Genomic DNA, 72,089 nt, shown 5'->3' with positions numbered 1-72,089 from the left:
AATGTTTATTAAATTAAAATAAAATATATAGCCAAGACTTTAAAGTTTTATTTCAGAAAATTTCCTTTAAATCTGAAATCAAATTTGACCCAAAAACATAGAGAAATCTTAGAAAAGATTATATTAATATACATTTTTTTAAATTTAGGAAAAATTTAAAAGTTTTTAAACTTATGACTGAAATTTAAAACAATTTTGTCTCAAATTTTAATTATTAGAGTTCTGGGAACATTGCTCTAAAATTTCTTTGAAATCCTACTAAAATTAGGGCCTAGAGAATAAAAATCTTGGGACCACTGACACAAAATACAAATGTTTCAAACAAAAATCTTAAATAGTGAACAATTTTGCAAGAAATATTTAACAAATACTTCAGTCCATAGGTTACTAACACTCTAGGGCATCGACCTCCAAAATTTGTTTTAAATCGGTTCAAAATTATAACCTACAGGGTAATTAATAATCAAGAGGTCAAGGTTGTTATTAGACACAAGATAAATGTTTCTAACAAAACTCTTAAATAGTGAACAATTTTGCAAGAAGCATTTAACTAAAGTTTAAACTAATAGATTACTAATACTCCAGGGCATCAGTATCCAAAATTTTATACAAATCGGTTCTAAATTATAACCCACAGAGCAAAACAAAAGATTTGTATTCCAAAAATATCTTATTAAAAGAAATTTAGCAAAAAATCGCCTTTAAAAGAAAATTTTATAAGAAACATTTAACTGAAGCCACAACAACACTCAAGTGGTCTAGCCCCTAAAATTTTATTCATATCTGATCAAAATTGTAAGCATGAGAGCAAAATCAAAATAGATAATTTTTTTAAATTTTCTTGCTGAAAACAAATTGTTCTTTGTAAAAACAGCTTTAGTGAAAACTTTTGTGGGAATGATTTAACTAAATTTATAAGCTATAGCTTAACAAGACTCTGGGAAACTTAATCCCAAAATTTTATTCAAATCTGATAAAAATTGTTAACTTGGGACCCAAGCAAAAGTGATTAATTTTGAATAATTTTCATATTAAAGAAAATTTTATTTGCATAAAATCAGCGCTAGTGAAAACTTTTCTGAGAGGCGGTTAACTGAAGTTAAAATCTATGGATTGACAAGACATCAATGAAGTATGAACCGAAATTTTATTAAAATCGGTTCTGAATTATAGCTTGTAGAGCAAAATGAAAACCGATTAATTTAGACAATTTTCTAATTGAAGAAAAAAGTCTCTTCATACAATCGGCTATAGTGAAAACTTTTGTTAGAAGCAATTAACTGAAGTTAAAATCTATGGATTGACAAGACTTCAGTGAACCGTTTCCCAAAGTTTTATTTAAATCGGATCAGAATTATAACCTACAGAACGAAATGAAAAGTGAAGTAGTTATTTAGAAAAATTTCTTATTGAAAAGTAAAGTGCCTTCATACATTCGCCGTTAGTGAAAACGTTTGTTAGAAAAGTTTAACAGAAGTTATACTCAATAAATTAACAAGTCCTAAGTGGACCACTTCCCGAAATTTCATTGAAATCTGAACAAAATTATAACCTTTAGAGCAAAACGAAAATCGAAGAATTTTGAAATTGTTCTTATTAAAGTGAATGGTTTCTCCATACATTCGCCGTTAGTGAAAACTTTTGTGAGAAAAGTTTAACTAAAGTTTTAATCTATGGATTAGAAAAACTTAAGTGAACCACTCCTGAAAATTTTATTGAAATCGGATCAAAACTATAACCTATAGAGCAAAACTAAAAGCGAAGAATTTGGAAATTATTTTTATTAAAGAAAATGGTTTCTCCATACATTCGCCGTTAGTGAAAACTTTTGTGAGAAAAGTTAAACTAAAGTTTTAATCTATGGATTAGAAAAACTTAAGTGAACCACTCCTGAAAATTTTATTGAAATCGGAACAAAACTATAACCTATAGAGCAAAACAAAAAGCTAAGAATTTGGAAATTATTCTTATTAAAGAAAATGGTTTCTCCATACAATCGCCGTTAGTGAAAACTTTTGTGAGATAAGTTTAACTGAAGTTATAATCTATGGATTAGCAAGACTTAAGTGGACCTCTTTCCGAAACTTTGTTGAAATCGGAGCAAAATTATAACCTATAGAGCAAAATCAAAAATGAAGAATTTTGAAATTTTTCTTATTAAAGGAAATGGTTTTTCCTTATATTCGCCTTTAGTGAAAACTTTTGTGAGAAAAGTTTAACTGAAGTTTTAATCTATGGATTATCAAGACTTAAGTGTACCACTCCAAAAAATTTTATAGAAATCTGATGGAAATAATGGCGTGCAGAGTCAAAACTTAAGAAAGAACTTTTTAAAAATCAAACTCTAAGATCTAAATAATGCTCTAAGAAGAAATTTTGTTCTATAATTTTCCAAATTTCTAAAAATGTTTCTTTCAAAACTATTGCAAAATACAAGATCAAGGGACTCAGTTAACTTTGAAGAACATACTCTTACAATTTCGCTTAAATCTAAAACAAATTGCTTTACAGAGTTCACTATCTCTTAAAAGTTCTTTTCATTACTTTACTTTTCATTTTGTACACAAATATTGCCGATGACAATCAATCTTGTCATCTACTATTTATCAAATTAGATAGATCATTATGTAATCATCATGACGTTAACAATTCCTAATTTCTTATCTTTTTTCCCTTAAGTTTCAAATCATACAAACAAAAATATTATAACTGCAATTCAAGTGTTTATCAAGGACTTTCCTTAAGTTCTTTAAAAAATTCTTCTTCTTTAGATTGTTCTTAAAGATTCTTTTAAAAATATAATAATGTTTTTCAAAAAAATACTTTTTCTTTCAAGAGGAAGAATTTTGTTTTTCATTAGAGAACAATATAAATTGGGGATGTTTTAAAATTCGTTATAGATACTGATACATTCACATACACTATCTTAAGTTTCTTTTGAAACACACAGATACAAATTTTGTTTTTTTTTATAATATAACTATCATAACACATTAGTTTGTTGTTGTTTTATTGTTTTGAAGAATACAATCAACAACAAACTACTATTCTTTAGTTTCTTTATAAAAGTAAACGTCGTATACATAATGTATTCAATATTTTGTGTGTTGAAATGAAATGCAAGAGTTTGGCATCGTGAGAGATGCCATTTGAAGGGGAAGAAAAGTTAGCGGAAATTTTTGGGACTAAAAAAATGATAGAGCCTAGTATATAGTCCATATTATAGACTAGTATATAGACCAGATTATAGACTACACTATAGTCCCAACTATAGACTAGTCTTGTCTATAGTCTAGTCGATAGTCTAGTCTATAGCCTAGTCTATAGTCTAGTCTATAGTCCAGTCTATAGTCTAGTCTATAGTCTAGTCTATAGTCTAGTCTATAGTCTAGTCTATAGTCTAGTCTATAGTCTAGTCTATAGTCTAGTCTATAGTCTAGTCTATAGTCTAGTCTATAGTCTAGTCTATAGTCTAGTCTATAGTCTAGTCTTAGTCTAGTCTATAGTCTAGTCTATAGTCTAGTCTATAGTCTAGTCTATAGTCTAGTCTATAGTCTAGTCTATAGTTAGTCTATAGTCTAGTCTATAGTCTAGGTCTATAGTCTGTCTATAGTCTAGTCTATAGTCTAGTCTAGTCTAGTATAGTCTAGTCTATAGTCTAGTCTATAGTCTAGTCTATAGTCTAGTCTATAGTCTAGTCTATAGTCTAGTCTATAGTCTAGTCTATAGTCTAGTCTATAGTCTAGTCTATAGTCTAGTCTATAGTCTAGTCTATAGTCTAGTCTATAGTCTAGTCTATAGTCTAGTCTATAGTCTAGTCTATAGTCTAGTCTATAGTCTAGTCTATAGTCTAGTCTATAGTCTAGTCTATAGTCTAGTCTATAGTCTAGTCTATAGTCTAGTCTATAGTCTAGTCTATAGTCTAGTCTATAGTCTAGTCTATAGTCTAGTCTATAGTCTAGTCTATAGTCTAGTCTATAGTCTAGTCTAGTCTAGTCTAGTCTAGTCTATAGTCTAGTCTATAGTCTAGTCTATAGTCTAGTCTATAGTATAGTCTATAGTCTAGTATAGTCTAGTCTATAGTCTAGTCTATAGTCTAGTCTATAGTCTAGTCTATAGTCTAGTCTATAGTCTAGTCTATCTATAGTCTAGTCTATAGTCTAGTCTATAGTCTAGTCTATAGTCTAGTCTATAGTCTAGTCTATAGTCTAGTCTATAGTCTAGTCTATAGTCTAGTCTATAGTCTAGTCTATAGTCTAGTCTATAGTCTAGTCTATAGTCTAGTCTATAGTCTAGTCTATAGTCTAGTCTATAGTCTAGTCTATAGTCTAGTCTATAGTCTAGTCTATAGTCTAGTCTATAGTCTAGTCTATAGTCTAGTCTATAGTCTAGTCTAGTCTAGTCTATAGTCTAGTCTATAGTCTAGTCTATAGTCTAGTCTATAGTCTAGTCTATAGTCTAGTCTATAGTCTAGTCTATAGTCTAGTCTATAGTCTAGTCTATAGTCTAGTCTATAGTCTAGTCTATAGTCTAGTCTATAGTCTAGTCTATAGTCTAGTCTATAGTCTAGTCTATAGTCTAGTCTATAGTCTAGTCTATAGTCTAGTCTATAGTCTAGTCTATAGTCTAGTCTATGTCTAGTCTATAGTCTAGTCTATAGTCTAGTCTATAGTCTAGTCTATAGTCTAGTCTATAGTCTATTCTATAGTCTAGTCTATATTCTAGTCTCTAGTCTAGTCTATATTCTAGTCTATAGTCTAGTCTCTAGTCTAGTCTATGTTCTAGTCTATAATCTTCTTGTTCTGTTTTTGTAATTTTGTATCTTCAAGGAATTTTTGGCGATTTCCTTTAACAACTTTAGGAATTCCTGATCCGTCTACTCCCTTTTTACATTGCTAAGCCAAATTCATTCCGACAGACAGATACTAACAACAATTAATACCAACAGCAACAACAACAACAATAAAAGACAGTTGTTGCGCACAATCAACAGAATTTCTTTTGTGAGTAAGAGAATGCCAAAGTATGTGTTTAACGCACACACACACATCCCTAACAATTAAATGCCTTGGAAGAAGATCTTCCCAAAAAAAAACAACAACACTGGAACACATCACATACATTCCCATACATATTTAATGCTCTTTTTTCTAAAAGGAATACGAAAGTAAAACCGGTTTTTTTAAACAACAACAACAGCAGCAAACTGTTGGTTGTTATTGCTGCTGTGTGTGTTCGGAAATTTTCGGCAAAAATATGTTTATGTTAAAAAGGAGCCTTGTATTGTTGTTGTTGTTGTTGCTGTGTGTATGAGTGTTTTCTTTAAATGTTGTTATTGCTTTGAGCCAACAAGGAGTGTAATTTTTGTGAGTATTTTAAGGTGGTTGTTTGTTTGTTATTGTATGTATGTGTGTTTGTACATGAGTGTTAAGAATTGTTGTTGTTGTTTGTTAAAGAACAAAATCCAGGTAAAAATTTTATTTAATTTTTTTTCTTATAAATTTTGTTGTTGTTTCATAGTCTTCTTCATTTTCTATTTATTTATTTTGTGTTGTTTGTTGGTTGCTCATGCTGCTGCTGCTGTTGTGTGATCTTAATGTTTCTTCTTTCCACTTTTGGTTTGTATTTTTGTCGAAAAAAATCTTCTTCTTGAAGATAGAATCTTCGTGATCTTTAAAATTTTAAGAAATTTTTGTAAAAATTAAGGTTTTTGGTTAAAAATTGGAGTACTAAAGTGTTTAATACTAAAGTTTTTTTAGTTTTTAAAGGAGTTATTACTAAAGGGCTTAGTGCTAAAGGACACTAATATGTATTTTGTACCAAAGTACTTAGTACAAAAGTATTTAGTACCAATTTAGTATTAAAGTACTTTTCGATAAGTACTAAAGGTTTTAGTACTAAACCATTAAGTACTAAAGTATTTTTGTTAAAAAACACAAAAGTAATGTACATTAGTACTTTTTTAAGACAAAGTACTTTTTCTTTAGTACTTTCTTTAAGAAATAGTACTTTTTTAGTACTTTTCTTTAAAAATTTTTAATTTTTGAAAGTTTCTTCAAACTTTATTAAAATTTTTTAAATCTTTCTTACAAAATGGTACTTTCTCTTCCCCTCCAAATAGTACCAATTTTTCAATAAAACAGTTTTTTATAAAATGTTGTTCTCCTGTTCTCCTTAAGCCTTTTGGCTCTTATGTTCGTTCCCTTTTAAGTTTTGGTATTGTCTTGTCATGATTTCAGTTGCTTTTAGTACTTTTTTATGTTTTCCTTAAACTAACAGTGATTCATAGTTTTGCTAATGTTGTTGTTGTAAGGTTTTGTTGAATTGTTGTTGTCTTCTTGGGAAGAAATTTTGTTTATGAAAAAATAAAGAAAACATAAGTTTCCAAAGCAAATATTAAGCTTTTTTAAAGATATAACAGCACCAACTAAGAAAAGGGGTAAAAATATAGGAAAAGTGCTTTTTGTTAAAAAGTACTTTTTGAACCGTAATCTCTCAAAATTTTACTTAAATGGAATAAAATTTGGTTTCAGGCTACTACTCAAAGAAGTTACTTTTAAAGAAAAATTTATTTGAGAATTGTGTAAATTTTTGAAAAATTTTGGTTTAGTACCTTAGTAAAATATATAATTTTTAGATTTCTAGATCTTTAAAGAATATAGAATCCCCAAATTTCATGTAATTTTAACACAAATTGTTTGTAATGTGCGTAAAATAGTTAAAATTCTTTTCAAAATTTTAGCTCAAAAAAGTTGTTCTAGAATTTTCAAAATTTCTCAAAATTTTTGTTTGAAAACTGTTAGAAAACGGAAGATCTTTGAATTAAAAAACTAAAGTACTAAATGCCTTAGAAGTAAAAAGTACTAAACAGCTTATATGAAAAAGTACTTTTTTTTTTGAAAATAGTACCTACCTTTTAGTGAAGCTATTTAAGTACTTTCCAAAAACTTTAAAACATATTTGTTCATTTTATTAGGAGGAAATCAGGATAAAGTACTTTTCTGCAAAAAAGTACTAAACAGCTTATATGAAAAAGTACCTTTTTGGAAATAGTACTTTTTAGTGAAGCTATTTAAGTACTTTTTGAGGGTTATACTTTTAGAGAAAATTCCAAAAACTTTTCAAACAATTTTTTTCATTTTATTAAGAGGAAGGAAGGACAAAGTACTTTTCTGAAAAAAAGTACTAAACAGCTTATATGTAAAAGTACCTTTTAGAGAAGCTATTTAAGTACTATTTGGAGGCGGTTACTTTTTGAGATATTTCCAAAAACTTTTCAAAGAAATTTGTTCATTTTCTTAGGAAGAAGGAAGGACAAAGTACTTTTCTGCAAAAAGTACTAAACAGCTTATATGAAAAAGTACTTTTTTGTAAACAGTACCTTTTAGTGAAGCTATTGAAGAACTTTTTGTAGACTTTCCGAAAAACTTTAAAACAAATTTGTTCATTTTAAGAATAGATAAAGTAATTTTCTGCAAAAAAGGTACTGAACAGCCTATGTGCAAAAAGTACTAAAGTACTTTTTTTACAAAAAGCCCCTTTTGTGAATGACCTTAAAGTCCTATTGGAGAAAAAGTACGTTTTGTGATAAAAATCTAAATTTTTATGTTGAAAAACTATGAAAACTTTTTCGGTTACTGGTCGGTCCCATTAAAGCTTTCAGCTCTTTTGAAATCGTGCTTTTAACCATATTTATACTCCAATAAGACCATGATTTTGTATAATTTTTAAATATATTTATATACATGACTATTTCTTTATGTATTTGTAAGACATTTTAGCAAATAAAACAACAAAAACAAAGATAAATATATATATATATTTTTTTTTCAAAAATATATAAAACATCTTCCTTTTGGTTTGCAAACAGCTCTCATTTACTATGACTATATGTATATACTTGTTGTTGTTGTTGCTTCATCTGTTCCATTTACTATTATAAAATGTTTTTGTTTTTTTTTCTTTCTTAATTTGGTTGGCATTTGGTTTCCGTTCCTTCTGTTCGAAATCTAAATTTTCAATATCAAATGTTTTCTATAAATCTTTTTTTGTTAAAGTTTAACAAAAGGATCTAACTGTTGTTTGAATGAGGCTTTATTTTAGTTGTTGTTTGTATTGAAGGGGATTTTTAATAAAAATTTAAAGAGATATTCCAAAGACAAGTGATGGAAATAGAGATTTTTCTATAAGATTTGTAATCTTCGTAAAACTGTTAGGATTGCGAGGATTAAAAGGAGTTTTTTTAAGTTTAACGTTAAAACTTTAATCTAAGATTAGTTAAACTTAACAATAACGATTGCTTAACCCTGGAAGGTTAACTAAGGAGGACCAGGTTAACTTGTCTTTACAGTTTAAATGTGGTTTTTCTACTTTAATCTAGGTTTAATTAAACTTTAACAAGAAGTTTACTAAACCCTAGAATGTTTAAACTTTAATCTAGGTTTAGTTAAACTTTAGTATAATGATTATTAGACCCTGGAAGGTTAACTAAACTAGGGTTTAGTGAAATAATGTCTGCTTGTCTTTAGAGTTTAACGTTGCATTATATCTACTTTAATCTAGGTTTAATTAAACTTTAACATGAAGTTTACTAAACCCTAGAAGGTTTAAGCTTTAATCTAGGCTTAGTTAAATTTTAATATAACTATTACTAAACCCTGGATGAATAACTAAACTTAGATTTAAGGAGAACCAGGTTTTCAAATCTTTAGAGTTTAATGTTACATTGTAAACTTTAACATAAAGTTTACTTAGCCCTAGAATGTTAACTAAACTTTGGTTTATATAAACCTGGTTTATCTTCAGGTTTAGCTAAACCTTTGCTCAGAGAGTAAATTGCAGTTTAAATAAGCTTCCAAATTACCATAAGAAGCAGGTTACTTTAAACTTTATTTACAAAGCTAAAACCTGGTTAAGTTAAACTTTAATATGTTAAGCTAAACTGTGATTCTATAGATTTTACTAATAACACCACAAAAAGCTGATCATAGCTCTTCAAATTACACAATTTTCATTCATTACGAATTTCTAATCTATTTTAAATGAAATCTGTAAAAGAAGTCGAACACAACAACAGCAACAACGACATACATTTGTCCTAATTTCCTCAAAAAATTTCTGTGGAATTTTTCAAGAAATAAAAAAAAAAAAACTAAATCAAACCGTAAACTTCCATAAAAAAGACCCCAAAAAACGCCAACCAACAACAGAATCAAACAATTTATACCAAAGGAATGTTACGAATATAAAATAAGTAACAAATAAAATGAACGAAAAAAAAACTTTAAAAGGCGCGCAAGCGCCCCATCTCGTCATCATGCTTTTGCCTGCAGTTGGACATACACGCAACTTATAATGAAAACGGCAGACGTGGAATACTTAATTTCCAAAAATTTTAAAGCGAAATATTATGAAATCGTTAAGAAAACACCACAAATTTTTTAGGAAACAAGTTGAAAAGACTTGAAATTCATTATAAAACAAATTTTGAAAAAGTAGTATTTTTTGAAAAAAGTAGTATTTTTTGAAAAAAGGTATTATTTTACCAAAAATTTTATTTTTGGCTCATACCAAAGCTAAATTTCTTAAATATAACGAAAAATTTCAAGAAATACTACTTTTTAAAAAAGTAGTATTTTTGAGAAAAGTAGTATTTCTAAGAAAATGTAGTATTTTTCAAAAAAATCGAAAAATTTACTTAAAAACTAATATTTTAAACGAAGTTATAAGAAAAATTTAAACAAATAAAAAATTACAACTTTTGAAAATTAGTAGTAAAATACTACTTTTTTAAGAAGTAAAATTTAGCAAAGAAATTGAATAAAAATGTTAGAAAACCTTAATTTTGAAAATTTCCATACATTTTTGAAAGATATTGGGACAATTTTAAAATAGTAGTAGAAATACTACTTTTTAAAAAAGTGCCATTTTTCCTAAAAATGCATTAGAACGGTTAAGAAAATGTTTTCTGTACATTTCTATAACTTTTAAAATGATTTTTTAGGAAGTTTTTGAAATAGTAGTAGAAATACTACTTTTTTAAAAAGTGCGATTTTGCATAAAAATGCATTGGAACGGTTAAGAAAATGTTTTCTGTAAATTTCCATAATCTTTAAAATGATTTTTAGGAAGTTTTGGAAATAGTAGTAGAAATACTACTTTTTTAAAAAGTGCGAGTTTACATTAAATTTATGTAGCGAGGTTGAGAAAATGTTTTCTGTAAATTTCTATAACTTTTAGAAAGATCTTTAGCAAATTCTGTGAAGATTTTGAAATAGTAGTAGAATTACTACTTGTTTAAAAAGTGCGAGTTTGCATAAAATTAAAGTTGCGAGGTTGAGAAAATCTTTTCTGCAAATTTCTATAACTTTCAGAAAGATTTTTAGCAAATTCTGGGAAGCTTTTGAAATATGTAGTAGTAAAAATACTACTTTTTTTTAAAAGTGCGATTTTGCATAAAATTAAAGTAGTTGGATTAAGAAAAAGTTTTCCAGATATTTCTATAACTTTTGGAATGATTTTTTACATTGTTTTGGGCAATTTTAAAATAGTAGTAGAAATACTACTTTTTTAAAAAGTCCGATTTTGCATAAAATTTAAGAAGCAAGATTAAGAAAAGAAAAAGTTTCCTATAAATTTCTATAATTTTTTAAATATTTTTTAGCATTTTTTTTACAATTTTCAAATAGTAGTAGAAATACTACTTTTTTAAAAAATTCCATTTTGCATAAAATTTAAATTGTCAGCTTAAGAAAATGTTTCTATGACTTTTATAATGAATTTTGGCACTATTTTGGACAATTTTAAAATAGTAGTAGAAATACTACTTTTTTAAAAAAGTGCTATTTTGTATAAAACTGTAGTAGTAAGGCTAAGAAAATGTTTTCTGTAAATTTCTAAACATTTAATAATGATTTTGGGACATTTTTAAAATAGTAGTAGAAATATTACTATTTAAAAAATGTAGTATTTTTGTTAAATTTTCTTTAAAAAGGTAGAAATACGTAATAAAATGAATTTTTCCACTTTTCTTGCTGAATTTTTGTTTGTTTTTGAAATTCTACCTTTTTGAAGTTTCTTTTGACGCTTTCATTGTGTTTTTGTTAATGGTATCCCTTTTCTTCGACTTTTATAGCTTGAATAAACTGCTTAAGATAAATACTACAAGATATTAAAAGTTTTATAAATTTTACTCATAGTTCCGCTAAATTCTGTTGATTTCTACTCTTTTCCTTAAGATGATGCATTCAAACACAACATCCAACGATATGGATCTTAAAATTGTATAAATATTATAAAAAAATTACAAAAAAACCAAAAAAATTTTATGAGATTTATTAAAGCATAAAAATTAAGGTAACAACAACAACTATAATAAATAATAACAATAAAAACTAACAGCTGTTTTAAGCGATTAAAACAAAGAGTTTTTAAAATTTTAGTCAAGGTATCAAAATTATTTGATTTAGTTGTAATCAAATACAGGGTGTTGGTGTTTAAAAAGAAAATTTCTTTATTTTAATTACAAAATTGTTAACAAATTAACTTAATTATAGCTGAAACAGAGTTATTAACCTCCTTATTTATATTTTTTTATCGATTAACAATAATTTTCATTCAAATTTCAATTTTATTTCTTTGAGAATTTCTTAAGAAATTCACACGCTATTTAAACATAAAAGCTGTTTTTTTATTTCGATTTCTAAGAGAAGCTGCTAAGCTATAAACATATAAGGGAAACGAACGGCTTAAGATTCAATTTCATTTTAAACCTAAAACGGTAAAAGAGGGAGTAAAAAGCTTAAAAAAACATAAATTTTAATAAAAATTTGCTTCATTTAACTTTAAATTTGAAAAATATTAAATAAAATTATAAAAATCTTACTTTTTAAAAAAAGTAGTAGAAATACTACTATTTTTAGAATCCACTAAATGAAGCAAAAACCTGTTTCTAACCCCTTTTCTAAGAAAATAAGCATTTTTAACAAATTTTGAATGTTTAAAAAAAGTAGTAGAAAATACTACCTTTTTAAAACTGTCTAAAATTACATAAAAACCCTAATTTATCCTTATTAATAATATTTCTTTGAAAAACCAGCTAAATATCATAAAATTTTGGAAAATTTTAAAAAAGTAGTAAAAATACTACTTTTTGAAAAATGCAGTAAATTTCTTAAAAAATCATATATTTCAATATTTTACATATGTTCTTATTATTTTCCAGCAAAAAATTTAATTTTTTTCAATTTAAAAAAAGTAGTAGAAAATACTCAAAAAGCTTTTATAAAAAAGTAGTATTTCTACTACTACTACTACAAAATAATTCAAAAAATCATTTTAAAAGTTATATAAATTTATATAAAACCTTTTCCTAACCTTGCTACTTAAATTTTATGCTAAATCTTACTTCTCTAAAAAGTAGTATTTCTACTACTATTTAAAAATCTTTCAAAAGTTTGCTAAAAATCATTTAAAATGTTATAAAAATTTAAAGTAAACTTTACTTAATTATACTACTTAAATTTTAGCAAAATAGCACTTTTTAAAAAGTAGTATTTCTACTACTATTTCAAAATCTTTAAAAAAAAAAAAATAAAAAATATTGGAAAAATTATAAAAATTTGCAGAAAACATTTTCTTAAGCTTACTCCTTAAATTTTGTACAAAATAACACTTTTTTAAATAGTAGTATTTCTACTACTATTTCAAAATATTTCAAAAAAATTGCAAAAAATATTGTAGAAATTATAGAAATTTATAGTTAACCTTTTTTTAACTTTGCTAGTAAAATTTTGTGCAAAATTGCACTTTTTTAAAAAAGTAGAAAATCTACTATTATTTTAAAAACTTCCAAAAAATGCTCAAAAAATATTGTAAAAATTATAGAAATTTACCAAAAATCTTTTCTTAACCTTGCTACTTAAATTTTAGGCAAAATCGCTCTTTTATAAAAAGTAGCATTTCTACTACTATTTAAAAATTGTCCTACAAATTGCTAAAAATCTTTTAAAAGGTTATAGAATTTTAAAGAAAATCATTTCTCTAGAATTGTACTTAAATTTTATGCAAATTAGGACTTTTAAAAAAAGTAGTAATTCTACTACTATTTTAAAATTTGCCAAAAATAGATAAAAAACTTTTTAAATGTTATAGAAATTTATTGAAAACCTTTTCGTAACCTTGCTATTTAAATTTGTTGCAAATTATTAATTTAAAAAAGTAGTATTTCTACTACGATTTTAAAATTTTCCAAAAAAAACATTGAAAATCCTTTTCTAAGCATTTTCAAGCATATGAGTTTTGTTTAACTACCTTTTTTTAAAAAGGTAGTAGAAGTACTACTTTTTTGAAAAAGTAGTAAAAATGTTTAAATTTTGTTATTTTAACATTTTCTTAGCATTTTTAAGCATATGGGAGTGAACATTTTGTAAAATTGTCCGTTTTAAAAAAGGTAGTAGAAATACTACTTCTTAAAAAAATGTTTGAAAATAAAACTTTTGGCATTTTTTATGTTTTAAAACAAGTTTTAAGGTTAAAAATCATTTTTTTTCATTTTTAAAACCTCAATTTTTAATAGATTTTTTTGGTCTAAGACGATATTACGACTACAGTATGCATGTGTTTGAGAAAATCTGTGTATAAGATTAGATAGCTAAGGCATTTGATCATAGATACATATTCCTAATATTGAGTATAAGTATTTAATTTTCCCCCAAAAACAACAACAACAACAACAGTGACCACAAAAAGAAGGTGTATCTTTAAATCTATCTTTTGGTTACTTTGAATAAAAACAGACACACACACATGGGATGTATAATACTTTATAATTAAAAAAAACCTCAACACGAACATTTGTTGCTCAAAATTACGTTGAAATTCGCTTTTTTTAGAGTTTTAAATAGCACAACAAAATCACAACAAAAACATTCAACCAGAATCAGAGGCTAATAATTCTAATTTGTGGGTAAAATCTAGGTTTTGTTTTTGTTGTTTCTCTAGTTTTGATCATCAACTTCATCATCATCCTCTTCATTGTCTTACTCTTGGTGTATCGTCGTCTATTCTATGTATGTAAAGTATTTATTGAGCTTAAGATACATGCAAGTGATTAGATACTATAAACAACAAAAACAAACTCATAGTTTGGTTTCTAACAAAATGAAGCGTTTTAATTGGATTATAAGATTTATTTCTAAGATTCGTTACTTTGTTTTTGTTGTTAAAAAAAGACAGACTTTTTGGTCTGCTTCTATGTCATTTTAATACTTAATAATAGTAGTAGTCATTTGTGTAGTTGTTGTTGTTATTGTTTCAAATTTCTAAGTAATTTTATTAGCTGTTGCTAATGTTGTTGTTGTTTTATTTTGAAAGATACCGCATCTTAAATAATAATTTTCATATGAATTTGTTTAAACAAAACAGAAGAAAAAAAAACGGCTCCAAACAGTGGCATCAAAGTAAATAAGGAGTAACAACAACCATAATATAAACAACTTTCAATTTTGCTTTTAATTTCAACCAAATATGGTTTTTAATAACAATTTTTATAATAAAGCACTTTTTGAAAAAAGTAGTAGAAATCCTTCTTTTTGAAAAAAGTTGAAAAAAGAATAAAATTTTTACTAAACCAATAAAAACAAATTTATTTTTACAGGAAATTTGCTAAAAATACACTTTTTAAAATAGTAGTAGAAATACTACTTTTTTAAAATGTTAAAAATTTTTCCAAATTTTACAGATTTGAAACCATTTTAACCTGAAAAAACAAATTTTTAGGATTTTTTTACTTTTAAAAAAGTAGTAGAAATACTACTTTTTTAAAATACTTAATATTTTGATGATTTTAATAATTTTAAGTCTTTTTAACATAATAAAACACATTTTTAGCAAAAAAATTGTATTTTGTTACATTAAAATAAAAGTAGTAGAAATACTACTTTTTTAAAGTTGCTAAATTTGATCAAAATTATTATTTACAAATAATTGTTATGTAAAAAACTGTTTTATGGTAACAAACTCTTGATTTCCAAGCTTTTGAAAAAAAAAAAACAGTAGAAATACTACTTTTTAAAAATTTAAAAAAATTGGCAAAAACTCATATTTTGCCAACTTTTTATGTTGAAGTATCATATTTTTTGAAATAATCTTGTTTTTACTAAGTTTTTAAAAAAGTAGTAGAAATACTACTTTTTTAAAAAGTGCTAAATTTTGCTAAAATACTTATTTTCTTAACGTATTATGGCTTAAAATAATATTTTTACAAAAATTCTTGTAATGACTACGTTTGTCAAAGAAATACTACTTTTTGAAAAGTTACAAAATTTGGCTAAAATTCCTATTTTATCAACATTTATGGTTTAAAAATGAGTTTTTAGCAAAAATTTAGTTTTTACTACGTTTTTTAAAAAAGTAGTAGAAATACTACTTTTTTTAAAACCCAAAAATTTTGTTAAATTTGTTTGTTTTTAACATTTTTACATAAAAAGTAAAACATTTTCAAGAGTTTAAGTAATTTTCTTTGGATTTTTTTGGTCATTTTGCTCCACTGTTTTCCTAAATTGTCTAGATCATTTACCAGTAATTTTTGGTATTTTGGTCTCTGTTCATCTTTTAAAATTCGTCTCGTTGGCTCATACACAAATTATGTATAATTTTGTTTTTATTTTAGTTTTTTTTTTCTTTAATTATTTTATTTATATTTTTATAATAAAACAAAAAAAAATTAGTTCAAACGTGTTTTTTTCGAGAACAATTTGTTGTTGTCCGTTTGTCCGTCTGTCTGTCCTGTTGTTAATTTTTTAATGTCGATTTTTTTGTTCCAATAAACAAAAAAGACACACACAATTTTTATAAATTATGACTGCCATATGTTAAGATTTGTTTTTTCGTATTTATTACGATCATTGGCGAGACCCGACTTGAGGGTGGTGGATGAATTTATTTGATTTTTTGTTTCTGTTTCATATGAATATAATGAGTGGCTAATTAAGTTTGAAAAATATTGTATACAATTTTTGGTAGCTTAGAGGAAATTATGAATCATTATTGTTGGGGGAAGTTAATTAAAGGAGAAAAAAAGTGGGAGTAACGACGATTGGAATTGAAATCAATAGATTAAAATTCTATATTTTTTGGTTTAAAATTTGAGGAAAAAATAAATTTTTATAAATAAATTACAGTTCTTTGTGTTCGAAATTAAGTTTTGCCTCGTTTTAGACATGTTCGAAAATTTCGAAATTAAGTTTGAAAAATTCGAAATTCCAAAAAATGCTGGAAAATTACAATCTAAAAAGAAATTCATATATAAAAACTGTTTCCTATAGTTTTCTAAGCATTTTAGCTTAATTTTGTTATGTTCGAAAATTTCGAAATTAAGTTCGAAAAATTCGAAATTCCAAAAAATGCTAGAAATTTGTAGTTTAAAGAGAAATTAATATATAAAAACTGCTTTCCATCATTTTCTAAGCATTTTAGGATAATTTCGTTATGTTCGAAAATTTCGAAATTAAATTCGAAAACTTCGAAATTCCAAAAAATGCTGGAAAATTACAATTTAAAAAGAAATTCATATATAAAAACTGTTTCCTATAGTTTTCTAAGCACTTTAGCTTAATTTTGTTATGTTCGAAAATTTCGAAATTAAGTTCGAAAAATTCGAAATTCCAAAAAAGGCTAGAAATTTTTTATTTTAAAGAAATTTATATATTAAAATTGTTTTCCATAATTTTCTAAGCATTTTAGGTTAATTTTGTTATGTTCGAAAATTTCGAAATTAAGTTCGAAAAATTCGAAGTTCCAAAAAATGATAGAAATTTATAATTTAAAGAGAAATTCATATATAAAAACTCTTTCCTATAGTTTTCCAAGCATTTTAGCTTAATTTTGTTATGTTAAAATATTTCGAAATTAAGTTCGAAAAATTCGAAATTCCAAAAAAGCTAGAAATTTATAATTTAAACAGAAATTCATATATAAAAATGATTTGGACGGGATTTTCAAGCATTTTAGGCCACTTTTTTATTAAAATTGTGTTGCTTTTTTTCTTTTGCAAAGTGTTAATTGTTGGTTATTTCCGTTTTTGAAGCCTAAATTAGCTAATTAGCTTAAATGACATACAATTTTTATTTTAGCTTTTGAAAGAACATAAAAAATTATGTTAAATTTTAATTAGTTTGATTTTAAAAATATCCATATAACTGTCACATTATTTAAATATTCAAATGATTTTTTTGACTTTTTGGGTTATTTTAGTTTAAAGAGTTTCGTTGAGGGGTCAAGTTGAGAAAAAGCATTAAAAAATTAATTACGTTTTTTTAAAGAATTTTTTTGATAAAGGTTTTTCTAAATAAATAATTACACATAATTGATTTTTCTAGTCAAAAGGACAAAACATCTTTAGGATAAGAAAAATTCCTTAATTTTTTAAAAAGAAAATTATTTTAAAAATTCTACAAATATATCAAAATTTGACACATTTGTTGTTGTGAGAACTTGTCATTGAAACATCAAATCAAATGAACCCTTCAATCTGTTTGCCAAACGTAGAAAAAACTTCCCTTTAAAAAAAAATACATTCCTTGACACTTAACATAAACCTTTAAACAAGTCCTGTATGAGTAAGGCAAAAACAGAAACACAATCCCTAAATGAAGATTGATTTAAATTAACCTTATTAGCATTTGTCCCAAAAAAAAAAAATCCACAAAAAAGTAACGTTTATTTTAATAAAAAAAATTAACTAATAAATTTCAAAAATATATATTTTTTTCAAATTTCGTAACATTTTTATGTGTTACGCCTAATTAAAGATTGTCGTAACGTACAAAAATTGTTTTTTTTTTATGTTAAAGATTCACACATGTGAATCTATCTCTTGGATGCTGGATATCAGTTTGGTTTTTTTTAATCATGACAAGGGGTTGTTTATGACATTGTTTTGATACCGTGTATATATTGAATGGCCTTTTATTTGGTTGTTGTTATTTTTTTTTTTTTTGTTTTTGTTGAAATAATTAAAATATGTGTGTGTTACATGAGATTGTTTGAAAACTGATTGAATTTCTATGTTAAATGTCAGCTAGGATTCTAATCACGAAAAAAAAGTAATGTTACTTTTTTCATATACATATAATGCCTTTTATAACGTTTAATAACGAAAGGTTTTTAGATTGACATCTTTTTAGGGATTTTTTCTTTTTCAAATACAATTACTACTGGCTTTTGAAAAGTTTTAAAACATATTTATTAATGAACTTGTTCATTCCTCACAATATTAATACAATAATTAACAGATATTTTATTTATCTATAAAGTTTAAAAGTTATAAACCGAAATTTCCAAAAATTTTCAAAATTTTCCTAAATTGGTTTCAATTTTCACCTTAAAACATGTAGAAATCCCAGTTAATCTCTTAATATCTTTTAAAATATCATTATTTATAATTTTAAATAGAATTTTTCAAAATTTTTCTCAAAATTCTAATTTTCGAACTTAATTTCGAAATTTTCGAACATAACAAAATTAACCTAAAATGCATAGAAAACTATAGGAAACAGTTTTTATATATAAATTTCTGTTTAAATTATGAATTTCTAGCATTTTTTGCAATTTCGAATTTTTCGAACTTAATATCGAAATTTTCGAACATAATAAAATTAACCTAAATTGCTTAAAAAAAGCTTGGAACCAATTTTTATATATTAATTTCTCTTTAAACTACAAATTTGTAGCATTTTTTGGAATTTCGAATTTTTCGCACTTAATTTTGAAATTTTCGAACATAACAAAATTAACCTAAAATGCTTAGAAAATGTTGGGAAACAGTTTTTATATATGAATTTCTGTTTAAATTCTAAATGTGTAGCATTTTTTGCAATTTCGTATTTTTCGAACTTAATTTCGAAATTTTCGAACATAATAAAATTAACCAAAAATGATTAGAAATCGTTTATGAATAGTTATAATATATAAATTTTTGTTTAAATTATCATTTTCTAGCACTTTTTGCAATTTCGTATTTTTCGAACTTAATTTCGAAATTTTCGAACATATTAGAATTAAGCTAAAATGCTTAAAAATCGTTTTGAAATGTTTTCTTTCTTTCTTAAATTGTCATTTTCTAGCATTTTTTGAAATTTCGAATTTTTCGAACTTAATTTCAAAATTTTCGAACATAACAAAATTAACCAAAAATGCTTAGAAAATGCTTGGAAACAATTTTTATATGTTGATTTAATTTTTAATTATAAATTTGTGGCATTTTTTGAATGTTCGAATTTTTCGAACTTAATTTCGAAATTTTCGAACCTAACAAAAATGGCTTAAAAAGCTTAAAAATCGTTTTAAACTTATTACCAGCTATAAGTTATAGCTTAAATTGACATTTTTGACACTTTTTTGGATTTACGAATTTTTCGAATTTAATTTCGAAATTTTCGAAAACAACAAAATTTACCTAAAATGCTTAGAAAATGTTGGGAAACAATTTGTATATATTAATTTCACTTTAAATTGTAATTTTCTGTCCTTTTTTGGAATTTCGAATTTTTCGAACTTAATTTCGAAATTTTCGAACATTGCTAAAATGTTTGAAAATTAATTTTAAAACATATATAGAGTTATTTTATGTTGAAATTGTAATTTATAGTGTTACATTTACTTATTGTTTTTATTTTTTTATTTCTCTTTCTTTACAGAATTCAGTTTCAGTTTTCTCACCCAATTATGTGAAGTTTTCTAAATCCCTAAGCAGCTGGTTATGAGTTACAAATTAAAGCTATTGTGAGTAAGATTTTGTTTTTTTTTTTTTTTTGATAAGAATTAAACAAATTAAATTATATAACATAAAGTAAAATCATTTAATAAAAAATTTAAAATTTAAAACAAATTGAAACGAAATTATTGAACAAAAAACGAACTTAATGCAAAAATAAACGATTGAAATTCTAACGAAAACGAATAATTTGTAAGAAAATCTTAAAAAAAAATGATTTTCTTAAATTTTTTTTTCGATTAAATATGTTTCATTGATTTGATTAAAAAACAAACGAAATTGTATGTAATTTTTGTTTCTAACCTAAAAACCTGACATAAAACATTAACAAATCAGTGTTTTAGTGTTATTAATAACATAAAGAAACTGGTTTTTATTTTTTTAAACTTTTTTATTTTAGTTAAAAAATTTATTATACTTTTTTTTGAAAAAATTCTTAAAAAATCAAACAGAGCATTTTTATAGTACTAAACCCTAAAAAATCATAATAAAACGTTTCCAACCTCAAAAAAAGAAATTGAAAAAATAATAAAAAATATATATATCAATTCTCCAGCATATCATTTTAAATAAAATTAACCAAATAGCAATAAAAATAAGAAAATTTCTTAAAAAAAAATCTAAAAATTATATAGAACTTTAAAAATTAACAATTAAGCGGCATATTCATAGACAAAAGTTTAAGTTTTTAAATAAAATTTAGTTATTTATTTTGTTTAATTTACTAAAATAATTTAAAATAAAGTGCAATATTTAAGTTTTGTTTAAATTTTAGTTTAAAATTAAAAAAAAAAATAACAAGAAAACTGGCCAAAAAATTAAAAAAAAAAAACTACCTCGTTTTTAATATTAAATAAATAAAAAATAAATATTAATATTAACACAATAAAAACCTCTAATAATATTTGCAAAAGTTATACGTAATTGACAAGTAATAATATTATAAAAAAAATTATTTAAAACAATAGTAAATTTTAAGCATTAGTCAAGTAACCTCTTAAATATAATTATAAAAAAAAATAAAATCAGGTATCTCTACACAAAAAAACGAAATTTAAATAAATTAATTATTTGTATTAAAAACACAAGAAATGAAATTAACAAAAAAAAAAAACTTCTTCTAAGTTAAATGTTGTAAATCTTTGTTCTAAAATCTCAAAAAGATTTTAGCAAAAATCTTTTAAAAATAATAAAAAAAAAAAATAAATATTTATTCCTAAAGAATTAAAACCTACCAAAAAAAAAAGTCATTTATTTCAAACGGACCCTGTTTTTAAATTTATTTTATTTTTTTTAACACCTTATAAACAAATAGTTAACATTTTTTAAGTTTACTTTTCCTTAACACTTTAAATAAGCTTTTTAAAAAAATGAAAATTTTTGCTTAAACTTGTTTAAAGCAAGTTTAACTAAACTTGGTTTAACTTAATTTTATTTTAAAAATCATTTCATTATAATTAATTAAACAATAAAAACCTAATATTTTATAAAACATACTTAATTTTAGATAAACTTGGTTTAAACAAGTTTAAGTAAACCCAGATTAACTGGTTTTCAGAATGAATAACACAATTTTTTATTTTTCCCAATCAGTAGTTCTTAATATTTTTGAAACTTGGTTTAAGTTAGTTTAAGTAATCCTAGTTTAACTCAATTTTTGGTAACATTTTTAAAAATTATAGAATTTCTTAATCAGTATTCATTAATGTTCTATAAAGTCCAATAAAATACAGCTAAACTTGATTTAAGCAAGTTTAACTAAACCAAGTTTAACTGATTTTCGGAAAAAACAACAAAATTTTTTCTTGTTCCTAATTAGTATTCACTAATTATTCAGCAAATCAAACAAATTTAAGCTAAACTTGGTTTAAGCTAGTTTAAGTAAACCAGGTTTAACTGAGTTTTATTTCAAATACACGAATGTTTTATTTCTCTTGATAGGATGTTTAATAATATTTCATAAAATCGAAATTTTTTAAACTAAACTTGTTTGACATGAGTTTAAATAAACCAAGTTTAACTCTATTTACACATATTATATTAATAATAGCAAACTTTTCAGTTAAACATTTTAAGTTTTTAGTTCAAAAATTAGAGAATTATTTTATTGTTTAAAATTAACAAAAAAAAAAAAAAAAAACAATTTTTTTAAATAAAATAATAAAAGAAAATAAAGGAACCTTGTACCTCCGCAATCTCAAGCAGTTTTTTATATAAAAAACATAATCTCCATATTAAATTTATAAATAAATAATAAACGTAAACTAAATTATAGATTTAAACTGAACTCAAAAAATATCATATTGTCTTTATAAAAGTAAAAAAAAAAAAACAATTTTAAAACAGAATTTAATGTCTAATTATAAAATTTGCAAAAACAAAAATAATTCTTTAATTTATAGTCTAAATGAAAATTAAATTTAATATTTAAAAACAACAAAAAACGAATAAAATAATAATAAATATCATGTTCATGTTAGTTGTAAACGAAAAGAAAAATAATAATTAACTTTTTTTCAGTTTCATTTTATTTATTATTATTTTTGGCAATAAATGTACATAAAAATATATAAAAATTATATAAAAAAGAAAAGAAAAAAAAATTGAAATAAAAATTAAAAAAAAAAAAATCATAAAAAAAATAAAACTGGGTATTAACATAAAAAGCGTTTTTTTTTTCTTAAAACAAACATATGACTAAATGTTGCATAAACGATTTTCAAAAAGCTTAAGATATGTAGGTGAGTCACTTCCCACAGGCGGCAAACTTAACAAAGCAAAATGAGTCATGTTTAGGACAGAAACTAAAATTTTTAAATTTAAACTATTTTGTTCCCAAATAAAAAGAAAACTAAAACAGTCTAATCAGACTACAGACTAGACTATAGACTAGACTATAGACTAGACTATAGACTAGCCTATAGACCAGACTATAGACTAGACTATAGACTAGACTATAGACTAGACTATAGACTAGACTATAGACTAGACTATAGACTAGACCATAGACTAGACTATAGACTAGACTATAGACTAGACTATAGACTAGACTATAGACTAGACTATAGACTAGACTATACTAGTCTAGTCTAGTCTAGTCTAGTCTAGCTATAGTCTAGACTATAGACTAGACTATAGACTAGACTATAGACTAGACTATAGACTAGACTATAGACTAGACTATAGACTAGACTATAGACTAGACTATAGACTAGACTATAGACCAGACTATAGACTAGACTATAGACTAGACTATAGACTAGACTATAGACTAGACTATAGACTAGACTATAGACTAGACTATAGACTAGACTATAGACTAGACTATAGACTAGACTATAGACTAGACTATAGACTAGACTATAGACTAGACTATAGACTAGACTATAGACTAGACTATAGACTAGAAGACTAGACTATAGACTAGACTATAGACTAGACTATAGACTAGACTATAGACTAGACTATAGACTAGACTATAGACTAGACTATAGACTAGACTATAGACTAGACTATAGACTAGACTATAGACTAGACTATAGACTAGACTATAGACTAGACTATAGACTAGACTATAGACTAGACTATAGACTAGACTATAGACTAGACTATAGACTAGACTATAGACTAGACTATAGACTAGACTATAGACTAGACTATAGACTAGACTATAGACTAGACTATAGACTAGACTATAGACTAGACTATAGACTAGACTATAGACTAGACTATAGACTAGACTATAGACTAGACTATAGACTAGACTATAGACTAGACTATAGACTAGACTATAGACTAGACTATAGACTAGACTATAGACTAGAACTAGAACTGAACTAGAACTGAACTAGAACTGAACTAGAACTGAACTAGAACTGAACTAGAACTGAACTAGAACTGAACTAGAACTGAACTAGAACTGAACTAGAACTGAACTTGAACTAGAACTGAACTTGAACTAGAACTGAACTTGAACTAGAACTGAACTAGAACTGAACTAGAACTGAACTAGAACTGAACTAGAACTGAACTAGAACTGAACTAGAACTGAACTAGAACTGAACTAGAACTGAACTAGATCTGAACTAGAACTGAACTAGAACTGAACTAGAACTGAACTAGAACTGAACTAGAACTGAACTAGAACTGAACTAGAACTGAACTAGAACTGAACTAGAACTGAACTAGAACTGAACTAGAACTGAACTAGAACTGAACTAGAACTGAACTAGACTGAACTAGAACTGAACTAGAACTGAACTAGAACTGAACTAGAACTGAACTAGAACTGAACTAGAACTGAACTAGAACTGAACTAGAACTGAACTAGAACTGAACCTGAACTAGAACTAGAACTAGAACTGAACTAGAACTGAACTAGAACTGAACTAGAACTGAACTAGAACTGAACTAGAACTGAACTAGAACTGAACTAGAACTGAACTAGAACTGAACTAGAACTGAACTAGAACTGAACTAGAACTGAACTAGAACTGAACTAGAACTGAACTAGAACTGAACTAGAACTGAACTAGAACTACTGAACTAGAACTGAACTAGAACTGAACTAGAACTGAACTAGAACTGAACTAGAACTGAACTAGAACTGAACTAGAACTGAACTAGAACTGAACTAGAACTGAACTAGAACTGAACTAGAACTGAACTAGAACTGAACTAGAACTGAACTAGAACTGAACTAGACTGAACTAGAACTGAACTAGAACTGAACTAGAACTGAACTAGAACTGAACTAGAACTGAACTAGAACTGAACTAGAACTGAACTAGAACTGAACTAGAACTGAACTAGAACTGAACTAGAACTGAACTAGAACTGAACTAGAACTGAACTAGAACTGAACTAGAACTGAACTAGAACTGAACTAGAACTGAACTAGAACTGAACTAGAACTGAACTAGAACTGAACTAGAACTGAACTAGAACTGAACTAGAACTGAACTAGAACTGAACTAGAACTGACTAGAACTGAACTAGAACTGAACTAGAACTGAACTAGAACTGAACTAGTACTGAACTAGAACTGAACTAGAACTGAACTAGAACTGAACTAGAACTGAACTAGAACTGACTAGAACTAAACTAGAACTGAACTAGAACTGAACTAGAACTGAACTAGAACTGAACTAGAACTGAACTAGAACTGAACTAGAACTGAACTAGAACTGAACTAGAACTGAACTAGAACTGAACTAGAACTGAACTAGAACTGAACTAGAACTGAACTAGAACTGAACTAGAACTGAACTAGAACTGAACTAGAACTGAACTAGAACTGAACTAGAACTGAACTAGAACTGAACTAGAACTGAACTAGAACTGAACTAGAACTGAACTAGAACTGAACTAGGACTGAACTAGGACTGAACTAGGACTGAACTAGGACTGAACTAGAACTGAACTAGAACTGAACTAGAACTGAACTAGAACTGAACTAGAACTGAACTAGAACTGAACTAGAACTGAACTAGAACTGAACTAGAACTGAACTAGAACTGACTAGAACTGAACTAGAACTGAACTAGAACTGAACTAGAACTGAACTAGAACTGAACTGAACTAGAACTGAACTAGAACTGAACTAGAACTGAACTAGAACTGAACTAGTACTGAACTAGAACTGAACTAGAACTGAACTAGAACTGAACTAGAACTGAACTAGAACTGACTAGAACTGAACTAGAACTGAACTAGAACTGAACTAGAACTGAACTAGAACTGAACTAGAACTGAACTAGAACTGAACTAGAACTGAACTAGAACTGAACTAGAACTGAACTAGAACTGAACTAGAACTGAACTAGAACTGAACTAGAACTGAACTAGAACTGAACTAGAACTGAACTAGAACTGAACTAGAACTGGACTAGAACTGAACTAGAACTGAACTAGAACTGAACTAGAACTGAACTAGAACTGAACTAGAACTGAACTAGAACTGAACTAGAACTGAACTAGAACTGAACTGGAACTGAACTAGAACTGAACTAGAACTGAACTAGAACTGAACTAGAACTGAACTAGAACTAGACTAGAACTGAAGTTGAGTTCTAGTTCTAAATTTAAATGAGTTGCTTAAACTCGTTTTAGTTTAGTTAAACCAAGTTTAACTTACTTTTGTTGGTTTTATCCATAAAGTTTAAGCTGCTTTATAAGAATATGTAATAAGTTTTAGTTAAACTGAGATTTAAACATGTTTAATGGAGGTTTATGCAAATTTGTTTTAATAAATTTTATGTAAAAGTTTTTCTTTTTAAACTTTTCTTTGATTTACTTTTAGGAAATTTTCAAATCATCAATTTTTCTTAAACAGCCATCAATCAATCAAAGTTTTCGTAAAGTTAATAAACTCTTATATTAAGAAGTTTTTTTTTAAATTTAGGGTTTAAAGTCCGTTTAGCTTATTTGATTTTTTTTGAATAAACACACATGCGTTATGATAATTTTATTTCAATTTCCATATAAAATTACTTATATTAAATCAATAAAACGAAAATTTTTGAACTATAGTGAAACAAAAAATAAAATTTTAACCTACCAACCACCCACTTGGCAGGATCTCTAGCCGTTAGCAAAGGCAATTTGATAGACTTATGTTAAAACACACACATGTTAGAAAAAAACTGCCCCCTGATTTTTTTCAATTTTTCTTTAAAAAAAAAAATTATAATGATGCTGATGATGCTGGCTGTCGGGCTGGCCAGGGCTAGAAGAACCATCAGCCAAATTGGATTTATTTACTAATACACACATCAAACGTGTGTGCTAGAGAGAATGTGTGTAATCAGCCATTGTTTACACATACATATGTATGTACATATGTATGCATGTGTTTGTTAAATTTTCTAAAAAACGTAAAAGTTTTTAATGTCTTTGCTTTTGTGTGTAATGGACGGACGGACATATGGATGAAAGGACCATACACTTGTTTATAATCGTATGTGTTTCTATTAAATTTTCTGTTATAAAGAGAGTTACACACACACACACATATGCATGTGGGGTTGTTAGAGGAAATTGCTGGCTGTTTCCGTTGATTTGGCATTATGTAGATTTTTAGATGTTGTCTAACACATACGCACAATTTGGAACCCCTCCTCTAGTATGTATACATGGCCAGGAGAGTATTATATATGTAAATTGTGTATTAGAGTAATTTAGTTTAAAGTTTTTGCTTGGGCTCCCCCTACCCCCCAACCAACTAACATTTTAAATCTAAGAAGATTAACATGATTTTGCATGACTCGTGTGTGTGGAGGGGGGGGAGTAGGAGTGGGTAGTGTACAGTATTTAAAGGAATTGTTGTTTAAGGGTGTAAAGGGAAGGGGCTATGCCTTGCTAACAATTTAAATTTGTTATTTTTGGCATTTTCTTTGGTTGATTTAATGACCGTTAGAGAATTTACACATATGAACACAACGTACGCACACACGCTTCCATTCAAATCGTCATTTACAACGAGTGTTACTAAATTGCTGATTGTTACATTTATGACCTGAAGTCATAATTTTCTCCATAAAAATGAAGGGTTATATACACAGCAACAACACAAACAGTTTGCCATTGATTGGTCCTTCGCTGCAGACTGTTGTAATTTACGCATCAACAACAACAGCAACAACACAAAATAATAAAGGTTGATTGCTTGGGTTGCTTAACACAATGTTTTGCTCATGTCTGGTGGCTGATTTCTGATTTAACTTGATTTCAGTTTCAAATTATTCTTCTACTTGTAAAAGGGTTTTTATAAAAGGAATTGATTGTTGAGGAAATTGTTAAATATTTTTGGGCAAAAAAACAAAAAGAATATTAAATAGCTAAATTTTCTTAGCAAGAAAATATTTTGATTGGTTTCTAAACTAGAAAATATTTAACTAATTTCTCAAATTTTGTTGCTAACCCCTTACCCTAATCCAAATTTATAATTTCTTTACTTAAAATTACTTAAACTCTTTACAAGCTAGTTTAACTAAACCCAGTTTAACTGCTATATCTTGAAATTTTTAATTGCTCTTAATTTCATTAACAACCCTTTAACTTAAAATATAAACATTTTTACTTAAACTTTAGTTTATGGGTAGATTTTCCGCAAATATATAAAATTTGTATCCAAAAAATAACTTAAATTCTTCCACTAACTTTAAAATTTTGTTTCACCCAACAACTAATCAGTTTATTTATTTGATTTTTTATTACAAAACATTTGTTGTATTTCTTTTCCTTTTATCATTGTCATATCTAAATGGTGTAAATGACTTAAAACTCAATCAAATCTAGAGACAATTTTTGCAAAACACAGAAAAAAAAGAAAATAGAAACAAAAATGAAAAAAAAAAAAAACGCAAACTATCCTTAAGATGAAGGCTTTGTAACAAAAGTACACAAAATTGCCCAAAACTTCCGTTCTGGGCTAAAGGCAGACAATCTTAAATAGAAAATTTTAAAATAAACCCTTTCAGGGCGAGTATTGTTAGAACTATTTCAATGTTATTTGTTAAACAGCAAATTGTTAAAATTTTCAACTTCCAAAATAAATGACAAAAATTGCCTTAGCCGGCGGCATTATGTATATGTTATTAGTTGCTCCCTAGAGTAGAGTGCATTTCTTGCAGGAACTCTTACTTTAGGCGGACAAAAAGCTACATACTTACACATATTGCTCACGAACATACAAACAGGTTTTTTTGCTATCGAAAGGAGAAGACAAGATAAACATTGTTGATTGCCCAATAAGACTGGCAACAGGGATGGAGGAATGATTCAAGAAGAGAACTAGAACAGAACTATAACAGAACTAGAACAGAACTAGAACGGAACTAGAACTAGAACAGAACTAGAACAGAACTAGAACAGAACTAGAACAGAACTAGAACAGAACTAGAACAGAACTAGAACTAGACAGAACTAGAACAGAACTAGACAGAACTAGAACAGAACTAGACGAACAGAACTAGAACAAACTAGAACAGAACTAGACAGAACTAGAACAGAACTAGAACAGAACTAGAACAGAACTAGAACAGAACTAGAACAGAACTAGAACAGAACTAGAACAGAACTAGAACAGAACTAGAACAGAACTAGAACAGAACTAGAACACTAGAACAGAACTAGAACAGAACTAGAACAGAACTAGAACAGAACTAGAACAGAACTAGAACAGAACTAGAACAGAACTACAGAACTAGAACAGAACTAGAACGAACTAGAACAGAACTAGAACAGAACTAGAACAGAACTAGAACAGAACTAGAACAGAACTAGAACAGAACTAGAACAGAACTAGAACAGAACTAGAACAGAACTAGAACAGAACTAGAACAGAACTAGAACAGAACTAGAACAGAACTAGAACAGAACTAGAACAGAACTAGAACAGAACTAGAACACTAGAACAGAACTAGAACAGAACTATAACAGAACTAGAACAGAACTAGAACAGAACTAGAACAGAACTAGAACAGAACTAAACAGAACTAGAACAGAACTAGAACAGAACTAGAACAGAACTAGAACAGAACTAGAACAGAACTAGAACAGAACTAGAACAGAACTAGAACAGAACTAGAACAGAACTAGAACAGAACTAGAACAGAACTAGAACAAACTAGAACAGAACTAGAACAGAACTAGAACAGAACTAGAACAGAACTAGAACAGAACTAGAACAGAACTAGAACAGAACTAGAACAGAACTAGAACAGAACTAGAACAGAACTAGAACAGAACTAGAACAGACTAGAACAGAACTAGAACAGAACTAGAACAGAACTAGAACAGAACTAGAACAGAACTAGAACAGAACTAGAACAAACTAGAACAGAACTAGAACAGAACTAGAACAGAACTAGAACAGAACTAGAACAGAACTAGAACAGACTAGAACAGAACTAGAACAGAACTAGAACAGAACTAGAACAGAACTAGAACAGAACTAGAACAGAACTATAACTAGAACAGAACTAGAACAGAACTAGAACAGAACTAGAACAGAACTAGAACAGAACTAGAACAGAACTAGAACAGAACTAGAACTAGAACAGAACTAGAACATAACTAGAACAGAACTAGAACAGAACTAGAACAGAACTAGAACAGAACTAGAACGGAACTAGAACAGAACTAGAACGAACTAGAACAGAACTAGAACAGAACTAGAACAGAACTAGAACAGAACTAGAACGAACTAGAACGAACTAGAACAGAACTAGAACAGAACTAGAACAAACTAGAACAAAACTAGAACAAACTAGAGCAGAACTAGAACAGAACTAGAACAGAACTAGAACAGAACTAGAACAGAACTAGAACAGAACTAGAACAGAACTAGAACAGAACTAGAACAGAACTAGAACAGAACTAGAACAGAACTAGAACAGAACTAGAACAGAACTAGAACAGAACTAGAACAGAACTAGAACAGAACTAGAACAGAACTAGAACAGAACTAGAACAGAACTAGAACGAACTAGAACAGAACTAGAACAGAACTAGAACAGAACTAGAACAGAGCTAGAACGGAACTAGAACAGAACTAGAACAGAACTAGAACAGAACTAGAACAGAACTAGAACAGAACTAGAACAGAACTAGAACAGAACTAGAACAGAACTAAACAGAACTAGAACAGAACTAGAACAGAACTAGAACAGAACTAGAACAGAACTAGAACAGAACTAGAACAGAACTAGAACAGAACTAGAACAGAACTAGAACAGAACTAGAACAGAACTAGAACAGAACTAGAACAGAACTAGAACAGAACTAGAAACAGAACTAGAACAGAACTAGAACAGAACTAGAAAGAACTAGAACTAGAATCAGAACTAGAACAGAACTAGAACAGAACTAGAATAGAACTAAATCAGAACTAGAACAGAACTAGAACAGACTAGAACAGAACTAAACAGAAACTAGAACAGACTAGAACAGAACTAGAACAGAACTAGAACATAACTAGAACAGAACTAGAACAGACTAGAACAGAACTAGAACAGAACAGAACTAAACAGAACTAGAACACAACTAGAACACAACTAGATACAACTAGAATACAACTAGAACACAACTAGAACAGATTTAGAACTCGATCTAAACTAGAACTTAATTTTCCAACCCGGTTTTTTTAAATTCCATACACATCTAAGTAAATTCTCTATATGGATGTACGAATATATATTTATAGTAATTTATGCTTGATAAGATGGGAGGCTTTGGGCAGGAAGGGGTGTTATAATAGTGAAAGGGTTTTACAGAGAAAGTAAACATAAATACTTGTATAAAATTCTTTGCTTATTTGACCAGAAATAAGAGGAAACGGAATGTGGGGGGTCCATTGATTGTAAGTGTAAAGAAATGTATGCTTTGAAGGCAAAGGGTTGTTTGCAAAGTCATGTGTATGTAGAATGTACATACATACATTCATATGTATGTAAGTATACATAATACTATATGCTTTTTACAACACTTTATAAGCCTTTATCCTGTGTGTTTTCTGTTGTCTAACAACGTATGTGGGCATTTGTGTTGACTATAAATTTTGAATTTTACTGTCTCTTACATTCATTCACATATAATACAAACTATGTAAATGAAAACTTACATATGTATATGTTTTTATATATAAAATTTATTTGTCCAATATATTCTTATATACCTAAACAATCTACTATAAGGTTTTGCTAACAACTTTCTCTCTTTTTTTCTAAACTTTTCAGAAGAATATGTATGTATGTATGTAAGTATGTTAAAAGTTTTCCATTTTTTGTTTGTTTTTATTTTAAAGTTTTCATTGTAAAATAGTTTTATTTCTCTCATTTACTACATCCTTGCCATTGTTTTTAATCACACTTTAGAAAACATGTTTTATAAAAGTCCTTTTGTATCATATTTATTGTTGTTGTTGTTGCTGTTGCTTTGTTATCTTATTGTTCAGGATTAATTTAACAAATGTTGTAGTTTTTGTTTTCATTGTTGTTGTCGTTTTATAATGTTTTAAGGGTATTTAGTTGTAGTTTTAGTTCAGCATTTTAAAAACGCAAAACAATTAATTGAATCATTTTATTATAATGACAGTGTATGTCATGTTATTATGGGTTTATCGTGGCTTGAAAGTTTTTAAGTGGAAACAAAAAGCTTATCAAAACTTAGCTAAATGATTATTATTGAACTAAGTATTGCCAAGATGTTTTCTAGTTCAGTTATAGTTCTAGTTCAGTTTGTTGCTCAGTTCTAGTTCAGTTCTAGTTTGGTTCCTAGTTCAGTTCTAGTTCATTCTAGTTCAGTTCTAGTTCAGTTTCTTCAGTTATCAGTTCTAGTTCAGTTCTAGTTCAGTTCTAGTTCTTTCAGTTCATTCATTCTAGTTCAGTTCTAGTTCGTCTAGTTCCTAGTTCTAGTTCAAGTTCTAGTTCAGTTCTAGTTCATTCTAGTTCAGTTCTAGGTCATTCTAGTTCAGTTCTAGTTCAGTTCTAGGTCAGTTAGCTCAGTTCATTCACGTTCTAGTTCAGGTTCTAGTTCTAGTCAGTTTCTAGTTCAGTTCTAGTTCAGTTCTAGTTCAGTTCTAGTTCAGTTCTAGTTCAGTTCTAGTTCATTCTAGTTCAGTTCTAGTTCAGTTCTAGTTCAGTTCTAGTTCAGTTCTAGTTCAGTTCTAGTTCAGTTCTAGTTCAGTTCTAGTTCAGTTCCTAGTTCAGTTCTAGTTCAGTTCTAGTTCAGTTCTAGTTCAGTTCTAGTTCAGTTCTAGTTCAGTTCTAGTTCAGTTCTAGTTCAGTTCTAGTTCATTCGAGTTCAGTTCTGTTCAGTTCTAGTTCAGTTCTAGTTCAGTTCTAGTTCAGTTCTAGTTCAGTTCTAGTTCAGTTCTAGTTCAGTTCTAGTTCAGTTCTAGTTCAGTTCTAGTTCAGTTCTATTTCATTTCTAGTTCAGTTCTAGTTCAGTTCTAGTTCAGTTCTAGTTCAGTTCTAGTTCAGGTGTCTAGTTCAGTTCTAGTTCAGTTCTAGTTCAGTTCTATTCAGTTCTAGTTCAGTTCTATTCAGTCAGTTGCAGTTCTAGTTCAGTTCTAGTTCAGTTCTAGTTCAGTTCTAGTTCAGTTCTAGTTCAGTTCTAGTTCAGTTCTAGTTCAGTTCTAGTTCAGTTTTTCAGTTCTAGTTCAGTTCTAGTTCAGTTCTAGTTCAGTTCAGTTCAGTCTAGTTCAGTTCTAGTTCAGTTCTAGTTCAGTTCTAGTTCAGTTCTAGTTCAGTTCTAGTTCAGTTCTAGTTCAGTTCTAGTTCAGTTCTAGTTCAGTTCTAGTTCAGTTCTAGTTCAGTTCTAGTTCAGTTCTAGTTCAGTTCTAGTTCAGTTAGTTCAGTTCTAGTTCAGTTCTAGTTCAGTTCTAGTTCAGTTCTAGTTCAGTTCTAGTTCAGTTCTAGTTCAGTTCTAGTTCAGTTCTAGTTCAGTTCTAGTTCAGTTCTAGTTCAGTTCTAGTTCAGTTCTAGTTCAGTTCTAGTTCAGTTCTAGTTCAGTTCTAGTTCAGTTCTAGTTCAGTTCTAGTTCAGTTCTAGTTCAGTTCTAGTTCAGTTCTAGTTCAGTTCTAGTTCAGTTCTAGTTCAGTTCTAGTTCAGTTCTAGTTCAGTTCTAGTTCAGTTCTAGTTCAGTTCTAGTTCAGTTCTAGTTCAGTTCTAGTTCAGTTCTAGTTCAGTTCTAGTTCAGTTCTAGTTCAGTTCTAGTTCAGTTCTAGTTCAGTTCTAGTTCAGTTCTAGTTCAGTTCTAGTTCAGTTCTAGTTCAGTTCTAGTTCAGTTCTAGTTCAGTTCTAGTTCAGTTCTAGTTCAGTTCTAGTTCAGTTCTAGTTCAGTTCTAGTTCAGTTCTAGTTCAGTTCTAGTTCAGTTCTAGTTCAGTTCTAGTTCAGTTCTAGTTCAGTTCTAGTTCAGTTCTAGTTCAGTTCTAGTTCAGTTCTAGTTCAGTTCTAGTTCTTCTAGTTCAGTTCTAGTTCAGTTCTAGTTCAGTTCTAGTTCAGTTCTAGTTCAGTTCTAGTTCAGTTCTAGTTCAGTTCTAGTTCAGTTCTAGTTCAGTTCTAGTTCAGTTCTAGTTCAGTTCTAGTTCAGTTCTAGTTCAGTTCTAGTTCAGTTTCAGTTCTAGTTCAGTTCTAGTTCAGTTCTAGTTCAGCTTCTAGTTCAGTTCTAGTTCAGTTCTAGTTCAGTTCTAGTTCAGTTCTAGTTCGTTCTATTCATTCTAGTTCAGTTCTAGTTCTAGTTCAAGTTCATCAATTTCAAGTTCAGTTCTAGTTCAGTTCAGTTTATTATTTTATTATTTTTGATTGCCTCTATTAGCATTCCTTATAATTATTTGCAATAAAAACTATGCTTTTCCTCACTTAAAAATAATTCTTCAAAAAAATCTCTTACTATAACAAGCATGACCAATTAAAAAAGGCGCCAATTGATGACTTGACTGGAAAATCCCAGAAAATGAAAAAAAAAACATATAGACAAGAAAAATAAAACCACAGGTGGCAAGGCAATACAACAGCATGTCTAATGGCGGCCAACTGATACACAATCAGTAAATCAGACAAAAATTCACGTAGAAACAACACAACAGGACTTAAAATCCTGTAAATCCTACGATTAACTCACTGCAGTGTTTTCTTCTTATTGTTATTGTAGTTTCGAATGATCGTGTAATGAAAAGAAAATAAAATTCTAATGTCTGTCGACTAGGATAAAAACAACATAGAATAGAAACCGATAACCACCAACTAACTTCATATGTCTGGAGCAACTAGAAAATTGATGTGTATGTCAAATTTGGAAAATTTATGAAGGCACGTTAATGAGTTTCAATAGTTTTTTTTTATTTTTCTTGTTGTATTTTTTTAATGGAGATTTGAAAGAAAAAATAAAAACAAGATTTAGCCGGAGAAATAACATTTAATTTATATGCAGGTAGAAATTTTGTGTTCAAGGATTAAACAAACATCAGACAGACAATTCAAAAATCAACCTTTTTTCACCTGCCCATAAAAGAAATTTATTTTAGAGTCTTACTACGTGTGACAAGTGCCATGTTGTTTTTTCTTTATAGATTTTATATTCCCTCTTCTCTATTTTGGAAATCTTTGTGTTTCGCTATCAGTGTGTTTTATTTATGAATTAAATAAATAAATGAAAATTATTACCCCTATAGAAAAATAACTTTGTTTTTATTTGAAATTCACAGATTTTAAAAGGGGTTTACTTTATCTTTCTTTTATTCAAGACTGTTAAAAGAGTTGTAAAATTATTTGAAAATTATAACTTTCGTTTTTTTAAAGGTCACTTTCATTAAGTAATTTGATATAGTTATTACGTAAAATTATCATAATGTCATTCATTTTTTCAAGGAATTATAAATAAACTGAAACGGAATAAAAAATCTTAAACAAAAGAAGAACAGAACTGAACTAGAATTTAACTAGAACTGAACTAGAACTGAACTAGAACTGAACTAGAACTGAACTAGAACTGAACTAGAACTGAACTAGAACTGAACTAGAACTGAACTAGAACTGAACTAGAACTGAACTAGAACAGAACTAGAACAGAACTAGAACAGAACTAGAACTGAACTAGAACTGAACTAGAACTGAACTAGAACTGAACTAGAACTGAACTAGAACTGAACTAGAACTGAACTAGAACTGAACTAGAACTGAACTCGAACTGAACTAGAACTGAACTAGAACTTAACTAGAAACTTAGAACTGAACTGAACTGAACTAGAACTGAACTAGAACTGAACTAGAACTGAACAGAACTGAACTAGAACTGAACTAGAACTGAACTAGAACTGAACTAGAACTGAACTAGAACTGAACTAGAACTGAACTAGAACTGAACTAGAACTGAACTAGAACTGAACTAGAACTGAACTAGAACTGAACTAGAACAGAACTAGAACAGAACTAGAACTGAACTAGAACTGAACTAGAACTGAACTAGAACTGAACTAGAACTGAACTAGAACTGAACTAGAAACTGAACTAGAAACTGAACTAGAACTGAACTAGAACTGAACTAGAACTGAACTAGAACTGAACTAGAATGGAACTAGAACTGAACTAGAACTGAACTAGAACTGAACTAGAACTGAACTAGAACTGAACTAGAACTGAACTAGAACTGAACTGAACTAGAACTGAACTAGAACTGAACTAGAACTGAACTAGAACTGAACTAGAACTGAACTAGAAACTGAACTAGAACTGAACTAGAACTGAACTAGAACTGAACTAGAACTGAACTAGAACTGAACTAGAACAGAACTAGAACATGAACTAGAACATGAACTAGAACTGAACTAGAACTGAACTAGAACTGAACTAGAACAGAACTAGAACAGAACTAGAACTGAACTAGAACTGAACTAGAACTGAACTAGAACTGAACTAGAACTGAACTAGAACTGAACTAGAACTGAACTAGAACTGAACTAGAACTGAACTAGAACTGAACTAGAACTGAACTAGAACTGAACTAGAACTGAACTAGAACTGAACTAGAACTGAACTAGAACTGAACTAGAACTGAACTAGAACTGAACTAGAACTGAACTAGAACTGAACTAGAACTGAACTCGAACTGAACTCGAACTGAACTAGAACTGAACTAGAACTGAACTGAACTGAACTAGAACTGAACTAGAACTGAACTAGAACTGAACTAGAACTGAACTAGACTAACTAGACTGAACTAGAACTGAACTAGAACTGAACTAGAACTGAACTAGAACTGAACTAGAACCTGAACTAGAACTGAACTAGAACTAGAACTGAACTAGAACTGAACTAGAACTGAACTAGAACTGAACTAGAACTGAACTAGAACTGAACTAGAACTGAACTAGAACTGAACTAGAACTGAACTAGAACTGAACTAGAACTGAACTAGAACTGAACTAGAACTGAACTAGAACTGAACTAGAACGGAACTAGAACTGAACTAGAACTGAACTAGAACTGAACTAGAACTGAACTAGAACTGAACTAGAACTGAACTAGAACTGAAACTAGAACTGAACTAGAACTGAACTAGAACTGAACTAGAACTGAACTAGAACTGAACTAGAACTGAACTAGAACTGAACTAGAACTGAACTAGAACTGAACTAGAACTGAACTAGAACTATAGAACTGAACTAGAACTGAACTAGAACTGAACTAGAACTGAACTAGAACTGAACTAGAACTGAAACTAGAACTGAACTAGAACTGAACTAGAACTGAACTAGAACTGAACTAGAACTGAACTAGAACTGAACTAGAACTGAACTAGAACTGAACTAGAACTGAACTAGAACTGAACTAGAACTGAACTAGAACTGAACTAGAACTGAACTAGAACTGAACTAGAACTGAACTAGAACTGAACTAGAACTGAACTAGAACTGAACTATAACGGAAACTAGAACTGAACTAGAATCTGAACTAGAACTGAACTAGAACGGAACTAAGAACTGAACTAGAACTGAAAACTGAACTAGAACTGAACTAGAACTGAACTAGAACTGAACTAGAACTGAACTAGAACTGAACTAGAACTGAACTAGAACTGAACTAGAAACTGAACTAGAATTTATTAAACTAATCGAATTAGAGCTCTAGAGCAGATATTCAGTTGAGAACTGGATTTGTAAGTTGTAAGGATTCTGCCTACAGCTTTTAATAAAATCTATTTTGAACATAAATTAGGTTTGATTTAAAATAAATACCTTATTATAATAAGATTTTAATAAGGAATCCATAGAGCGAAAATTTAATTTAAAAACTCTCCCTTAGAAAGTCCATTGACCACATTTAAATTAAATTTTTTCTCAAAAATAAAATCTTAAATAGGATTAAAAATATGCACATGAACACATCAATATATGTATATAATGGACATATTGATTATTTTATAGAAAACTCTTATTTAACAACTTTATTTTTTCAAATATTTTTTTTTTTATAAAAACAGAAAAATAATAAACTACCACCCCCTCAACTTGGCACCTGTATGAAAATTGAAATTGGTCATATATTACGGATGAAGTGAAGAATAATCTTTCATGGCAAAAAGCAGCTTTTTAATTTTTCATATTCACTTTTATACATGCATAGGTTGACTATATAACAATATGTATATACATATGAGTGTGTGTTTATGTAACAACGAACCAACACACTTTCTTTCACTTACCACCCACACGTGCGTTACATTTCAAATTTTCAAATAGAAAATAAATACTCGTAAATTTTTTAATACTCTTACAAACACACTCATATGTATGTGTGTTTTTTGTTAGTTCTTAAACACACATCCTTACGTCGTCTGTCCTTTTTGTATACAAAAACACATAAATATGCAAAAGTATTTTAAATAAAATAAATAAACACATGCGTAAAAAATGGACTCATGTGTTGGTGTTTTGCTTGTATGAATGCTACACGTACATAAAAGTACAAGTCCTGCCATCAGCATTCAAAATATTTTATAAACTCAAATTGACCCATTCCTTTGAAAAGCTGTCAAGAATGGAGATCTGTATTCTGGTAGTATTCGTTCATAGTTGGCATTGAAAATTCAAACTGAAAGTTTTAGTTTGTTTTTCTTTATTTAAGGATTATTTTTAATGTTGAATAGTTTTTTTTTTTGTCCAAACAGCTAAAGGTAGACTTTACATATTATACATACATAAAGCCTTAAAGTAGGCCATAGAAGTTTAAAGTAAAGAATAAGGAATTTTTAATTAAAAAATGAAAAATATGTATATAAAGGAATTAAATGAACTAGAACAGAACTGCAACAAATCTAGAACATAACTAGAAGAGAACTAGAACAAAACTAGGACAGAACTAGAACTAGAATGATCTTGAACTGAACCAGAACTGAACCAGAACTGAGCTAGAACTGAACTAGAACTGAACTAGAAATGAACTAGAACTGAACTTGAACTGAACTTGAACTGAACTTGAACTGAACTTGAACTGAACTTGAACTGAACTTGAACTGAACTTGAACTGAACTTGAAGTGAACTAGAACTGAACTAAAACTGAACTAGAAGAGAACTAGAACAGAACTAGAACAGAACTAGAACAGAACTAGAACAGAACTAGAACAGAACTAGAACAGAACTAGAACAGAACTAGAACAGAACTAGCACAGAACTAGCACAGAACTAGAACAGAACTAGAACAGAACTAGAACAGAACTAGAACAGAACTAGAACAGAATAGAACAGACCTAGAACAGAACTAGAAAGAACTAGAAAAGAACTAGAACAGAACTAGAACAGAACTAGAACAGAACTAGAACAGAACTAGAACAGAACTAGAACAGAAACTAGAACAGAACTAGAAAGAAGAACTAGAACAGAACTAGAACAGAACTAGAACAGAACTAGAACAGAACTAGAACAGAACTAGAACAGAACTAGAAACAGAACTAGAACAGAACTAGAACAGAACTAGAACAGACTAGAACATAACTAGAAACAGAACTAGACAGAAACTAGAACAGAAACTAGAACTGAACTAGAACGAACTAGAACTGAACTAGAACAGAACTAGAACAGAACTAGTAACAGAACTAGAACAGAACTAGAACAGAATAGAACAGAACTAGAACAGAACTAGACAACAACGAACTAGAACGAACTAGAACAGAACTAGAACTAGAACTAGAACAGAAACTAGAACCAGAACTAGAACAGAACTAGAACAGAACTAGAACAGAACTAGAACAGAACTAGAACAGAACTAGAACAGAACTAGAACTGAACTAGAACAGAACTAGAACAGAACTAGAACAGAACTAGAACTGAACTAGAACTGAACTAGAACTGAACTAGAACTAGAACTGAACTAGAACTGAACTAGATCTGAACTAGAACTAGATCTGAACTAGAACTAGAACTGAACTAGAACTGAACTAGAACTGAACTAGAACTAAACTAGAACTGAACTAGAACTGAACTAGAACTGAACAGAATTAGAACTGAACTAGATGTGAACAGGAACGAACTGGAACAGAGTATTGAACTAAAACTTCATTTGTGATCACTCGAAACTTTCATTTAATAATGATATTTTTTAAATTTAAACAAGTTCTTTTTTTACGTTGTATATAATATGTTTTTTATTGTTTATTTATTAAGTTATTTTTTTTTATTTATTAAACATTATTATATAATTATTTTATTGAAATTATTATAATAGTTATGTTATCTTTTTATTTTAAATAAATTTTTTACATTAAACTATAGTTAATATATATTTTCTTTATATATGCACATAATATGATTTTTTTCTGTTTAACATATTTAACATAAAAGATTCTTTTGCAGACTTTAATAGAAAACAAATTTTAGTTTTCATAAAAAAAGTAAAAAACAAAGTTTTCGTACTACTTTGTTTACAGAAAACTCTGTTTCATAATTTGTTAATTAAAATTAGTTTCAATTAAAGCCTGGCAGCACTGAACTCGAATATTTATTAAATTGTGACTAAATTATAAATAATTAGTTTTTATTTATAAAAGAAAGAATCAAAAACGAAACTGGAGGTTTCAGCATAGATGAGAAGTATAAAAATTGAGAAACTTAACTAAAACAATAATTAATTATGAAGTATTTTTAAACAGTAACCTTAAGCCTTATGGATTTTAAAGATTTTTATTTGTATTTACAATATGTGTGCAACATGCTGCCAACAACTTTCAGCTATTCTCTCTTAACTCCAGCTAAGTTTTTGCTTGAAATTTTGTTAGAGCTTAAAATTTTATTAACATTTTTTTAATATTTTTAACTTATATTTAAACAAATTAGCCCGCACCTGGTTTAAAACAAAAAAAAAAAAGCAACAACAAATTTGTTAAATAAGAAATGTGGAAAATTAAAAATTAGTAAAAAGCTTAAAACTAAATATACAAATTATTAGAAAACTAAAAGCGATAGAAGAATTCCAATGGTATATTTGAAATCTCCATAACTGCTTTAATTTAAATTAAGAAATTGTTAAATCCAAAAAAAGTTATAATTGCTCATGAAAACGACAATATTTAAAAACTAGAGGCGATAATTGAAATCCAATAATAGTTTTTAAATCCTTACAATTGATAAAAGTAAAATACAAAAACCGATTTTAATTATCGACTCTAGTTCAAAAATTATAAACTCAAAACCAAAAATGTAAACTTTTCTAAAATAAAAATTTTAAAAACTCGAATATTTTAAAAACTAGAGGTGATAATTGAAATCAAACTATATTTTTCGAAACCCCACAATTGTTTAAAGTAAAATTCAGAAACCGATCTTAATTATCGATTACAGTTTAAAAATTATTACCTTAAAACCAAAAATTTGAATTTTTCTAAAATACAAATTTGAAAAACTGGAATATTTTAAAAACTAGAGGCGATAATTAAAATCAAATTATATTTTCCAATTCCTTAGAATTGATTATAGCAAAATCTAAAAACCGCTTTTTATTATCGAGTCTCGTTTAAAAATTATAACCTTAAAACCAAAAATGTTCAATTTTCTAAAATAGAAATTTAAAAAACTCGAATATTTTAAAAACTAGACACGATAACTAAAATCCAACTATATTTTTTGAATCCTTACAACTGATAAAATTAAAATGCGAAAACCAATTTTAATTATCGAGTCTAGTTTAAAAATTATAACCTTAAAACCAAAAATTTGAATTTGAAAATTTCTAAAATAATAAATTGAAAAACTTGAATATTTTAAAAACTTGAGGCGATAATTGAATTCAAACTATATTTTTGATTTCAGTACATTTATAGTTAATAAAATCAGTATTTTGAATTCAATTATCAAGTTTAGATTTCCAAAAAATAGGACTTTGAATGAAAAATAGTTTATTTTACAACTTTTTGTATAAATTTTTTTAAAATTTCCGATATTTTCAAAACTAAACGCGATAAATAAAATCTAATAACAGATTTGAAATCAGTACACTTGGAAGTAACAAAAACTGAGAATCGAATTCAATTATCAAATTTAATTTAAGAAAAGTTACGCTTTGAATAGTCGGTAGTATTACAAATTTGCTGATATCTTCAAAACTGAACTTGATAATATAAATCAAATAACAGTTTGGGAATCTCTACTCATGTTATTAATAAGATTTGAGATTCAAATTTAATTATCAAGTCTAGTTTAAAAAAAGTACGACTTTGTATGAAAAGTAGTTTTCTGGTACACAATTTTTGCAAAATTGCCGATATTTTCAAAACTAAATGCGATAATAATAAACCAACAACAGTTTGGGAATCTCTATATTTGGTTTTAATAATATTTGAGATTCATATTCAATTATCAAGTCTAGTTTAAGAAAAGTACGACTTTGAATAAAGAGTAGTATGTTTTATAACTTCTGGCATAAAATTTTTACAAAATTTCCGATATTTTCAAAACCAAACGCGATAATCAAAATCTAATAACAGTTTGAGAATCTCTACATTTTGTGTTAATAAGATTTGATTCAAATTCAATTATCAAGTCTAGTTTAAGAAAAGTATGACTTAGAATCAAGAGTGGTCTGTTTAACTACTTCTAGTATACAGATATTACAAAATTGTCTATATTTTCAAAACAAAACATGATAATAATAAACCAATAACAGTTTTGGAATCTCTGTATGTGGTGCTAATAAGATTTTAGGTTCGAATTCAATCATCAAGTCTAGTTTAAGAAAACTACGACTTTGTCTGAAAAGTAGTCTGTTTTAGAACAATTTGTACAAAATTGCCGATATTTTCAAAACTAAACATGATAATAATAAACCAATAACGGTTTTGGAATCCTTACATTTGGTGTTAATAAGATTTGAGATTCAAATTCAATTATCGAGTCTAGTTTTAAAAAAGTACGACTTAGAATGAAGAGTTGTCTGTTTAACAACTTCTGGTATAAAATTTTTACAAAATTGCCGATATTTTCCAAAGTAAACGCGATAATAATGAAAAAATAAGAGCTTTGGAATCTCTGTATTCGGTGTTAATACGATTTGAAATTCAAAGTCTATTATCAAGTCCAGTTTAAGAAAATTAAAGTTTTGAACAAACAAGCTCTTTCTATTTAAAATCACAAAGCATTAAAATATATTTTACTTTCTTTTTTTAGAAAAAAAAAATGCAAATTAATAAACAAAAAATTAGGATTAAAATAATATATAAACATTTATACAAAAAAATATTACAATTAAAACAAAGTAAGCAATTAAAATTATTTCAAAAAAAAGCAAATAAAACATAAAAAAAATAAACTTATAAGAAAAAAACAAAACCCACATGCAAAACTGTTTTTCTTTTTTGTAAAAAAACAACAATTACAGTAGATTTAGCTAAAGCTTACACGTTTGTTTTTGAATTTTACAAAGATTTTTTAAAAATCTTTGGCGATTCCCAATAAAAAGATTTTTTTTTTTCGATTTTTTCCAAATATTATTTTGTTAGTTATTTTTGTTGTTTAACGTGTATGTTTTTCTCTGCTGTCTTTAAAAAATATATGTATATTTATGTAGTTAAGTTTATGCTATATAATTATATTTCTTTTTTTTTTCTTTATAATAAACTATTTAACAAATAATAAGAAAAAAACACTCACACATATTTATAGGTTACATACTTGTATAATATTGATAAAGTATTATTAAATAATAAAGTATAATAATAATAATTATATTATAATATAAACTAAACATTAAAGTAGGGGGAAAAAATAAATGAAAAACAAAATATAAAACAAATATTACAATTTTCTTTTCTTTTTTTTAATTTTGTTATATTTTTACATAAAAATTATACTTTTTTTACTTTTTAAGTTGTGGTTCTTCATAATAAATTTAAAACATTTTAATTGAAAATTATTTAGTTACATAAGATAGTTTTTAGTTAAAGTAGAAGTTGTTTCTAGTTAGTTTTTGTCTATTTTTTATAATTTTTAGCAATTTTTTTAGTTTGTTTTTTTTCTATTCTATAAACTTAAGTTCGTACTTTAACTTTCTCGTTTCGTTTACTTCGTTATTTTCAATTTATTTGTTTTGCGGGGGGTAATTAAACATTACTATAAATTTGCTAAAAATTGTTTATATTTGTTTGTTTTTTTTTGTTTTCTTCTTTTTGCTTTAAATAAATTTAAACTATAAACATTTTATAAACCACCACTCATACACACTTTAAGCATTTGCACATATATTTCTTTGTTTAAAGTTAAAAATTTATTTAACAAAATTTATTTGCAAACAAAATGAAATTAATTTAATTTCATTTTTCTATCAAATAAACATATTTAATAACCAGTACCGCTGGTAAATTGATTAGGATTGTAGAATTGAGGTGTCTGTAAAGAAAAAGAGATAAAGAGAAATAAAGAAAATTATTAAATTAATTCAAATTTATAAATTATTATATTAGGAAGTCAAATTTTTCTGAAACTAAAAGCGATATTAAAAATCGATAAACTGTTTTGCAATTGCCACTAATTAATCAATTGAAATCTAGTTAGACATTTTCATTATCGGGTCAAAGTTCAACAATATAACCTTAAAACTAAAAACATTAATTTTTCAAAATCTCTGAAATCAAAAATTAAAATATTTCTCAAAAACTAAAGTTGATAATTAAAATCCTAAAGCTGTTTTGGAATTACCACTTATTACTCAATTGAAATCTTGTTAAACAATTTCATTATCGGGTCAAAGTTCAGAAATAAAACCTTGAAACTAAAAAACATTAATTTTTCAAAATCTTCGAAATCAAAAAGTTACATATTTCTGAAACTAAAAACAATAATAAAAATCTAAAAACTGTTTTGAAATCACCACTTCTTACTCAATTGAAATCTAGTTAGACAATTTCATTATCGGGTCAAAGTTCAAAATTATAATCTCAAAACTAAAAACTGGAATTTTTTTAAATACTATATTATCAAAAAAACAAATATTTCTGAAACTAAAAGCGATATTGAAAATCGAAAAACTGTTTTGGAATTACTACAACTGTTTCAATTAAAATCTAGTTATAGAATTTCATTATCGGCTCAAAGTTCAAAAATATAACCTTAAAACTAAAAACATTAATTTTTCAAAATCTTCGAAATCAAAAAGTCAAATATTTCTGAAACTGAAACCGATATTTAAAATCTAAAAGCTGTTTTGCAGTTACCACTTCTTACTCAATTAAAATCTATTCAGACAATTTTATTATCGGGTCAAAGTTCAGAAATAAAAACTAAAAACAGGTATTTTTCAAAATCTACGAAATCAAAAAGTTAAATATATCTGAAACTAAAGACGTTAATAGAAATCCAAAAGCTGTTTTGCAATTACTACTTCAATTAAAATCTATTTAGAGAATTTCATTATCGGGTCAAAGTTTAGAAATATAACCTCAAAACTAAAAATAGCTACTTTTTAAAATCTACGAAATCAAAAAGTCAAATATTTCTGAAACTGAAACCGATATTTAAAATCTAAAAGCTGTTTTGCAATTAGCACTTCTTACTCAATTAAAATCTATTTAGACAAATTCATTATCGGGTCAAAGTTCAGAAATAAAACTAAAAACAGCTATTTTTCAAAATCTACGAAATCAAAAAGTTAAATATATCTGAAACTAAAGGCGTTAATAGTAATCCAAAAGATGTTTTGCAATTACCACTTCTTACTCAATTAAAATCTAGTTAGACTATTTCATTATTGGGTCAAAGTTCAGAAAAATAGCCTTTAAACTAAAAACATTAATTTTTCAAAATCTTCGAAATCAAAAAGTCAAATATTTCTGAAACTAAAAGCGATAATTAAAATCTAAAACCAGATTTGAAATCAACAATACTGTTGCAATTTAAATCCAGCAATCAAAGTTCATTATAGGGTCAAAGTTCAGAAATATAACCTTAAAACTAAAAATAACTATTTTTCAAAATCTTCCAAATCAAAAAGTCAAATATTTCTGAAACTAAAAACGATAATAAAAATTCAAAAGCTGTTTTACAATTACCACTACTTACTCAATTAAAATGTAGTTAGGCAATTTCAGTATCGGGTCAAAGTTCAGAGATATAATCTTAAAACTAAAAACAATAATTTTTCAACATTTTCGAAATCAAAAATTCAAATATTTTTTAAACTAAAAGCGATAATAAAAATCCAAAAACAGTTTTGCAATAACCACTTCTTACTCAATTCAAATCTTATAAGATAATTTCATTATCGGGTCAAAGTTCAGAAATATAACCTTACAACGAAAAAATTAAGCTTTTTTAACGTGAAATTTGAAAATCGATTATTTAAAAAACTAAAGGGGATAATAAAATTCTAATTTCAGTTTCGACATCAGCATTATTGTTTCTTTAGAAATAGGGTCAAAGTTCACAAAACTTAAAAGGTTTTCCTTTTGCCTTTAACTTACATCCTGTTGTTGGCTTTGTTGTGTTTGCTGCTGATACTGTTGCTCTTGACTACCACTAGCACCTGGCTGAGCGCCCGGTATGAAAAAGCCACCTTGAGGCACTGCGGCGGGCGGTAAAGCAGGGGCTAGGATATTTTCAGCAGCCTTATTGACGGGAGCACCGGAAGGATTGAAAACATCTACATAGGCGTTTTTCAAAGCTAGAAAAAAGGGAGGAATAAGATTAGTTAATTGTTATTTCTTCTGTTTGCTTTAAAACTTACTTCGATTTCTTTGCATTTTAAACATGTTGGATTGCAGCGTGGGAGTTTTAGCTGGACCAGGTGCTTGAGTTGGATTTTGGCTAGGATTTTGATGTGTCTGTTGCTGCTGCAAGGGACTGGGTGAAGGTGCTGGATTGGGTATAGAATTAGGCACATATTGTTGTTGTTGTTGTGGTAATTGTGGCTGCTGCATTTGTTGTGGATCCATAAAAGGTATTTGAGGCTGTTGTTGTTGCTGCTGCTGCTGTTGTTGTTGAGGTGGCATTTGTGTTTGCGGCATTAAATCACTCATTTTGGGTGGTGGCTTTAAAGCTTCCTGGGCATCTTCATCACCATCGGTATTAACCCATTTCTTTTTCTCTGGATCCCAAACAATAGAGGGATTTTTATCATCCGGCAAAATCATTTGATTTTTAGGTTTCAACGAGAATTTATTCCAAATGCCACCAAACCAACCAGAATTTTGATTAGATTGTTGTTGACTAGAAATATTTTGGGAAAATTATTATAAAAAAATTATTTTTTTTTTTTTGTTAAAAAAAAAACTCACTTTTTATTAGCATCTTTTTCCTCTTTTTTGGCACCCTTCTGTTGTTGCTGCTGCTGTGGCTGTTGCTGTTTCTTGTTGCCTTCATTACCTGTGTGTTGCTGTTGCTGTTTGCTATCCTCATCTGTATCGTAAGTTTTCGATTTCGGCATCGATATCGTTGGTCGTGCATTCTAAATTGTTTACAAGGAAGTTGTGTTTTGTTTAGGTTTGTTAACAAAAATATTAAACGAAATAGTTTTTTTTATAAAATGCTTTAGCTTAAGAAAAATACATTTTTGTTTAGGCCATTTGATGTTGAAGACATATTTGAGGTTTTAAAACATAATAAGCTAAGCCTTAAAAGTTAGCAAATATAACTTACAAACTAAGCTAAAACTTAAGTTAAATACTTAATAAGATCTTATCAACAATATCGTTATAAAATAAACCTGAGTTTTAAGTGAAATTCGTTATAAATTAAAGCTTTTCTTTTTCAGGCAGCAAAACTTACCAGTTTTATAGGTTTTACTGAAAGTTCTAAACTAATTAAAGGCAACAACTTAAAATTCTTAAAAAAAAAAATCAAAAATTTCGAACTTAAAAATATTTTATAAAAAGTATAAGAAATCTTTAGAAATTTTAATAAAATCAGAAAAAAAAAATTTTTTAATTTGCGTAAAATTTTGAAAATTCAAATTTTCGAAATTAAGTTTGAATTTTCGAAAATTTTTTTAAATCTTCAAATTTATGAAAATTTTTGAGGTAATTTATTTGAAACCCTATAAATAACAAATTTCGAAATTAAGTTCGAATTTTCGATATTCTAGAAAATTATTAAAATTTGAAAATTTTGCAGATATTTCATTTAAATGCTATAAATAAGTAATATTTAACACAATTTTTGGGTTTTCGGGGATTTTTGAAATTTCGAAATTAAGTTCGAATTTTCGAAATTCTGGAAAAATCATTCAAATTTGTGAAAATTTAACAGAAATCCATTTAAAATGTTGTATATAACTATTTTTTAATCAAATTTGAGTTTCTTCATCGAATTTTGAAATTTCGAAATTAAGTTCGAATTTTTCGAAATTCTTAAAAATCTTGCAAAATTGTGGAAAACTATTGAAAATTTAATAAAAGTATTCATTCTGCTAATTTCAAACTACATTTTGCTATTTTTAATAGAATTTTAAAATTTCGAAATTAAGTTCGAATTTTCGAAATTTCTCAAAATTATTAAAATTTATGAAAAATTTTCACAAATTTTATTAAAACGCTATAAATAACTAATTTTTAACAAAATTTTAGTTTTTTCTGGGAATTTTGAAATTTCGAATTTTCGAAATTCTTAAAAATCTTGCAAAATTGTGGAAAACTATTGAAAATTTAATAAAAGTATTCATTCTGCTAATTTCGAACTACATTTTGCTATTTTTAACAGAATTTTGAAATTTCGAAATTAAGTTGGAATTTTCGAAATTTCTCAAAATTATTCAAATTTGTGAAAAATTTTCACAAATTTTATTAAAACGCTATAAATAACTAATTTTTTACAAAATTTTTTGTTTTTCGTGGAATTTTGAAATTTCGAAATTAAGTTCGAATTTTCGAAATTGTGTAAAATCTTGAAAAATTGAAAAATATTAAACTATTAATTTCTAGCAATATTTAGCTATTTGTATAGAATTTTGAAATTTCGAAATTAAGTTCAAATTTTCGAAATTCTTAAAATTCTTCAAATTTGTAAAAATTTTCAAAAATTTTAATAAAACGCTTCAAATAACTAATTTTTAACAAAATTTGTGTTTTTGAAATTTCGAAATTAAGTTCGAATTTTTCGAAATTCTTAAAAATCATTCAAATTTGTGAAAATTTTGCAGAAATTTTACTAAAACGCTACAAATAACAAATTTTTAACAAAATTTGTCGTTTTTCGTGGAATTTAGACATTTCGAAATTAAGTTCGAATTTTCGAAATTATTTAAAATTATTAAAATTTGTGAAAAAATTGTAGAAATTCTATTTTTGGTTTTTCAGTCAATTTTGAAATTTCGAATTTAAGTTCGAATTTTCGAAATTTCCCAAAATGTTCGTAATTTGAAAAAAAATCAAAGAAAACTAATAAAACGCTAATAAAAACTTAAGTAAAATTTTGTTAAAAATCTGCAGAAAAAACTTGATTTCCAAAACCCTTTTCTAAAACCTTAAAACTTCAGAACCTTAAAAGGCTAAATTCTTGAAATCATGAAGAACCTAAACTAAAACCTTATGACCAGATGTCTTATCACATTTTTTTAAACTTTTTCCTTTTTCATATTTAAAGAAAATGTAATGTTTTTGTTTTAGTGATTTCATACTTTTAGCTAGAGTTTTAGTTTAAGACAACAATGGTTATAAATTTAAAAAAACAACAACAACAATAATAATAACAAAACAATATGTTAACAAAAAGCAGTAAATAATTTTTAAACCAAGGTGCGTTTAATTTGTTTTGTTAAAATACCTTTTAACAAATTGCTTAATATCTCAATAAATTTGTTTTCAGCTTCTTTTTAGTTAATTTTAATTAAATAAAATTTATTTAGTTTTAGACTTAAAATTAGATATTTTTATATAATTTTCTTTTTTTGTTTTCAAAAAAATTTTTTAAATATTTTTCTTTAAATCTATAGGATCATCAATATTAAATGTGCGTAAAACTGGAGCTTGTTTATTGTGGGCCACTTTAAAACTTTTCTCTTCATTAAGAGCTTTAGCATCAATATAATCTTCAAATTGCTGCAAAGATTGTTCTACTTCATTGCACATTTTCTTATAGTTAAGTGGTATAGAAGGATCATTGATTAGTTCTTTAAGAGACCAAACCTGTGCAGGTTTTTGGGTTTTTAAAGTTTTACTTTTGCCTGTTATAATGCCTAGAGAAGAGGCTAGAGTTTTATGTTTATAGGGTAAATAAGAGGAGGCTAAATCTTCTGCTATATCTTGCTCATCTTCTAGTTGTTCATCATAGTCCTCCCCCTCCTCCTCATCATAGTATTCTTCTTGTTCATCTTCCTCGCCATTAGAGGAGGATTCATAAACTTCATAATTTCTTAAATCTTGTGCCGCACAATTGGCTTCAGGATCATAGTTATTGAAACGTGTTTGCAAAGGCATATCTATGGGAAAGGTGCCATTGTAAACTATGTTTTTATTAAGAAATTTAGCATGTTGTAAATGTTGTTTAGGTCTATAAAAACTGTTGTTGTTGTTATTGTTACCTTGGGCGTTATTAAGTTTTTGTTGTTGTTCATATTTAAGCATTAGTTTCGAATCTTTTAAAAGTTTTTCATTATTATCACTTGTTGAAGAGGTGGAAGAGGAGGAGGCAGTATTCTCTGGCAAATCGCTGGGTATTATAAAATTAACTTTTTTAATATGTGTTCCCACTAAAGACAAATCATTTAAATTGTCCTCACTATGTTTAGCTGGTGACTTTAAGATGGCGGGCGTTTTATTTACTTTAAGGGGCCTTAATACAATATTACTTTTAGCTTGTTTGGCATTACAATGTTTGTTGTTATTAAAAGCAGCAGCTACTTGTGTTGTTGTTGGCTGTTTGTTTAAATTACTTACATTATTTATGGTAAATGGTGGTGTTGTTGTTGATGTTGTGGAGCTATTGTTGATCATATTGTTGTGTTCTGTACTATTAGCTAATTTATTAAATGCTGTAGTGGTTGTTGTTGTTGCGGCTTTAGTAGATGTTTTAAGTTGTACTAAATCGAATGATTTTTTAGCTGTTAAAGGAGTTTTCGTTGTTGCTGTAGTTGTGGTTTTTAATTTATCCTTTAGAGGAGTAGAGGAAAAGGAGGTATATGTGGAAATGTTGCTTTTCAATTTAAGGGGAGATTTTTTGTTGTTTATGTTTAAGGGAGCTTTAAAAGAAGCATGATTTATGTTGTTGGCCTTAAGTGTTGCAGAAGTTTTATGAGTTTGTTTTAACAACTCCAAATCATTAGGGTTGTTATTGTTGGCATTTAGCTCAGGCTAAATCATTTATTATAAATCCAAGTAAGCCATAAATATATAATTTAAGGGAAAACAATTAGTTTTAAATTTAAGTAAAAAAACCAACACAAAAGTGTAAAAGAACATCAACCAAAAAAATTTTAGGAAAAACAGCTTAATTTAAATAAAATTCTCTTCATTATTAAAAAAAAAATAATAATAAAAAGAAAAACACTTTATATAAAGGAAACCAAAAAAAAAAGCCTAAATTAACCTCAAAATTATCAAGAAAATTTACAAAAAAGAAAATAAAAGAAATAAAAAAAACAACAAAATAAAATTAAACCCTTACCTCTTCCGGCACTTGTGGCATATGTGTTTGCTGTTGTCCCCAATAATCATAAGCTGGTGTAGCGGCTGCTGTTGTAGACTCCATATTATTAACACCTGCATCGTTGGCATTATATTGTGCCGTTGCATCATAATAACTATTAGAATAATCTGTAGTATGTTGTGGTTGCTGTTGTTGAGTTGCCTCTGCTGCAGATTGCATATATTGTCCTGATTGTTGATAGGATTCATTAGTATTATCTGTTACTCCGGTTGGCTGTAAATCTTTGGCATTTTCTGTAGGCAGTTCAGTTGACAAAGATTGTGTTGTTGTTTGTTGATAGCCATATAACGAATCTCCCATTTGTGTTGGCTGCTCGGGATTATAATATGCGATGGGCTGTTGTTGTTGTTGCTGCTCTGCTGTTGTGGTCGCTGTTGTGGTTTGCTGTTGATATTGTAAATTTAATTCACTAAATTGTTTATTTATTTCCATAAATTGTTGATCTATTTGTTGTTGATTATGATAGTAATTAGGATCTTGTGTTAGCTGTTGTTGCTGCTGCTGTTGGGGATCTTGTAAAGCAGTTGTATTAGAGTTATGTAAATCATTTTGATATTGTTGAGCCAATTGTCTTAGGTTTTGCAGCCATTTTTGTTCCTCCATTTGTTGGGGTGTTAAATTCAAGCCATTAATATCTTCCAAGCCCTGTTGTTGGTCATCGATGGTTTTCTCTAAAACCGGGTCATAATATTTCAAGCGATCAGCCATTTCATAGACCTAAAGTAAAAAGAAAAACAAGAAATTTATAAAATTTTTATTTATTATTCTAGTTCTGTTCTAGTTCTGTTCTAGTTCTGTTCTAGTTCTGTTCTAGTTCTGTTCTAGTTCTGTTCTAGTTCTGTTCTAGTTCTGTTCTAGTTCTGTTCTAGTTCTAGTTCTGTTCTGTTCTAGTTCTAGTTCTAGTTCTAGTTCTGTTCTGTTCTAGTTCTGTTCTAGTTCTGTTCTAGTTCTGTTCTAGTTCTAGTTCTGTTCTAGTTCTGTTCTAGTTCTGTTCTAGTTCTGTTCTAGTTCTGTTCTAGTTCTGTTCTAGTTCTGTTCTAGTTCTGTTCTAGTTCTGTTCTAGTTCTGTTCTAGTTCTGTTCTAGTTCTGTTCTAGTTCTGTTCTAGTTCAGTCTAGTTCTGTTCTAGTTCTGTTTCTAGTTCTGTTCTAGTTCTGTTCTAGTTCTGTTCTAGTTCTGTTCTAGTTCTGTTCTAGTTCTGTTCTAGTTCTGTTCTAGTTCTGTTCTAGTTCTGTTCTAGTTCTGTTCTAGTTCTGTCTAGTTCTGTTCTAGTTCTGTTCTAGTTCTGTTCTAGTTCTGGTTCGAGTTCTAGTTCTAGTTCTAGTTCTAGTTCTAGTTCTGTTCTAGTTCTGTTCTAGTTCTGTTCTAGTTCTGTTCTAGTTCTGTTCTAGTTCTGTTCTAGTTCTGTTCTTAGTTCTTGTTCTACTAGTTCTGTTCTAGTTCTGTTCTAGTTCTGTTCTAGGTTCTGTTCTAGTTCTGTTCTAGTTCTGTTCTAGTTCTGTTCTAGTCTGTCTAGTTCTGTTCTAGTTCTGTTCTATTCTGTTCTAGTTCTGTTCTAAGTTCTGTTCTGGTTCTAGTTCTGTTCTAGTTCTGTTCTAGTTCTGTTCTAGTTCTGTTCTAGTTCTGTTCTAGTTCTGTTCTAGTTCTGTTCTAGTTATGTTCTAGTTATGTTCTAGTTCTGTTCTAGTTCTGTTCTAGTTCTGTTCTAGTTCTGTTCTAGTTCTGTTCTAGTTCTGTTCTAGTTCTGTTCTAGTTCTGTTCTAGTTCTGTTCTAGTTCTGTTCTAGTTCTGTTCTAGTTCTGTTCTAGTTCTGTTCTAGTTCTGTTCTAGTTCTGTTCTAGTTCTGTTCTAGTTCTGTTCTAGTTCTGTTCTAGTTCTGTTCTAGTCTGTTCTAGTTCTGTTCTAGTTCTGTTCTAGTTCTGTTCTAGTTCTGTTCTAGTTCTGTTCTAGTTCTGTTCTAGTTCTGTTCTAGTTCTGTTCTAGTTCTGTTCTAGTTCTGTTCTAGTTCTGTTCTAGTTCTGTTCTAGTTCTGTTCTAGTTCTGTTCTAGTTCTGTTCTAGTTCTGTTCTAGTTCTGTTCAAGTTCTGCTCTAGCTCTGTTCTAATTCTTGTCTAGTTCTATTCTAGTTCTGTTCTCTTCTAGTTCTGTTCTAGTTCTGTTCTAGTTCTGATCTAGTTCTGATCTAGTTCTGTTCTAGCTCTGTTCTAGTTCTGTTCTAGTTCTGTTCTAGTTCTGTTCTAGTTCTGTTCTAGTTCTGTTCTAGTTCTGTTCTAGTTTATTTCCGGGATTCACTTACTTTATTAATAAAACTGCTTTCGTATTTGCTGGGATCTCGGGCTATATGCACAGCAATTTGTTCCAAATACATCAAGCTCTTCAAATGGAAGCCATAGTCCAATAAACGTGTAGCCAAAAGGAATTTGTAAGGCTTGAAAGAAGAAAAGAAAACACTTAACCCAAAGGAACAAAATTTGGAAATATTTTCCCATTTACCTGGAATTCAACTATAGAGAATTTATCATCATTTAAGGAACAGGCATATTCATATATCTCAGTCATAACAATGGCCTCATTATGGGCAAATTCATTGAATTGTTTATAATGAGAAGAGCCCAATAAAACCAATCTGTAAAAGAGACGAGAAATATTAATTAAATTGCGAAGATGTAGAAAATAGATTTTAACTAACTTAGGTAAATGTTGCTGTAGAGAGGATTCTTGTGTGGCTGATTCCTGATAGCGACCAAAACCCACTTGAGCCATAAGATAACAGAAATGCGCAGCATATAAATCACCACGATTGAATAGAGAATCCCCTAAGGTGGTAATAGCTTTACGATCTAATTCGGGTTTTTGTGAAGTATTCGATAAAATCATAGATAAATGAGGACGCCAATCGCCCCATTTTTCATCTTGCACACAGGTTACACTGGAAGGAGTGCGGCCACTCATTAGTTGATAAAGTGTTTGTAGCGGATCATTTAGTGATAATTTATTGGCAAATTTCATCATAACATTGGCATGAGAACGACGATCAAGTTTAGAGGCCAAAAATAAAGCATGACCCCATAAGTTGTTATCGGTAGCCCATTCTAAGGCCTCATTAACATTGCCGTACAGCAAATAGTTTCTAAATTTCTCGGTTATTTCTTCTTCTGATAGAGTAACTGAATTGGAAGAATTATCCTCTGCCGTTAGGTCTTCTTGTTCTAGCTTATTTTCCTCTAATGTTGCTTGAACATTGTTATCTTCCTTGGTGTCTGTTTCTGTCGCCAAATCTTTAGTTAAATCTTCTTCTTTTTCCTCCTCCAAGGAAGAGTTAGAACCCGATTTAGATTTCAAAGAATTATTGGCTGTTGAAATGGGTGTTTGATATGGATATTGTTGTTGGTTTTTCAATAACAATTCGGCTATATCAGTGCCCACTACCATCTGTTTAAAAATGAAGAAAATATCATGAATATTGAACATTCCTATACTTTCTCCTCCTTTTACTCACCCCATTTTGTTTCAGCAACAATATCAATAAATTCCACATTAAAGTATAGGAACCACGATATTTTTCAGCATTATTGGTTATCAATTGTTTGGCATAAATGGTGGTTTCCATGGGACCCAAACGTATTTGTTCATGACAAAATTCTATGACAGTTTTCTTGTGTGTTAAACCTCTTACCAGAGGACCAGGGAAGACTTTAAACAGCTTGCGTGTCTCATCATTGGGTTTAAATTTCAGCAATTTTACCACATTACTTATACTGCCATTGGGTGTGTACTTAGGTTTGACGGTAACCAAAATACCTGAAGCAAAGTTGACCACTGTATGTTCGGTTATGAATTTACAGGGAGTCAAACGTTGTGGCTCCTGGGCTATAGGATCTGGTTCACGTACAGATAAGGCACCAGATCTATTTAAAAAGATTTTTCATTATTACTTAAATCTTACAAAATATGTTCGCTTCATTTAATAATTTATAAATTAAATAAACTTAATTATAATTGAAAAAAAGAAAAAAATAATTAAAATTTATTTGCTCATGCTTTTTCTTTAAACAAAAGTAAAAAATTAAATTTAAGTTAAATTTAACTTATTAAAAAAATAAGATAAAAACTAAAACATGCTCTCTTAAGAAATCTTTAAGCTTTGGTCATGCAAAGTAAAGCTTTTGATTGCAAGAGAGTTGAAAAAAATTAAATAGAATAGAAGTTTTAGAAAGGTTTAGAAAATCAGAGAGAGAGATATAGAGTTTCAACATCATGCTTTGAATATGTTTTAAAATTATCAGAGTAATAGAGCAATGAATCATGATTATTAAGAGTATAAAGTGTCTTCTTATAAATTTAACACCGAATAAGTATAATTGTATTATTATTTATAAATTCGTTAAACACAAAACCTTAAAACCCGATAACGATAAATAAAAGGACACTTAAATGTTCCCAAGCTAAGAAAACCGCTTTTAATAACTATAAAATATTGAAATTTGTAAAAATGAGAAAACGATTTTCAGTTTTGAGGACAATTTTACGAATACTTCTCAGTTTCTGTTTGACAAAATAACTCAGAATTTGTCAAATTTTTCTTTAAAAATTATTTTTTCTTAAAATACCAAAGAAAAAGGTCATGCATTTAGAGAAAGTTAAAGAAGAGAAATTTTGAGAGTAATAAGACAAACTATTCACACGCATTATAAGTAGAAAACTACAAGTTCAGTAGAAATTTAGCTATAATTTAGTTCTAGTTCTGTTCTAGTTCTAGTTCTGTTCTAGTTCTGTTCTAGTTCTGTTCCAGTTCTGTTCTAGTTCTGTTCTAGTTCTGTTCTAGTTCTGTTCTAGTTCTGTTCTAGTTCTGTTCTAGTTCTGTTCTAGTTCTGTTCTAGTTCTGTTCTAGTTCTGTTCTAGTTCTGTTCTAGTTCTGTTCTAGTTCTGTTCTAGTTCTGTTCTAGTTCTGTTCTAGTTCTGTTCTAGTTCTGTTCTAGTTCTGTTCTAGTTCTGTTCTAGTTCTGTTCTAGTTCTGTTCTAGTTCTGTTCTAGTTCTGTTCTAGTTCTGTTCTAGTTCTGTTCTAGTTCTGTTCTAGTTCTGTTCTAGTTCTGTTCTAGTTCTGTTCTAGTTCTGTTCTAGTTCTGTTCTAGTTCTAGTTCTGTTCTAGTTCTAGTTCTTTTCTAGTTCTAGTTTCTGTTCTATTCTAGTTCTTTTCTAGTTCTAGTTTTGTTCTAGTTTCTGTTCTAGTTCTGTTCTAGTTCTAGTTCTTTTCTAGTTCTAGTTTTGTTCTAGTTCTGTTCTAGTTCTGTTCTAGTTCTGTTCTAGTTCTGTTCCTAGTTCTGTTCTAGTGCTGTTCTAGTTCTGTTCTAGTTCTGTTCTAGTTCTGTTCTAGTTCTGTTCTAGTTCTAGTTCTGTTTCTGTTCTAGTTCTGTTCTGTTCTGTTCTAGTTCTGTTCTAGTTCTGTTCTAGTTCTGTTCTAGTTTCTGTTCTAGTTCTGTTCTAGTTCTGTTCTATTAGTTCTGTTCTAGTTCTGTTCTAGTTCCTGTTCTAGTTCTGTTCTAGTTCTGTTCTAGTTCTGTTCCTAGTTCTGTTCTATTTGTTCTGTTCTAGTTCTGTTCTAGTTCTGTTCTAGTTCTGTTCTAGTTCTGTTCTAGTTCTGTTCTAGTTCTGTTCTAGTTCTGTTCTAGTTCTGTTCTAGTTCTGTTCTAGTTCTGTTCTAGTTCTGTTCTAGTTCTGTTCTAGTTCTGTTCTAGTTCTGTTCTAGTTCTGTTCTAGTTCTGTTCTAGTTCTGTTCTAGTTCTGTTCTAGTTCTGTTCTAGTTCTGTTCTAGTTCTGTTCTAGTTCTGTTCTAGTTCTGTTCTAGTTCTGTTCCAGTTCTGTTCTAGTTCTGTTCTAGTTCTGTTCTAGTTCTGTTCTAGTTCTGTTCTAGTTCTGTTCTAGTTCTGTTCTGGTTCTGTTCTAGTTCTGTTCTAGTTCTGTTCTAGTTCTGTTCTAGTTCTGTTCTAGTTCTGTTCTACTTCTCTTTAAGTTGTGTAGTTTCAGAACAACTTATTACAAATCTTAAGAATATTTGTACAATTCTAAAACAAAATTTAACATACGCAGACAATCAGACAGAGAATCTTTTAAAAAAGAAACTTTCCTAAAAAAGACTTAAGACATACCAATTTTAAAGCCTTAAAGTTAGATAAAAGTATATATTACAATACAAATTAGACAACCAATTTTTAAAACTAAATTTTGTCTCTAGCAATTGATACCACACACAAAAAGAAGAAATTTGATAAACAGTAAATCAAATATACATTTAGATATAAACTTATTATAGTAATAATAAACAAACAAAATTGTTGAAGAAGTAAGATAATTGTTTTTAGGTATTTGGTTTCAAGCACCTTGATTCCGCATAATCAGAACGTGCATAATAAACTCCAGCTGCTGCTGTTGAAGCCGAATAATAACCGCCATGAATTTGTGAAAGATTGGAATTTGAACGGGCCGCTGTAAGACCAACACCCAAGCCACTATATAAACTAGTATTATGATTTAAGGATTCATCATCCAAAAGAGTGGAATTTAAACTTTGATTGAAGGCCATTTGTTGCTGGTGATGATGATGTTGTTGTTGTTGGTAATGTTGCTGATGATGAAGATGCTGTTGTTGTTGTTGTTGATAATGACGATGATAATCATTGGCTTGTGTTATGTAGGCATGTGTATACCTAATTATAATATGAAGGGGGGAAATGTATTGTTTTTTTTTCATGTTTTAAAACATACAAACATACAAAGTGTCAGAAAAAGAGATGAATACAAATATAATTTTTGTTTTTAGTTTTAATAACATTAGTCACTTTTACTACTTATTAACTAAAATTTTGTGGTTTTGTTTTCTTTTTGTTTTCAATATTGAGTGGAGTTATGTTATGGGTTGATTTAGTTTGTCATTATAATTTGGTGGATATGTTGGTTTTTAGAACGGGGAAAAGGTATTGGTGTTTTGTTTTTTTTTTGTAGTATGTTGATGAGGACTTTAAGGGTTAATATTATTTTGTTATGTTTTAGCAGGTAAAGTTATTAACAATTGATTTAAATTAAAACAAATTAGAAACTTCAATAACAGTAGTTATAGCATTAAATAAAGCATGAATGTTTAGAATATAAGGAAATTGATATAAATTATAAATAAACAAGATTTTAAGAAAAATTTAGTTATTTTTTAAAACTTCTACAAGAATTCGTTTCACAACAGTCTAACAGCTTAAACTTTGCAATAACAATTACAAAAATACTTTACAAAACTACAAAATTCAAGCAATTTTTTTAAATTTTACTAATTTTTGAAGAAAAACTAAAAAAAGTTTCTAAAAAACAGCTTTTAAATAAAATGTCTTTATCTATAGAAAATTTTCCGTAAAGGAAAATTTTTTCTCAAAGAGAAATTTTCAAATTTTTTGCAAAAATATAATCAAAGTTCCAAATGAACTCCATTTAAATGAAAATTCCCTTAAAGGGAAATTTGTGCAAAGAAGGGAAATCTAAAAAATTTTAAACTAAATTTCAATGATACTAAAACTACAGCAAAATAGTACAAAAACTAAGAAAATTTGTTGATAAACAAAAATTTCCCTTAAAGGGAAATTTTTTTCTAAAAGGGAAATTTTAAATTTTTTGGTAAATTTATAAACAACAGACTAAATAATAAATAAAAAGTACGAAATTCATAATATATTGCTTTTAAATAAAATTTCCCTACAAGGGAAATTTTTGAAAACAAGGGAAATTTTTGAAATTTTTATAAACATTTCTAGAATAATCAATTTTTAGCAGAAATTTACAATAATTTTTAATTTTTGTCCATAAACAAAAATTTCCCTTAAAGGGAAATTTTTTTATAAAAGGGAAATTTTGAAATATTTTTTTAAATTTTTCATCTACACTTTTTAATATAATAAAAGAGTAGAAAAAATGTTTAAAATTTTAATTTAAATAAAATTTCTTTTAAAGGGAAATTTTTATAAATAAGGGAAATTTTATAAATTTTTATAAAATTTTCTAAAGCAATAAATTTTTAGCAGAAATGATTAAAAATCATATAATTTTGTTTAAAAATAAAAATTTCCCTTAAAGGGAAATTTTTTATAAAAGGGAAATTTTCAAAATTTGTATAAAATTTTCTAAAATTATAAATTTTTAGAAGAAATTTTAAAAAATTATAAAATTTTGTCCAAAAACAAGAATTTCCCTTAAGGGAAATTTTTTCAAATGAAGGGAAATTTTCTAAATTTGTATAAAAATTTCTAAAAGAATCAAACTTTAGCAGAAATTTACAAAAATTATAAAATATAATTACTAAATTAAAATTTCCCTTGAAGGAAATTTTGTTCAAATTAAGGGAAATTTTCAAAATGTTTCTAAATTTGTAATCTACACTCTATAAAATGTTAAAAAAGCAGTAATAATTAAACAAAATTGTAAATAAAACTTCAAAAAGAACAACAAAAACTAAGCAAAACTCTAATAATAACAAACAATACTTCTATAACTTCCACCAAATCTGATTTGAATTTTTTCTAGAAAACTCTACATATAAGTAGAAAGTTTAATCATATTTCTATTCTACCAAACGTTTCCAAATACTAATTATCGAAAGTAAACACAACACTAATTAATACAAAAAAAAAAACGTTTAGAGTTTTAGCAAAGAGAGGTTAAAGAGTTTTAGCAAAAAATTCAAGTTTAGGCAAATTAATAAAAAGTTAAAACAATATTGCAAAAGGAACTACAATTTCTGTTGTTGTAAAATGCAATTTGCAACAGGGTTATAGTAGAAAAAAAGGGTTAAAAGGAATTTTAACAAAAAAAGTTTAAAAACTTAAACAAAAAAACTAGATAATAAAACAAAAATAAAAATTTTCAACAAAAAAAGTTTTTGAAATTAAGAAAAAATCCAAAAAAAATCTTTTATAAATTCACAAGCAAATCCAACTTTAAAAACTTACCTATCTTTCAAATCATTATGAGCTGAACTGCGACCCGAATGAACCGATTCACGACCATCATTGCCGGCTGGCTGTAAAGAGCCAGCATCTGCATGAGCTGCAGCATTATTAGCAGCACCTGGTAAGGTAACACCCTGTGTAACACCGGGCGCCGCTGCTTGTCCATAATATTTCTTATACCATTCAGCATAAGCTTGAGGATTAGTGCGTGCCATTTGTTGATAATAATAGGCAGTGTAGGGATCATAATAACCACCAGAAGGATAACCATACATGGCTGCATGTCTAGGATCATGATGCATGCGTCCAGAACGTGATGCAGCACCACCCTCTTTTTCCATATCACTTTCTCTGGCATTGCGTGAGCTATGCTTGCGATAGTCTTCATATTCACGAGGATCATAGCGTGGATCATCACGATAGCGTGGCTCACGATGTTTATCACTGCGACGACGATCTCTTCTATCCGACTCATAATTATCTGTTGATCTCTTAGAAGAGCGATAAGCGCCTCTACGATTGTAATCATCATAGTCACCTGCGCCTTGATCACTACGTTCTCCTCGCCTCATGCTACGTCTGTTGACATCTTTACGACTATCGAAACGTGTTGATTCCTCAGTTTCATAGCGTGAGTCAGCCTCATAGCCTCGCTGACGTTGAGAACGTCTTTCAGCCTTAGAACGTTCTGTTCCTCTATCGCGCTCTCTTTCATCACGACCACGTCCCCGTTCCTCTCCCTCATAATAGTATTTATCACGTTTAGCTCCCGTACGATGACGTCTAGAACGTTTATCTTCATCATCATTAATACCACGATCACTGCGTACACTACCCTCCCGGTAATTGCGACGACGATCACGTTCTCTACGTTCGCGTTCCTCACGTTCACTAGAATACTCACCTTCAGAATTTAAATATTCATCACTTTCATAACGTTCGGTAGAAGAACGTTTATCACGACGTCTTGAGGCAGCAGCTGCCAAACGTTCATTTTCATATTTTGCACGAGATTTAGAAGATCCAGCAGTACTTTGATTCATGCCACGATCATTAAGCAAACGTTCATCACTATCGTCATCATCGTTGGGTGATGAAATGGGATTAGGATCTTTAATTTTCGTTAATTGATTATTAGAATGATGGTGATGATGTTGTTGATCTTGCTGATGATCAATCGTATGACTTGTATTAGTGACAGCCAAAGAAGTTGGAGGAGCAGCTACATTATCATCAGCTCCTTCGACAGGAGGTTCATTACGGGCTTCTGCTGGTAAGGCAATAGATTGATGTTGATTTTGTTGGTGTTGATGTTGTAGATGTTGCTGCTGTTGTTGATGTTGTTGCTGTTGCTGCTGGATTTGTTCATCTTCAAGATTTTCACCATCCATTTCTATTTCACGCTGTTCAGCTAATTCTACTCCAGTTACAACACGTTGGCCTTGAGTATTGTTGGTATTGTTACTTTCTCCAGGCACCAAATATAAATTACGATCAGATGAAAGAGTAGAGGAAGTCTGAGGAGCTGGAAAATGGAACAAAAAACAACAAATTTTAATAACAATGGATAAAAAGGACTATAGACTATTGAGTAGTAGTAGTTTTTTGTCCACAGAAAATTCTGTAAACTTACCCCCTTGTCCTGTCGAACTTATAACAGGCACTGCACTTTCCGATGCGGTATCCTCACCATCAGCATGACGTTCCTCCAAATGCATAGCTGCTGCCTGAGTAACAGCATTATCTGCATTGGGGGTTTCTGTACCCATAACCATACGTTGCTGTGAAGCTTCTAACTCAGGTTCACCTAAAACCAAACGCGACAGTCCTGGTGGTGGCAATAAACCATCGGCTTCTGGTTGCTGTTCAGCTTCAGCATTTTCCGATAAATGACTGGTTTGCAAATACTGATTACGTTCATCATTAGGTGGAGGTATAGGATGGGCAACCGGGGCAGCATTGGGTAAAGTTACAGAAGCGGTAGGTTGTGGTTGTTGTGGTACACCAGCATTTGGCAATGTTATATTGGTGGTGGGTGGTGTTAGAACTTCCTGATTTTCTTGTGAAGGAAGCTCATTATTATCCGGTTCCAAGAGCGAAACCGAACCAGGATTAGCAAAATCTGCTGGTGGTGGTGGAGCCATATTAAAAACAGCTGGGCTAGGGGGTTGTAAGTTAGCAGGAGGTGTAGCGCTGGCCATTAAACCAGTGGCACGATGATGTTGAGCTACTCCCGAACGTTTAAAAGGATTACCAGCAGAGCTGTTAGCTGGCGGCAAACCAGCTGGTGGTGGCACATTAGCCAAAGGAGGTGAAGCCACATTGGGTGGTGGCAAAGGTGGTGAGACAACAGCTGCTGGTCTTGCCTGGGGTTCTTCAATATTTTGAAAAGCTTGTGGTGGCATTAATGCAGTTTCGGGGGTATTTTCCGTTACTGCAGCATTACTGCTAGGAGGTGAAGCATATTGCCGAGAGGCTAGTGTTACCGCCTTTGCTTGTGAGACAAAAACAGGATTTGGAATGTTATTGGATGCTGCTGCATTTGTATTGTAATTATGATTTTCCGATGTTGTGGAGGAGCTGGAAAATTCCGTAGGTGGTGGCGGTGGTGAAGTAGCCAATTGTACAGGAGGATTTACTGCTGCGGTGGGAGCAGCATTAGCTACATGTTGTTGATTTTCATTTGATGACTGCCAATTCCAATTATCATTATGTTGCTCATTTGCTGTTGGCTGCTGCTGCTGTTGTTGTTGCAGTTTTTCACTATCATTAGCATTGGTATTCCAATTCCAATTATCATTCTGTTGCTGTGTTACATTATCCACTTTTGGAGTCTCAGTTTGTGGATTATTGTTTACAAGTTGCTCATTTCGTTCATTACCACCCCAATTCCAAGAATCATTATTATTTTGATTGCTAAAACTATCGGCTATTATAGAATTATTATAATTAGCTTGTGGTTGATTAACAGTTGGTTGGTTTTGGGGGGGCTCAGCTTTAATAGGCATTGCTTCAACAGCTGTTGCGGACGCTGGAGTTGCTGCACTGTTGGAGTTATCATTCCAATCTCCCCAATCACCCCAACCATCAGCCGTAGCACTTTGATTGTTATTATCAAAGAAATTTACCGCATTTGTAGGTTGGTTTTGTGTTGCTGGCGCTTGTGGTTGTTGTTGTTGGAAAAATGTTGCTGGATTTTGGTTAGCAGCAGCAGCTGGTTGCTGATACATATTGTTATTATTAACTGTTGCTGGTTGCTGATAATAATTATTATCATATGTTGCCGATGCCGCCATTTGTGGGGGATTTTGAGGCCATTGTTGTTGTGTGTTGGCATTCTGCTGCTGATACATGTTGACATTTTGAAAATTTTGTTGTACATGTGGTTGTTGTTGATGTTGTTGCTGTGGCCAGCTGTTTGCTGTTGCTGCAGTTTGTGCTGCAACAGCTGGTGTTGCTGTTGGTGGTGGTGGTGTTGGCTGCATCATTTTTGTTGATGGCAAGTAACCGGTTTGTTGTGCTGGCCAAGGATTTTGCTAAATTGGATAATATTTGTTTCGATTAGTGAAATGTTAAATAGATAAATAATTAATTTAGTGAAAAAAATTGTTTAAATTTGTTAAATATTTTATTATTTAAAGAAATGTTTAATTAAATTTGTTTGAGTTTTAAAAATTCTTTATTTTTGCACTTTTTTGTTGTGTAAATAAAGTGTAAACAGAGAATTTTACTCGTTTATCTCTCAAATGTAAACAAATTTATAGAAATTAAGCACAGCAACTTAGCTATAGTGCTAAGACTGGTAACCAATTAAAAACATAAGGTGAGAGAGAGAAAAAAATTAAGCACAGCTCAACAGCTATAGTGCTAAGATTGGGGTCCAGTTTATAATATGTAAACAAAACAAGAAAATTAAGCACAGCTTTTCTATTAGATTAAAATGATTGGAGACCATTTGAAAATATAATGTGAGAGAGAGATAAATTAAGCACAGCTCAATAGCTATAGTGCTAAGATTGGAGTCCACTTAAAATATGTAAACAAAACAAGAAAAATTAAGCACAGTTTTGCTGGTAGAGTAAAAAAATTGGAGACCAAGTGAAATATTTTAGAAAATCAATATTTTTTTTAGAAAATGTAAATGATTTTGCTAAACATTATTGAAAAAAATATAAAAATATAAAATAAAACCCAATTTTTATAAAAAAAAGTTTATTTTTCAAAATAAAACCCTATTTAAAGATAATTTTATTTACTTTTAAAATAAAACCCTTGTTATATAAAAATTTTGCATAAAAACCCCATTAAAATAAATTTCATAAATTTACTATATAAAAAATTAAATAATTTTGTTTAAAATACCAATAAAAATTCCAAGATTTCCAAAACAAACAAAATAAGAAAAAAACTTAAAAATAATAAAAAAAAGTACTCAGCCCATAAAAAAGTTATAAAAAATAAACAATTGATAAAGATAAGTATAGAAAACCCGAAAATGAGAAAGATGAAATTTTGAAAATAATACAAACAATAACAATTGCAAACAAATCTGAACACAACACTCGTAAGATTTAAGATCAAGAGGGAGGAAAGAGGCCAGGAAGTTGGTAGGTGTTTAATAGGGAGTAAGCTAATAAACACAAACACTTTACCTGTTGATTGTTTTTATTAAAAACTGTTTGCATAGGAGTGCTGGCAGAACTTGCCGAGTTGGCTGTATGCAATGGAGCTTGTAAAGCATTATGAAGTTGTTGTTGTTGCTGATGAGGTTGAGAAGGATGATGACGTTGCACTGCTGCTGACGGTGGAGGCTGTTGCAGCTGCTGATAGGGTGATGTAGGATTTAAACGCATGGCTGTAGTGGACTTCAAGCTAGTATTTGCTCTATTAGTAGAATACGGTGACGTCATCAACAGGGAGTTGTTGTTTGCAGGAGGTGTAGCAGTGTTTGTTGTATATTGTTGTAAAGCCTGCCGTGGGGTAGAGCCATTACGATTTGTTGTATTGTATAGTGTATTATTATAATTAGGAGATGATGAATATGATGTCAAAGATGATGTTGAGGGTGATGATGAGTTAATGGTAGGTGGTGGTGGTTTCTTATGATGGACCCAAGACATGTCTTATGTTTAAATTGAACAACTTTTTGTAGGTTAAACACAGTCTAGAAGCTAAATGTATCATTAATTAACAAAGTAAACTAGTTTATTTATAAAAAATACCTTTTAAATAAAATTGTATTGATTTTTCTTAAATGTAAAGCAAAAAAACCGGATTATTTACACACAGTAACATATAATTTGTCCCCAATTCCAAAGAAAAGTTGAATGCACCCCTGTAAATTTAACACACACAGGAATACAAACAAACTTTTCATATAAATAACAACAACAAAAACAAAATCATACCAACAACAAATGGACAGATAATGAAAAACATAAGAAATAAAAACAAGACATGATAATGCAAAAAAAAAAAATGAAAAAAATAAAAACCCCACACACAAGCTTACACACTTATGTTAAAATATAAAAGAAATAATTACAATAACTACAAAAACTCAAAACCTTATTTGACGTATGTTTTGTACATACACAAATATTTTCTTTTTTTATGTTTTTAGGTTTTTTTGTTATTTTACCAACAAAAATGTATGTACACTACACTATTAAGAAACACTTGGGCAATTTATTAATACATTATTTTAATAATAAAATTAAAAGTGAGAATGAATGTCCATAATAAAGTTTACGTGGACCTTTTTTCAACTTATACACACACACATACTACGTTGTATACGTTGGCACCTTGTTACAAGTGCCAGAGAGTGATGAAAATTTTTCTTTACCTTTTTTTCTTTTAAGAAATTCACTTATTTAACTTTAACAATTTTATGATTTTTTCTTTTAAATTTATTAAAAACACATAGTATTTTAATAATTTGTAAGTTTTGTGGAAAATTTTTAGTTTATTTAAGGATTTTTTTCACTAAAAATATTAAACTTTTCCTGCATACACGAACTAGACGAAACGAGCTTAGCGAAAATGTCAAGGAAGGCAAAATATAAAAAACGATAAAATGTCAATTTAATAAACACAGTTGTAAAATATGTTACTATATATAAAACAAAAATTTAATAATTTTTTATAAATAAACCAAAAAACAACAAAAATTATGTTAAAATAACATTACAAAATAACAATTACATAATTGTGTAAACATGTTTAGCTTATAAATTAAAATTATTAACATTTTATTTGCATTTTAAGTTTACTACTTTTATGAAACATCTCTGTGAATTTTTTTCTACGCTTTTGGTCTTTTTCTATTTTAACTTTCACCCTTAAAAATTTCATTTTTTCTTATAAGAAAACTTACAAAATTTTGTTAAATGCTGCTAATTAATTTAGTAATAACAATTTTAAACAAATTAAACACATATTATTAAACAATTTAAAGCATTAATCGTTTGTTTTTTTTTTAATTTCGTTTTCTTAATAATTTTTCTTAAATATCGCTCTTCGTTGTGCCAACAATCCAATATGAATCCAATAAGAAAATTTTAAAGAAACTGATAGAAATTAAGAAAGAAAAAAGATAATGCAATAGCTAAATTATTGTTAATTTTGTTTTGTTTACTAATTCTCACAAAACAGCTGTGTCGTAATTAATTAATATGTAATCACCCTGTTGTTTTATTTGTGGCCGTTTTTACACGGTTCTTTTTGACATTTTATTTTATTTTTGACTTTTTGTTGACGTAGCTGACGTGTGCCTGGCCAAAATACTACAATCATTGCAATAGTTTAAATAAAAGTTTTTTATTCGTGTTTTTTTAAACAAAACATTTCATCATTTGTTGTAGTAATAAAATTTAAACAAAATTTAACTGCTTAAGGCAGTATACCGCTTATTAAAATAGTTAAATTTATAAAAAAAGAAACAAAAGAAAAAATAACGCCAACATGGCTTTGCTGACAATGATAGCTAGAGTAATTGATGGCCTACCTTTGGTGGGCACTATGCAGGATGATGAACAGGTGTGATATCCCTTAAGTTGACTACTAAATTCTTTTTTTTGAAAACTTTTCTCTTTAAAGAGTGGCCGCAGTATTATGGAATATCAAAATCAAGCCAAAATGTTATTTCGTAAATTGGGTTCACATTCACCGGCCCGCTGTAGTATAGAAACTGGACCATATCTATTCCAGTAAGCTTTATTTTATGGAAAAATAACATAAATATTTAAAAAACTTTAATTTTCTAGCTACTTAATCGAAAATGATGTTTGTTATTTAGTTATGTGTGATAAAATGTATTCCAAACGTTTGGCTTTTAACTATTTGGAAGATTTAGCCCAAGAATTCCATGCCAATTATGGCCGTAAAGTTAATTCAGTGACACGACCTTATGCTTTTATCGAATTCGATGTTTATATACAAAAAGCCAAAAAACAACTCACCGATCGTCGACGCAATATAAATACCATCAATACCCAGTTACAGGATGTTCAAAGGATTATGGTGAGTTTTGTTAAGAAACTATACTATAATATAAAACACAAGAGTTTACATACTTACGTACATTTTATAATTAAATTAATAGCAATTTTATCTACAGTCATTAAAACTGACCCTTAGACTACAGTGTCAAACAAAACAAGCAAGAATTTATGGAATGTTAACAAAAACAAGAAAAATTAGTTTGTTTCACTCAAAATTCATAAAAATTAGCAATATTATGAAAATGAATACCATTAAAAAAGGTATTAGAATACTAATTTTTAAAAATGTGTATTTTGGCCGAAAATCGTATTTGAAATGATTTTTCTATTCTTTTTCGAAATGCAAGCGTTCTAGAAATAGTTGTGGATACAAATTTTTTTTTAAATCGATTTTTTTTTTAAATTTAACAAAATATTGGATTTTTAATAAAAAATGCACTATTTTTCGCAAAAATTTCATACCAAAAAATAATAAAACTCTAAAATTTTATGAAAAATCAACGAAATATTTGATTTCGAATAAAAAATACGTAATTTTAGCCAAAAAATTGCATATAAAAAATAGTAGTAGAAATACTACTTTTTTAAATATCAACATTTTTCTCAAAAATTCATAAGATATTTGATTTTTATTAAAAAAATACCTGATTGTAGACAAAAATTTCATACAGAAAAATAGTAGTAGAAATACTACTTTTTTAAGACTAAATTTTTTCTCAAAAATCTATAAAATATTTGATTTTTAATAAAAAATACGTGTTCTCAACTAAAAATTTCATACAAAAAATAGTAGTAGAAATACTACTTTTTTTAGAAACCAAAATTTTTCCCAAAAATTCAAAAAATATTTTAATTTTAATGAAAAGTACTATATAGTAGCCAAAAATTTTATGTAAAAATAGTAGTAAAAATACTACCTTTTCAAAAAAATCTAATTTTATAAAAAATTTCTTCTTTTTACTTTAAAGGTGCAAAACATCGATGATGTCCTCCAGCGTGGCACCGTTTTATCTGGTAAGTTTAAGTTTTTTTTACTTAAATTTTCGTTTTTTTTTCTAAATTCAATTTTCCAAAAGAACTTGATACCAAGACCCAAAATCTTTCCATGATGTCGCAGAAATATAAAAAAGACGCCACCTATTTAAATCGTAAATCTATGTATGTTAAAGCAGCCGCTGCCGGTATTGTTGTTATAGTATTTATTTTATATTTCTGGGTTTTGTAATATTGCTAAACTAAACAACAACCACAACAACAATAATAACTATAACAAGAAAACCACAATAAACATTTAACACGTTAAACAAAAGCTATAAATATAAGGGTATAAAGCAAGTTAAAGTAAATTTTGAAAAGCAACAAAAAATTCCTTTAATTTCTAATTTGATTGATGTTTTAATTAACTCAAATCCATTTAAATTTAAAACACATTTTTTATTTGTCGTTATTGTTTTCTTTTATTTTTTTATTATTTTATATTTTAATTTAGTTTTTTTTCTTAAGACGGTTTCCTTTAAAACAAAACAAAGATGAACATAATAATAATTCCTTTTTATAAGAAAATAAAACCTTGATAATTAAAGAAAATATTTATGAGACGAAAAAAGTTATAAAAAAACACATTTTAGGTAAAATAATAAAAAAAAACTATAATAAACTTAAATAAGAAGATCTTTATTAATTATACTTCCTCTTCTGAGGAAGAAGATAAAACCTCCATTAGTTGTTCATCACTAAACAGGAAATTATTGGCGGCTTTTTCATATTCTTCACGTTTAAGCTGCCTCTCTTGTTTTCTTTTTTCACTAGCCAATTTCTCAATTGATTCTTTATCTTCCTCTTCATCTTCTTCATCTCCCTCTGCAGCTCTTTTTTGTTTTTTCAACATTTCTTTACGATATTCTTCTAAATTAGTTTCATGTTTTCTAGCCTCAGCCTCTACATCTTCATCTGGAGAAAAATATAGTTAATACCAATTTTTTTCATTTCCAAATCTCTTAAACTCACCACTATCTATAACATCAAAACCATTACAGTCTTCTTCATAGCTGACATAAATCCAGGGATATTCTACTAAAGTCTTCCCTGAGAGATTAGCCTTTAAAGTTTTATTAACATCCAGTAAGTAAAAACGATCTTTACAGCGTTTAATGCCCTCGGCTTTAAGTAAAACCTAGAAATAAAAAGAAAAATAAGAAAAAATAAAAAAAAAAAATCTAAAAAACTATAGAATAGTCAATAGACTGGACTATAGAACAGTCTATAGTCTGGACTATAGAATAGTGTATAGTCTGGACTATAGAATAGCTTATAGAATATAGCTTATAGAATATATAGAATGGACGATAGAATAGTCTTTAGTCTGGACTATAGAATAGTCTATAGTCTGGACTATAGAATAGTCTATAGTCTGGACTATAGAATAGTCTATAGTCTGGACTATAGAATAGTCTATAGTCTGGACTATAGAATAGTCTATAGTCTGGACTATAGAATAGTCTATAGTCTGGACTATAGAATAGTCTATAGTCTGGACTATAAAATAGTCTATAGTCTGGACTATAGTATAGTCTATAGTCTGGACTATAGAATAGTCTATAGTCTGAACTATAGAATAGTCTATAGTCTGGACTATAGAATAGTATATAGTCTGGACTATAGAATAGTATATAGCCTGGAGTATGGACTATAGAAGAGTCTATAGTCTGGACTATAGAAGAGTCTATAGAAGTCTGGACTATAGAAGAGTCTATAGAATATAGAATAGTCTATAGTCTAGACTATAGAATAGTCTATAGCCTAGACTATAGAATAGTCTATAGCCTAGACTATAGAATAGTCTATAGTCTAGACTGTAGAATAGTTTATAGCCTAGACTATAGAATAGTATATAATCTGGACTATAGTATAATCTATAGGACTTACTTTCAACTTCTGCACTCCTTTACTTTGATAATACTCCAACTTTCTTTTCTCCGGTACATTCTCCGCTACCTCATCCCTGTCTACATATTTCTTAAGTAAATCCCTTAAATATTCATCTTCCAAACATTTCTCATCGGTATAACATAAATTCCCCGCATTAACAAAAACCCATTTCAAACGCCAATGGATCTTCTTGGTACGCCAATCAAAATATGTGGTATTCTCTTTATGGCGGGCAAAATTTTGCAATAAAAATTTAAGAGTAATATCACGTTCCTTGGCAGCATTACGCAAACGATTTAGATGTAAAGGTAAATCACGATTATAACGTGTATACTTTTTAATTTGATCCACTTTACGATCCTCGACATAACGAGTGCATTCTTCTAGGAAATAGTAGTCAGACATAAAATCCATTTTGGTCATTTGTTTGAGCGGAATAAACTTGGTGCGATCACGTATGCCATCACATTCCAGCTCCTTTTTGTGTATACGCACACAATCTAGACAGCAGGTTTTAACCTCACATTTGGGACAAGTGTAAACAGCCTCACGGGCGGCACATACCTCGCATTTACCCAGGCGGGTGTTAATAGCATTGGAAGAACTTTAGACGAAATAAGAAAATATGAATGTTTAATTAATCTTTAATAATATTCAAATACCTTTCTGTCTCCACTTCCTCCTCAACATCACTAATGGGATCTTCTTCTTTCGCTAACTTTGAAGATTCCTCACATGTTGTTTGACTTAAGTCTTGTATTGAGGGCTTTTTGATTAACGAATTATCTGCTGTTGCTGCTGAATTACACAAACGTTTCATTTTTTTTTATAATTTCAACTGTAAAGAGAGATAATTATAAAAAATTATTTTAGGTACCTACTAAACAAATTCTTATCAGTTTAAACTTTGCTTTAAGACTCAATTCACTTTCTCAATTTGTAGTTAAAAGAAGTCAATATTTCTTAAGTTTTGAATTGAAAATAACAGTATTTTTTTAGTTTAAATTTACTACAGTAGAGGCAGGTCAGTATTTGGTTGAATTGCGCATTTCAATTCAATTGTAACAGCTGTTTTTTTGACAGTAACTTTAAGTATATTCTGCAGCAGAGGATGCAACTGCAGTTTGCAGGAAGAAAAAAGGATTTTTCCACAATATTTTTACACATAAAAGGAAAAATAATATAAAGAGCAGGAAATTATTAATAGTAAGTAAATATTTGTTAAAATAATAAAAAAAATTCCTAAAAAAATCACTATCAACAACAGATTGTTGTGAA

The 72,089-nt window shown here is 28.6% G+C and overlaps 3 protein-coding genes across 11 annotated transcripts; 1 reads left to right on the top strand and 2 right to left on the bottom strand.

Moving 5' to 3' along the window:
• Positions 1–43,690: 43,690 nt before the first annotated feature.
• LOC119605655 lies at positions 43,691–66,935 on the bottom strand. 9 transcript variants are annotated; one of them, XM_037958888.1, is made up of 15 exons: positions 66,758–66,935; positions 65,031–65,549; positions 62,012–63,914; positions 60,379–61,903; positions 57,772–58,098; positions 54,893–55,301; positions 54,083–54,825; positions 53,887–54,019; positions 53,690–53,821; positions 51,353–52,111; positions 50,626–51,039; positions 47,032–47,201; positions 46,482–46,963; positions 46,219–46,418; positions 43,691–44,149 (listed from the first exon to the last, which is right to left on the bottom strand). In XM_037958888.1, the coding sequence occupies exons 2-15, from the start codon at positions 65,496–65,498 to the stop codon at positions 44,099–44,101; spliced, it is 7,716 nt and encodes a 2,571-aa protein (XP_037814816.1). In that variant the 5' UTR covers positions 65,499–65,549; positions 66,758–66,935; the 3' UTR covers positions 43,691–44,098. The 9 variants fall into 9 exon arrangements, with proteins under 9 accessions (XP_037814816.1, XP_037814819.1, XP_037814815.1 ...); XM_037958891.1 differs by having other exon boundaries at positions 65,031–65,348; XM_037958887.1 differs by lacking the exon at positions 66,758–66,935 and adding an exon at positions 66,227–66,413.
• Positions 66,936–67,118: 183 nt separating this feature from the next.
• LOC119605657 (vesicle-trafficking protein SEC22b-B) lies at positions 67,119–69,537 on the top strand. The gene is made up of 5 exons (XM_037958898.1): positions 67,119–67,419; positions 67,480–67,589; positions 67,647–67,902; positions 68,852–68,897; positions 68,960–69,537. The coding sequence occupies exons 1-5, from the start codon at positions 67,345–67,347 to the stop codon at positions 69,106–69,108; spliced, it is 636 nt and encodes a 211-aa protein (XP_037814826.1). The 5' UTR covers positions 67,119–67,344; the 3' UTR covers positions 69,109–69,537.
• LOC119605656 (box C/D snoRNA protein 1) lies at positions 69,366–71,846 on the bottom strand. The gene is made up of 5 exons (XM_037958897.1): positions 71,822–71,846; positions 71,474–71,649; positions 70,809–71,415; positions 69,891–70,056; positions 69,366–69,833 (listed from the first exon to the last, which is right to left on the bottom strand). The coding sequence occupies exons 2-5, from the start codon at positions 71,629–71,631 to the stop codon at positions 69,565–69,567; spliced, it is 1,200 nt and encodes a 399-aa protein (XP_037814825.1). The 5' UTR covers positions 71,632–71,649; positions 71,822–71,846; the 3' UTR covers positions 69,366–69,564.
• Positions 71,847–72,089: the final 243 nt, after the last annotated feature.

The sequence above is a fragment of the Lucilia sericata genome, unplaced genomic scaffold, assembly GCF_015586225.1.
Source record: "Lucilia sericata isolate MDLA Ls3-8-SP2 unplaced genomic scaffold, ASM1558622v1 Contig000506F_arrow, whole genome shotgun sequence".
NCBI lineage: Eukaryota > Metazoa > Arthropoda > Insecta > Diptera > Calliphoridae > Lucilia > Lucilia sericata.
Note: the sequence above shows the minus strand (reverse complement) of the source record. Positions and strands in the feature narration are given on the sequence as shown.

Coding starts and splice junctions, on each gene's coding strand:
- LOC119605655 (XM_037958888.1), bottom strand. CDS start 65,498: ATGTCTTGGGTCCATCATAAGAAACCACCACCACCTACCATTAACTCA. Junction 52,112..53,689: donor AAAGCAGTTTTATTAATAAA/GTAAGTGAATCC, acceptor TTTTTACTTTAG/GTCTATGAAATGGCTGATCG. Junction 44,150..46,218: donor AACAAAGCCAACAACAGGAT/GTAAGTTAAAGG, acceptor TTTTCTTTACAG/ACACCTCAATTCTACAATCC.
- LOC119605657 (XM_037958898.1), top strand. CDS start 67,345: ATGGCTTTGCTGACAATGATAGCTAGAGTAATTGATGGCCTACCTTTG. Junction 67,420..67,479: donor CTATGCAGGATGATGAACAG/GTGTGATATCCC, acceptor TTCTCTTTAAAG/AGTGGCCGCAGTATTATGGA. Junction 67,590..67,646: donor ACTGGACCATATCTATTCCA/GTAAGCTTTATT, acceptor TTAATTTTCTAG/CTACTTAATCGAAAATGATG.
- LOC119605656 (XM_037958897.1), bottom strand. CDS start 71,631: ATGAAACGTTTGTGTAATTCAGCAGCAACAGCAGATAATTCGTTAATC. Junction 70,057..70,808: donor AAGGAGTGCAGAAGTTGAAA/GTAAGTCCTATA, acceptor TTTTATTTCTAG/GTTTTACTTAAAGCCGAGGG. Junction 69,834..69,890: donor TTTTGATGTTATAGATAGTG/GTGAGTTTAAGA, acceptor ATTTTTCTCCAG/ATGAAGATGTAGAGGCTGAG.